This window comes from Chiloscyllium plagiosum, unplaced genomic scaffold, assembly GCF_037043375.1.
Source record: "Chiloscyllium plagiosum isolate Xiang-an unplaced genomic scaffold, Cpla_swu_hap1 HiC_scaffold_4, whole genome shotgun sequence".
NCBI classification, from domain to species: Eukaryota; Metazoa; Chordata; class Chondrichthyes; order Orectolobiformes; family Hemiscylliidae; genus Chiloscyllium; species Chiloscyllium plagiosum.
In genome coordinates this window covers 14,418,878-14,490,966 of record NW_028270142.1, presented here as the reverse complement: position 1 = coordinate 14,490,966, position 72,089 = coordinate 14,418,878, and the positions used below count along the sequence as shown (strand labels likewise).

Sequence of the window (72,089 nt, the reverse complement as noted above, 5' to 3'; positions counted from 1 at the left end):
GTGCAGGTGTGAGGCACAGTGAAAGACACAAGGTGCACAAATCTTTATTCAGTTTCTACCACCAGGAAGAAAAGAAACACCCAAGTGGCCAGTGACACTCCTGGTATTATTTTTTAAATTTTTTTTATTTTTAACCTCTTGTTTATTTTTTTTCTTTTTGTTTTCTTCCCCCACCACTCCACACTACCGCCTAACTGCGGTAGTGCTTATTTATCCCCAGCATCCATGTTGTGTGTGTGCAGGTGTGAGACACAGTGAGAGACACAAGGTGTACGAATCTTTATTCAATTTCCACCACCAGGAAGAAGTGGCCAGTGACAAGCAGTGCCCTTCACATCAAAGGACAATGCTGTGTCATTAAACAGTGAAGGGGGGGGGGGGGGTGGCAGGGATTAAATCAAAATAGAGTTGGAGGGGGAAATAATGCACTCCACTCCCTGAGGCGCCCACCTCTCCCTGAACAACTCCAGGGTGTTGGTGGACACCACGTGCTCCTTTTCCAGAGACACCTGGGCTCTAACGTAACCGCGGAGAACTCCTGTTCATATCTGTCAGCCAGGGCTCCCTGATTGGCCATGTTAACAGCCCCAATCAGGGCACTCATACTCCCATGAGATCGAACTGACCAACTTCATCCCAATCACTACAATCCCTAAGAATGAACATAATGGGTTTTCCCTAACTTCTCTTCCGCAATTGAGAACTTGCGGAGATTCACACTGCAAGGCCACATCTCATTAACTACCTGCCCCAAACCTATGTCACCCTCATGTCCAATTCTTTCCTCACCATACCACACACAGCTCCCAGATTGACCTTCCTCTCATCTGATACCTGCTATATTTGTGTCCATGCCATCTTTAAAAGATTGTGTACCCCAGACATGGCAATAAAGTGGCATGTCCACCACAAAGCAATGCTACCCAGGGCACATAACCAAACGTGACCAATACTCCCTTGCAGATAAAGCCTCATTCTGTCACCTCACTTGCTGTTTAACCACCGGGCCAAAGAGGTTACCTGTCCTCAGAGAGAGCCTGAAGAAACACCCTCTCTAAGTTAGCATCACCTTGTCCCCCAGTGACCAGTGGACAACTGCATCTTGCCATTGCTCATTAGTGTGGCAGGTTTAGAGGCGGCAAAACTCTTAAAATCATTCCAGGAAAGCTTTTTAAGTGAAGATGTCGAAGGCCTTACAAGGAGGGTCACTGGATCCACAACATTAACTCTGCTTTCTACGACCACACATGTCACCAGACATGCTGAGTTTCTCTAGCAACTTGTGCTTTTTTATTCAAACCTTCAGTACCTGCAGATCTTTGTTTTATACTACAAGAGAGGAGGGTTGTCCGGGGCTTAAGTTTAGTTAATGAAGACGAGCATTTGTTTAAATATCAGTGGGGGAGCATTTTACAGGCAGCAATCATAACTCTGTTAGATTCAAGCTTCTTACTGAAATGGACAATGATGGGACTGAAACCAAAGTTTAATAGACTGAAGGCCAATTTTAATAAGATCAGACATGATTTGGCGAGAGTGGATTGGGAGCAGAATGGACTATCAGAGCAGTGAGATACATTCAAGAAGAAAATAGTGAGAGTGCAGGGCCAACATGTTCCAATAAAGACAAACAATAGGATCAACAAATCCCCAACAAATGAAGCCTGTATATCAAGGGATAGGCATGGACATGTTGGACTGAAGGGTTTGTTTCCAGGTTGGACAATTCTATTTCTCAATGATTTTAAGTGAATGTACGACATCCGGATCACTCAAAGACCTTCTGGCAATTCGAGTTTTTATTTCTTTTATTCATTCGTGATATGTGAGTCTCGCTGGGTCAACATTTATTAACCATCACTAAGGGCATTCGAGAAGGTGTGGTGAACATCCTTATTGAAACGCTACACTCCTCAGTGTAGTTACACCAACAGTGCTGTTAGAAATAGAGTTGCAGGGTATTGACAGTGAAAAAAACAGAAATACAGTTCCAAGTCAGGATGGTGTGTGGTTTGCTTGGGAATTTGTAGGTGGTGGTGTTCACTCTTGCAGGTTGTTGTTGAGTAGGATTGGATAAAGAGAAAATGGGGGGCTCCTGGCTGATGTTGAGCACTCAAAACAGCAGAAGCCCTAAAGGAGTGCAAAATATACAAGGGAAAACTTAAAAAGAAAATTAGGAGAGTACATAGGGGGCATGGCAGAATAATTTGTGGTAATTTGTGGATTGAACCAGAGGATGTTAGTAGGATTCTCAATGAATATTTTACGTCAGTGTTCACACATTCAAGGGATGAAATGAGTACAGAGGAACCTCGATTATCCGAAGGACACGGGCGGGGAGATTTCGTTTGGTTAATCGAATTCTGGATAATCGAATGCCGGATAACATTGTTTAGCCAACCATCGGGACCTTGCAATGCTGTTGGATAATCCAATATTCGGACAATTGAATGCCGGAAAATCAAGGTCCCTCTGTATAGAGAAGGACTATGATATATGTGAAGAAATTGGCATAGACAGAGAGGAAGTTCAGAGTGGTCTAACAGGCTCGAAAGTAGATAAATCTCTGCAACCTGATGAAATACATCCCAGGCTCTTGACTGAGGCAAGGGAGGAAAGAGTATGGGCACTGGCGATCATGTTTAATTACTCTCAGACCAGATAAGAGGTGCCAGAGAACTGGAGAACAGACATTTGTAGCATTGGTGTTGAAAAAGGGAGCAAGAGATAAATTAGGAAGCTGCAGGCCAGATGGTCTAATATCATTGGTGAGGAAACTATTGAAAGTAATTCTGAGGGATCAAACTCAGTTCCTTTTGAAGAGGCAGCCATTAATATAGAATACTCAGCATGGTATTATTAAGGGGAAGTCATAATCGAAAAGTGTGGTGCTGGAAAAGCACAGCAGGTCAGGTACCTCTTGCATTCAATTTCAGTTTACTGGGTACTAATTGTTTCAATGTTCTGAAGCAATTTGAGCCTGGAATTTCCTGCTTTTAAATGTATTGTGTGTTTTTGCTGAGTTTAACGGGCATTCCCAATGAAGGGCTTATGCCCAAAATGTCCTCCTGCTCCTCGAATGCACCCTGACCTGCTGTGCTTTTCCAGCGCCACACTTTTTGACTCTGACTCTCCTATTACCTGTGGTCCTCACTTTCTCCTCAGGGGGATTCCTATCTGAGCAACTTGATTGAATTTTTCAAAGTGCTAACCAGGTGGGTAGATAAGGACAGTGCGTTCGAAGTGGTCTACCTGGGATTATGTTAGGCTTTCAATATGGTCCGCATTGCAGACTGATGGCAAAGGTAAGAGCCCATGGGATCCAAGGAAATTTGGTGATTTGATTTCAGAAAGTCTTTTCTTAATGTTATTTTAAAGCTTGTGTCCAGTGGATTCCACAGGGATCTGCGTCAAGGCTCTTGCTGATTGTGGTATAGAGAAACAATTTAAACTTGAATCTGGGGGATTTAACTGTAATTTCATGGATAATACAAAAATTGACTCAGTATTAAACAATGAAGAGGATGGCCTTCGCTTAAACATGGATATAGACAGGCTGATCAGTGGCAAATACAATTCAATGTGGGTAGGTGTGAGGTGATGCAATTTAACCAAATTCTATTATATGATAGTCATTCATCTCTAAAGGTTGTTTTGCAAAACAATATTTAATTTGCCCTTTGTATTGCATAATACTAGATCTAAAATATCATATTCTCTGGTCAGAGTTTCGACAAACTGATCTAGAAAATCAGCCCAAATATATTCCACCAACACAACTACCAAGTGTCATTGTTTATTCAGTTGAGACGGTCTATGTGCAGGTATAAGTCGCTCATGATCACTGTATTATCCACATTTCATGCTTCTCTATTCTCCTGATTCCCATCATACCCACGCTTCCACTCATGTTGAGTGGCTTAGAAATAACTCAAACCAATGTCTGCCACCTCTTGTAGTTTCTTAGCTCTGACACACCAATTCCACACATTGTTCTTTTGATGAGAGATCCTCTCTTACGAATGTAGTGATCCCATCCCTCCTTATCAGTAAAGCAGCAGCTCTTTTCCCTTCTTGTCTGTGCTTCCTACATCCTTTGATCGTCAGTTCTCAGTTCTCGTCACCTTGCTACCAGGTTTCCGTGATGCAATTAGACCATTACATTTTTTACTTCAATTTGTGCCTTCAAATGATCCAACTTGCTTTGAATGTTCCATTTTTCAGGAAGCGTGTCATTAACATTGTCTTTTTGGCATTATCCCATATTCTAAGCTGAGTTCACCCCTTACACTGTAAGTGTTTAACAATAAGAAACAAGAATGCATATAACTGAGACTTTTCATGAGCTGTTCAGGCTTCAGCCCTGATGTTGTAAGGATATGTGCAAATGAACTGCTTGGTTATGATGCAGTCAAGTTACTGAAGACATGAATTCTGGGTAATCCAAGATAGAGGAAGGGAAACATTTCTGGCTGTAACAGCTGCTCCTTCACTGAAGTATTTTAGGTGTTGGAGGTGATTTCCTCGAATTCCAAGAGCAGCAATTACTGTTTCATATGCTGTTGCATTGCTTTGGAACTTTGGAAAAAAAAGTCAAAATAACAGCAGTTTTAAAAGGGAGAAGAACAGACAAGGGAAGCACATGGTGAGGTCAGTGCAGGAGAGAGAGAGAAAGAAACTGACACAGCAGTGAACCTGCACAGTTACTGCCTTTGCTGTTTGAATTCATGTATCGCTGGACATCAGAGTGCATCTGGGAAAATTGACAAACATTGAAATTCACAACCAATCTTGGAGGAACTGTTGGGTGAAGTTCACAGCACAGAAGCAGGTAAGTGGGACCTACAGAAAGTCTGCAGTAGTGAGTAGAGTGGGTTCTTTCTTGATTATACATTTTTTGAGATACGTCTCTTGATTAAACTTAAAATATAAGCCATAACTATTAGTGTAACCTGGGGCAGTGTTTTGTAGAGGAATAAGACAGTGTTATTTTCTGGGTCAGTAGATTGTGAAGGAGCAAAAATGGCCTTTTGTGGAGTGATATGCGCTTCTTTTCAGATGTGGGAGTTTAAAGAGAGTTACTGCAGGTTATATCTGCAATAAATTCTGTAGGCTGTGAACCTGATCAGATCAAATGGCTTGGTTGGAGAGACAATTCGAAGCAATGAGGAATGTGCAACAGCAACAGTATGTGATGGATGGCAGTTATAGGAAGGGGGCAAAGTCTCAGATACAGTCACAGAGATGGGTTTGAAAGGTAAGAGAGGTAGGCAGCTAGTGAAGGAGCCTTCTGTGGCTATACTAATTTCAAACAAGTATGCTGTTTTGGAAAATATAGGGGGTGATGGATTCTCAGGGGAACGTAGCACGAATAGTCAAGTTTCTGGTATTGAGACTGGCTCTAATGCAACGAGGGGTACGTCGGGTTCCAAGGAATCAATTGTGTTTAGGGATTCTCTAGTCCGAGGTACAGACAGATGTTTCTGTGGCCAGCAGCGAGAAAGCAGAATGGTGTGTTGCTTCCCTGGTGCCAGGATCAAGGATGTCTCAGAGAGGGTGCAGAATGTTCTCACGGGGGAGAGGGGCCAGCAGGAGGTCATTGTTCATATTAGAACCAACGACATAGGAAGGGAAAAGGTTGAGATTCTGAAGGGAGATTACAGAGAGTTGGGCAGGAATTTAAAAAGGAGGTCTTCGACAGTAGTACTATCGGGAATACTCCCGGTGCTACGAGCTAGTGAGGGCAGGAATAGGAGGACAGAGCAGATAAGTGCATGGCTGAGGAGCTGGTGTACGGGAGAAGGATTCCCATTTTTGGATCATTGGAATCTCTTTTGGGGTAGAAGTGACCTTTACAAGAAGGACAGATTGCACCTAAATTGGAAGGGGATTAATATCCTGGCAGGGAGATTTGCTAGAGCTGCTCAGGAGAATTTAAACTAGTAAGGTGGGGGGGGTGGGACCCAGGGAGATAGTGAGGAAAGAGATCAATCTGAGACTGGTGCAGTTGAGAACAGAAGCGAGTCAAACAGTCAGGGCAGACAGGGACAAGGTAGGACTAATAAATTAAACTGCATTTATTTCAATGCAAGGGGCGTAACAGGGAAGGCAGATTAATTCAGGGCATGATTAGGAACATGGGACTGGGATATCATAGCAATTACAGAAACATGGCTCAAGGATGGGCAGGACTGGCAGCTTAATGTTCCAAGATACAAATGCTACAGGAAGGATAGAAAGGGAGGCAAGAGAGGAGGGGGAGTGGCATTTTTGATAAGGGATAGCATTACAGCTGTGCTGAGGGAGGATATTCCTGGAAATACATCCAGGGAAGTTATTTGGGTGGAACTGAGAAATAAGAAAGGGATGATAACCTTATTGGCATTGTATTATAGACCCCCTAATAGTCAGAGGGAAATTGAGAAGCAAACTTGTAAGGAGATCTCAGCCAGCTGTAAAATTAATAGGGTGGTTATGGTAGGGAATTTTAGCTTTCCAAACATAGACTGGGACTGCCATAGTGTTAAAGGTTTAGATGGAGAGGGATTTGTTAAGTGTGTACAAGAACATTTTCTGATTCAGTATGTGGATGTCACTACAAGAGAAGGTGCAAAACTTGACCTACTCTTGGTAAATAAGACAGGGCAGGTGACTGAGGTGTCAGTGGGAGAGCATTTTGGGGCCAGTGACCATAGTTCTATTAGATTTAAAATAGTGATGGAAAAGTTGAAGTTCTAAATTGGAGAAAGGCCAACATTGATGGTATTAGGCAAGAACTTTCAAAAGCTGATTGGGGGCAGGTGTTCGCAGGTAAAGGGACGGCTGGAAAATGGGAAGCCTTCAGAAGTGAGATAACGAGAATCCAGAGAAAGTATATTCCTGTTCGGGTGAAAGGAAAGGCTGGTAGGTATAGAGAATGCTGGATGACTGAAGAAATTGAGGGTTTGGTTAAGAAATAGAAGGAAGCATATGCAAGGTATAGACAGGATAGATCAAGTGAATCCTTAAAAGAGTATAAAGGCAGTAGGAGTATATTTAAGAGAGAAATCCGGAGGGCAAAATGGGACATGAGATAGCTTTGGCAAATAGGGTTAAGGAGAATCCAAAGGGTTTTTACAAATACATTAAGGACAAAAGGGTAACTAGGGACAGAATAAGGCCAAGAGTATTTTGCCTCAGTTTTACTGTGGAAAAGGAATGGAAGATGTAGAATGTAGCGAAATAGATGGTGACATCTTGCAAAATGTCCATATTACAGAGGAGGAAGTGCTGGAGGTCTTGAAATGCATAAAGGTGAATGAATCCCCAGGACCTGATCAGGTGTACCCTAGAACTCTGTGGGAAGCTAGAGAAGTGATTGCTGGGCCTCTTGCTGAGATATTTGTATCATCGATAGTCACAGGTGAGGTGCCAGACGACTGGAGGTTGGCTCACGTGGTGCCACTCTTTAAGGAGGATAGTGAGGACAAGCCAGGGAATTATAGACCGGTGAGCCTGACCTCGGTGGTGGGCAAATTGTTAGAGGGAATCCTGAGAGACAGGATATACATGTATTTGGAAAGGCAAGGATTGATTAGGGATAGTCAACATGGCTTTGTGCATGGGAAATCACGTCTTACAAAGTTGATTGTCTTTTTGAAGAAGTAACAAAGAGGATTGATGAAGGCAGAGCAGTAGATGTGATCTTCAGTAAGGTGTTCGACAAGGTTCCCCATGGGAGACTGATGAGCAAGGTTAGATCTCACTGAATAAAGGGAGAACTAGCCATTTGGATACAGAACTGGCTCAAAGGTAGAAGACAGAGGGTGGTGGTGGATGCTCGATTTTCAGAGTGGAGGCCTGTGACCAGTGGAGTGCCACAAGAATCTACTTTTAGTCATTTACATAAATGATTTGGATGTGAGCATAAGAGGTACAGTTAGTAAGTTTGCAGATGACAACAACATTGGACATGTAGTGGACAGCGAAGAAGGTTACCTCAGATTACAACAGGATCTGGACCAGATGGGCCAATGGGCTGAGAAGTGGCAGATGGAGTTTAATTCAGATAAATGTGAAGTTCTGCATTTTGGGATAGCAAATCTTAGCAGGACTTATACAATTAATGGTAAGGTTCTTGAGAGTGTTGATGAACAAAGAGACCTTGGAGTGCAAGGATAGTGAAGAAGGCGTTTGGTATGCTTTCCTTTATTGGTCAGAGTATTGAGTACAGGAGCTGGGAGGTCATGTTGCGGCTGTACAGGACATTGGTTAGGCCACTGTTGGAATATTGCATGCAATTCTGGTCTCCTTCCTATCGGAAAGACGTTGTGAAAATTGAAAGGGTTCAGAAAAGATTTACAAGAATGTTGCCAGGGTCGGAGGCTGGGGTTGTTTTCCCTGGAGCGGCAGAGGCTGAGGGGTGACCTTATAGAAGTTTACAAAATTATGAGGAGCATGGATAGGATAAATTGACAAAGTCTTTTTCCTGGGTGGGGGAGTCTAGAACTAGAGGGCATAGGTTTAGGGTGAGAGGGGAAAGATATAAAAGAGACCTAAGGGGCAACTTTTTCACGCAGAGGGTGGTACATGTATGGAATGAGCTGCCAGAGGAAATGGTGGATGCTTGTACAATTGCAACATTTAAGAGGCATTTGGGTGGATATATGAAAAGGAAGGGTTTGGAGGGATAAGGGCTGGGTGCTGGCAGGTGGGACTAGATTGGGTTGGGATATCTGGTCGGCATGGACGAGTTGGACCGAAGGGTCTGTTTCCATGCTGTACATTTCTATGGCTCTATTTGTGCACTTCAGAGCTTAAAGGACAGTGTCTGCACAACCTGATATACGGCCCATTTACAGCGGGGTTTATGAACACACATTTGCCATTTTTGCCTAACAGGATTGTGCGAACGACTGTAATTCCAGCAGGCTGGGGTGTTAATTAGTATTCAGAGCATGCTAAAAGAGATTTCCAATCACCATGGTCAGGAAGGCTAACTCTCTCGGAACGTTCGAAGAACTGAACACCAAAACGTTTAATTTAAACGTCAGGAAGCTGAAATTTTGTCTCCCACTCACATAAGATCCCCCAATCTCCCAATCTAAACATTTTTGGACAAGCCCAGGAGATTCCATCCAAAGTTACAAAGACAGATTATCAGTCATTATTTCTTTGCTAACCATGCATTTTCTCTGTCCAAATCTTGGCTGCCACATTTCCTATTGTGAAGAAATGATTACCCTTCTGAATCTTTTAAATGCCTGCACATTCCTTTGAGATAATGGAAACATAAACGTTCCATCAACCTTCCACTGTTTTGCCTTAGTTCATCCTTAACTGCAGAATGAAACCTTTTATCTTTGTGAATTGTTTTCAGTTTTAAATACTCGTCATCACATGGGCTCTAATTGTAATTTAAGAGCAACTAGTCTCACCTTATGGACCACTTTGACCTGTTGATCCTTTTCTAATGGGAACGGGATTGACAATTCTCAAAAACATTTGACTGAATACATTCACACCCAACAGAGAACACACTAAGTCTATTAATCTAGTTGGGTTTCAACTATAACTCTGAATTTGAGTTTTGCTGCGCATGGTGTATTAATGCTGATTAGTGCAATGATCTTCTGAGTAAATTGACTTCATCTGTTTGTTCCAACAGACCATGTTGAGAATGACATTATCCAGATACCTCTTGCATTCAACTTCAGTTTACTGGGTACTAATTGTTTCAATGTTCTGAAGCAATTTGAGCCTGGAATTTCCTGCTTTTAAATTTATTGTGTGATTTTGCTGAGGTTTACAGGCATGTGACAGAAGTGTGAATGTGCCTGCATTGACAAGATGACTCAGTATCTGTAGTTTACAGGGGGTCAGACAATAAGTTAATGAAGGACATAGGTGGGACATCTTTTTGCCATGGAGAAGATCAGAGGTTAGTGGCAGCTAACGTTGAGAGAGATAAGACAGAAAAGGTTGAACAAAGTCTATTATTTCAATATAGGTGAGACATTGTACTTGCAGTAAGAGACAATCTAACCCCCAGATGGTGACATTTAATGATGTTACCATCACTGGATCCTCTAATATCAACTTAATTGGGTTACCATTGCTCAGAAACTCAACACCACATAAACACAGTGGCTACAAGAGCAGATCAAATGTTAGGAATACTGCAGTAATAACTCATCTCGTGACTTCCTAGAATATTTCCACTATCTACAAGACACAAGTCATGAGTGTGATGGAATACTCCCCACTTGTCTGGATGGGTGCAGCTCCAACAATACTCAAGAAACTTGACACCATCCAGGACAAAGCAGCTTGACCAGCACCACATCCACAAACATCCCCTCCCTCCATCACCAATGCTTAGTGGCAGCAGTGTGTACTATCCACAAGATGCACTACAGGAATTTGCCAAAGATCCTCAGATAGCACCTTCTAAACCCATGACCACTTCCATCTAGAAGAACAAGGGTAGCAGCTACATGGGAACACCACCACCTGCAAGTTCTCCTTTAACCCACTCACTATCTTGACTTGGAGATACATTGCTTTTCCTTCGCTATCACATGATCAAAATCCTGGAACTCCCTCCCGCAGGGCACTTTGAGTCAGCCTACAGCACACGGACTGCAGCAGTTCAAGAAGGCAACTCATCATCACCTCTTCAAGGGCAACCAGGGAGAGGCAGTAAATGCTGGCCAGCCAGTGATGGTCATGTCCCACCACTGAATAAAATAAAATGGTTGAAGACACTGGATACTGCAAAGACCATTGGCCCTGACAACATTTCAGCAGTAGTACTGGAAACTTGAGCTCGAGTTAGCTGTGTCACTAGACAAGCTGTTCTGGTATAGCTACTACACCAGCATCTACCTGACAATGTGGACAATGTGGACAATTGCACTCGTATATCATGTTGACAAAAAGCTGGACAAAACTAGCCCAATCAATTACCGCCCCATCAGTCTCCTCTTGGCCATCAGCTGGAAGGACTTGTTGTCAGTGCTATCACTCACTCAACAATAACCTGCAGGATTGAACACCTCCACTTGCAAATTCCCAAGCATACCACACACACCATCCTGACTTGGAACTGTATTTCTGTTTTTTTTTCACTGTCGATATCCTGCAACTCTATTCGTAACAGCACTGTGGGTGTAACTGCAGTGTTTCAACAAGGGTGTTCACCACACTTTCTCAAGTGCCCTTAGTGATGGTTAATAAATGTTGACCCAGCGAGACTCACATACCATGAATGAATAAGAGAAATAAAAACTCTAATTGCCAGAAGGTTCCCTGAGGTAAACGGTCTTTGCTAGAAATCCTTTGAGTCATAGAGTCATAGATAGAGTCATAGAATGTACAGCATGGAAACAGACCCTTCGGTCCAACCTGTCCATGCCGACCAGATATCCCAACCCAGTCTAGTCCCACCTGCCAGCACCCGGCCCATATCCCTCCAAACCCTTCCTATTTATATACCCATCCAAATGCCTTTTGAATGTTGCAATTGTACCAGCCTCCACCACTTCCTCTGGCAAATCATTCCATGCACACATCACTCTCTGTGTGAAAGCGTTGCCCACCAGGTCCCTTTTAAATCTTGCCTGTATCATCTTAAATATTCACTTAGAATCATCGAGTCACAGAGTTGTGCAACCTGGAAACAAATCCTTAGTTCCAATTCATCCATGCCAATCACACACCCTAAATTAATCTTGTTCAATTTGTGGGTATTTGGCCTATATCCCTCTCAACCCTTCCAATTCATATACCCATCCTGATGCCTTTTAAGCATGTCATAATTTTACCAGCATCCACCACTTCCTCTGGCAGTTTGTTCCATGCATGCACCACCCTATGCGTGAAAACGTTGCCCCTCAGGTCCCCTTTAAATCTTGACTGTCTCATCTTAAACATATGCCCTCCAGTTCTGGACTCCCCTACCCTTGGAAAAAGACCTTGTCTATTCACCCTATCCATGCCCCTCAAAATTTTATAAACCTCTACAAAGTCACCCTTCAGCCTCTGACGTGCCAGGGAAAACAGGCCCAGCCAATACAGCCTCTTCCTATAGCTCAAACCCTCCAACCCTGGCAACGTCCTTGTTAGTCCTTTCTGAACCCTTTCAAATTTAATAACGTCTTTCCTATGGCAGGAAGACCAGAATTGAAAGCAGTATTCCAAAAGTGGCCTAACCAATCTCCTGTACAGCCACAATATGACCACTCAATTCCTATACTCAACGCACTGACCAAGAAAGGCAAGTGTACTAAATGCCTTCTTCAGTACCCTCCCAAATGTGACTCCATCTTCAAGGAGCTATAAACCTATACTTCACTGTCCCTTTGTTCAGCAACACTCCCTAGGACCTTACCATTAAGTCAATAAGTCCTGCCTTGTTCAGCACGTCAAAATCATCTGAATAGCGAAACTAGAATTTGATACTAACAAAATATCTCCCAAGCCTTCCTAGCAGGCTATTCAAATTACTTAGGCCATGACCTGCTCCATCTATAGATTGTCCAACGAGTTGTAGTACAAGTTGAAATGAAAACAGTGTGTAAATCAAAAATGTATCGCTTGACCCCAATCACTTTTGGAAATGAGACCCAGACATGTTTCCAGTGGGCGTACAGCTCACAGAATAGAGAAAATCAGAAATGGTTGACTTCCAATGAATTGTTGGCAGCACCTTCTTTTCAATTTCTGTTGTAGTACCATTCCATTGATTGTAGTTCTAGTTGCCATCCTTTTATCTGAAGGATGTCAAAAAGTGTGGTGCTGGAAAGGCACAGCCAGTCAGGCAGCATCTGATTCATTCCCCATAAAGAGCTTATGCTTGAAATGTCAACTCTCCTGCTCCTCGGATGCTGCCTGACCAGCACCACACTTTTTGATTCTGATTTCCAGCGTCTGTAGTCCTCACTTTCTCCTATCTGAAGGTTGTAGAGTCTTTGGAGAGGGTACAAAAGAGACTTGCCCAGATGTTGCCTGGATTGGAGTATATTAGCTATAAGGTGAGGTTGGACAAACTTGATCGGTTTTTGCTAGAGCATCAGAAGCTGAGGGGTGACCTGATAGCAGCAAATAAAATGAAGAGGCATGGACAGGATGCATAGTCAGCAGCTTTATCCCAAGGTGGAAAGGACAAATTCTGGGGCGGGGGCGGGGGATTGGGGGGGGGGGAGGGGGGGCGGTGGGTGAAGGTGAGAGGGGGCAAGTGTAAAGGAGATCTGCAAGGGAGATTTTATACACAGAGGGTGCTCAGTGTCTGGGGAGGTGGTATTAGCAGATGTGACAGCAACATTTAAGAGGCATTTTGACTGACACATGAATGGGCAGGGAGTGGAGGGAGACAGACTTTGAACAAGCAAATAGGATTAGTTTAGAATGGCATAATGGTCAGTGCAGATATGATGGGCAGAAGGGCCTGTTCCTGTGCTATGTTCATTCATGCATCGGTGAGACTGCATCTGGAATACGTGTACAGTACCGATACTTACAGAAGGATGTTAATGTGTTGGAAGCAGTTCAGAGAAGATTTACTAGACTAATACCTGGCATCAGCCGATTGCCTTGTGAGGAAAGACTGGGCCTCTATCCTCTGGAGCTTTGAATACTCAGATATGACTTAATTCAAGCATATAAGATGCTGAGGGGATTTGATCAGATCAATGTGGAAAGAATGTTTCCTCTTATGGAGAACTTAGAGCAAGGTGCATGGTTTAAAAATAAGGGGCTACCTATTTAAGACAGAGGTGAGGAAACTTTGTTTTCTCTCAGAAGGTTGAGAGTCTTTGGAATTCCTTCCTCAAAAGCCAGTGGGTGCAGAATCATTAAGTATTTTTAAGGCAGAGGTAGATAGATTCCTGATAACTGAGGGGATGAAGGATTATCAGGGATTTGCAGGAATGTAGACTCAAGGTTAAAATCAGATCAACCATGATCACATTGATTAGCGGAGCTGGCTTGAATGGCCAAATGGCCTACTCTTGTTACTTGTTTGTACTCATAGGAACATGCAGAGTAGAAGTGAGGTCAGAAGTAGAGGAGGAGGAAAGCAGAAGAGAGAAAATAAAACAGAAAAGAGAAAGAAGCATGAAAGGCACAGTAAACAGGAGGGAGATGTAGCAAAACCAGGCAGCGGAGAGCTATAAACTTTGTCTCCTGTAAACTGAAGATAGCAGATCGAATGCCCAACAGTCTGTTGAATTTTTCTTTCTGTTGAAGGCATTAAAAAGGAGAACCTAATGGTATTTGTTCTGCTACCAACAGTTTACTGATTGCCATTAAACTTTAAAATGTATCTCAAGGTTGCCCCAGTTTGTAGTTAGGAAAGTCAGGCAAGATTTACTCGTGACTTCCATCAACTCTGATCAGTTAGTTATACGTTAAAAATAAATGAAACTTTTTAGGCTACGGAATGCACAGAAATCTAAGAATTGTTTTTCATAAACTTTTCTTTATTACCACCTATCGAGAACAATTGACATACAAGATTTTAACATACAAACAGTCAGCGTTTCCATCAATATCAGTATGTGGATTTCAAGATGGCTGATTTATATATGATGTTGCAGTTTAAATACAAACCGTTCAAAAGTATTTTAAATACAAATACAATAAATCAGTTTCAATACAATGCAAAATGAAACAGGATTAACAAATATATATTTTACTGTTTTAAGAATGTATATCAATTTTCCAAATAGTTCACTTTGTTTTGGACCGGACTCAGCATTGTTAGTTCATTTATGATTATTACTTTTGGAATAACAGATACAGGGATAATTTTAACTTTGATGAGAATGTGAAAGGAGGTATCTGACCAGCTGTCAGGCCCATACCTTGCGAATTTTTTGTCTATTATAAAAAAGTTGCAATGACTCTGATGCACCCGTAATATTCAACACTGACATTATTTTCCTATTTTGATAGTAAAGTTATCTTGTCTAGAATAGATAAAATGTGGGAAAGGAATTGTAGACAAATGTATTAAGGGCTCACATATCATACAATGTAATTGAAAAGCTAATTTAAGTTTTGTGTAGCTCAAAATGCTGACTATTTTGTATCTGTTTATACTTTTGCATTCAAAAAACTGAATTTTACTTCGATATATTTTCCAACGAGATATCCATTTAAATGTGAAAACAAAGCAGCTTGAAATGAAGACCCAGGAACCAGAAATGATCCTGGGGATAAGGAACACAGATTAAAGGAGACCCAAGGGTACTTATGCAATCTGGATGAGTAAAACTACTTCTCACAATCCACACAAATACAGAATGAAAATGTTTGAAAAGCCTACAGTATTGGTCCATTGCTGGCCGAGCTCCTGTGGTCATCAGGTCTGTCTCTGCTATCCAGTCTTGGGTTAATATTACATCATGAGAACCCAATCTGCATTTTAACAAAATAAACTTTTAGCTTTAGGCAGTTACCCTTGGATCTAGCAGGATGTGGGCAGGAGCCTTAAGTCTGCTGATCCATTCTAACTGCCTCAGATAGTGGTCTGACTGAAAGCTTAAAGCCCCCATTGCTGTAAATCCCACTATGGTATTTGCTATGTATAATGAATGAAACTGTAAACAATAATTGTTCAGTCTGCAACTGCCAACTAAAATACCTCCAACCGCACCAACCAAAAGCAAAATCTGAGGTGTGAAGTAGCCACATCAAAGAGATGAAGGTTCTTTCAAGTAAACACATGCATTTCCTTCCACTGTCCTTAAATGGTTTTAATGTTTCACAAAATAATTTTTTTTATCATGCGTAACCTTAAAATATAAAACTGACAAAATAATTACTCTTCAATGGTGTTTGCGCAGGCACTTACACCACTCCCCCTTCTAGATTAGACTCCCTACAGTGTGGAAACAGGCTCTTCAGCCCAACCAGTCCACAGCGACCCTCCGAAGAGTAACCCACCCAGACCCATTTCCCTCTGACTAATGCACATAACACTATGGACAATTTAGCATGGCTAATTCACCCGACCTGCACATCTTTGGATTGTGGGAGGAAACCAGAGCAAACCCACGCAGACACGGGGAGAATGTGCAAACTCCACACAGACAGTCGCCCGAGGCTGGATTTGGACCTGGGACCCTGATGCTGTGAGCCACCATGCCACCCTAGTTATTCTACTTAATGATGTAAGGTACTAATTTGTACTCGCAAATGCTTAAAAAGTTAATTTCAATAGATTCCAATATGTCTCAATCTGTAACTATGAAATGGCCCTACTTGAATGAATACCTGAAGCTCTGGCTATTTTCTTAATTCTTCAGACAGGGAAATGCTTGATATCATGTCCATCAAAATCAAATGTTTGTTGTTGCATTTTGTTATTGAATGTTTCTGTTATAAATTCTCAGTGCAATGGTCACAACTGTATAATGTCTGTTTCATACTGATGTTCCTCATTCAGTGTTATCTTCACTGTATTGGCTTAGTCTCTACACCCACTTTCACTGTATACATCAAAAGCAAATTATCGCTGCCAAATGAGCACTTGATTTATGACAATGAAAGAAAATGTAGAAAAATGTCATTTCTATTACCATGCGATTTTTGATTTTTCTCTTCATCAGTTTTATCTGCTAGGATCTCCTTGTCCCCTGAAAACATTAGTTTTCAATGGAGAACCATTCCATACGTTAATTGATATCTCCTTCTGGTGCCAATTAATCACAAATGTAGTTCACTGGTTTTATTAATACATCTGAAAATAGGCTAATTAAAAATAAATAGTATTTTAATCAATGTCTGGTCTAAAACTTTTATTGAGCTGATTTTACATAACTGAAGAAGTTTTTTTTCACAAAAACCCAACAATGACACAACCATTTGTTGGGTTATGCTGGCCCATAGGTGTTTCTTTATTAATGAGGGGGACAAAAAGCTTTTAAAATATGGAAGCCAGGGGGCAACTTTTTCACGCAGAGGGTGGTGTGTGCATGAAATGAGCTGCCGGAGGATGTGGTGGAGGCTGGTACAATTTAAAAGACATCTGGATGGGTACACAAATAGGAAGCCTTCGAAGGAGATGGGCCATGTGCTGACAAATGGAACTAGATTAAGCTAGGATATCTGGCCAGCATTAACAAGTTGGACCAAAGGATCTGTTTCCATGCTGGACAGCTCAAAGACTCTATATGCCATTCTTAATAATGCATCTAAAGTAAGTTTGCTCCTTCTGCCTTTTTGAACATCCAGTAATGGTCACAGTTAATGGAAAGTGACAATGGTAATAAATTCAATCTGAAGGTGGTCTTGGTCAGTTTTGCAGTAAAGGCTGGATACTGGCAGAATGTTTTGAAACCAACACAAAAGTCTGCAGAAACTCAATTTCCACTGAGCATAATTTGTTTAAAGTTCCACAGTGGGTTGGATTTGCTGATTTGGAGTGAATTGCACTGAGGGAACACATGGAAACAAGCCAAAGCTCCCAGTGAATGCATCAAGCATCAAACATTTTTCTTATTTACTCATGGGATGTGGGTGCCACTGTCTGGGCATTTATTGCCCATCCATTGAGATGCCCTTGAGTTGGTGGTTGTGAACTGCATACATGTATAATTGTGTAATTAACCTGCTCAAGCAGTCATTGCCTATGATCAATTTAGCTGAATGAATCAATCATGACTGGGATTTTAAGACAAAAGTGCCTTGAGAAAAGTTAAAGATGCTAGACGAATACTTGCATTGTTTCAAAGTCGACAGGCAGGAGGCTGGGGAACACAGCAAGCCAGGCTGCATCAGGAGGTGGAGAAATCAGGTGGAACCCTTCTTCAGGACTGGGGGTGGGTGTGGGGAAAGCTGCAGATAAAGGGGGAGGTGGGGGCAGGGTGGGGATAGGTGAAGGCAAGTAGAAGGTACGACCTGATTGGTCAATGGGAGGAATGAATCCTGTTGATGGCTGAGAGGAGTGGAAGGGAGAGGGAGGGGCTGGGAAGGGACTCGGGGAATGGGGAGGGAGGTTATTTGAAATTGGAGAACTCAACACTTCATTATTTCAAAACCTGGTGTCGGGAAAAGGCATGAAGTCAAAATTGGGGAAGCATTATCAATGGAGTAAGCAATTAAGAGCCAGCTAAAATAATGACTTGGGAGCTCAAAGCAGAAAAGTAATAATCTTAGCAGTTGGATACAATGTCAGATGTCAATGAGAATAATCCTTCGTTGCAGAAATGTAATAGATTGTTTATTGGCACAAGAGGCCAGCTCATGTGCTACCTGAACCTACTGATGTGTTGATGTGTTTGAGCTGCCAGTTTATAAATTCCCATTGTTACAGGAAAATAGGTAAATGATCAAAATATTGATCAGAGTGATCTGAAGCACCTTCATCATTTTTTTTCCCATATTTTAATACCTTAGATAAGTACTTTTAAGTAATGCCTGACACAGAACTGTGTGCCCTCTGAAATAGCAGGTTTTTTAAAATAAACTTCTTAGCACCATGAGAAGTTTTACTAGCTAGACTGCCTCAGTTATTCAGGGCAGAGATGATGAAATTATTAATTGTTGTAAATACTGCTTTCTACAAGCACATTCTTTAGCTTATCTAACTGACCCTCAAGTTTTAACAGTAACCAAGGTGCGAACCTATACATACCCATTAGAATAATCAACAAACAGGTTTTCCAACTCAGGAACATTAAACCATACCCATGCACAAAACTTGTAGCAAACTGCTTTCTCATCTCACCTGTAAATAAAGCAACATTTTGCAGTATCATGCTGTTCTTTTTTTCTCCATAAATACAGTGCCTTGTGTTGATATAATAAATTTTGCATTTCTATAAGAGCTAACTTGGTGGAAGTTAAAAGCAGTACAATGATAATAATAAGTGTTTTGTAAAATGATACCATTAAGACAAAACTTTCAGTGATATTTATGGGTATATTAATTAAAATATGTTCTGCCAAGTTCCTTCAGCTGACTAGTAACTCTGAGGAGGAATCCTAATGTGGTGCTGTGGGCGTATTCTGTAAATCCTAACCGATCATTTGAACCAGTACAGGTAGTTTGAGGTTACTCGTGGGAAACACTGATTGTTGCTACAGGCTCCTCCATAACTGGGCGGACAGGCTGAGCATGGCACTCCGACTTTGTACGGCGCTTCCCCAATCCAATTTCCCCTAAAGAAGACATCAAAGCAAGTTATGAGGAGGTGAAGATACACTGGCAATGAAGTTAAACAGATTTTCCCTGAGAATCTCAAGCAGAACTAGAGGACATAGGTTTAGGGTGAGAGGGCAAAGATGTAAAAGCGACCTAAGGGGCAAATGTTTCAGGCAGAGGGTGGCACGTGTATGGAATGAGCTGCCAGAGGAAGTGGTGGAGGCTGGTACAGTTGCAACTGGATGGGGAGATGAATAGGAAGGGTTTGGAGGGATATGATTAGATTAGATGACTTACAGTGTGGAAACAGGCCCTTCGGCCCAACAAGTCCACACCGACCCTCCAAAGACCAACCCACCTAGACCCATTCCCTTACATTTACCCCATCACCTAACACTACGGGCAATTTAGCATGGCCAATTCACCTAACCTGCACATCTTTGGTCTGCAGGAGGAAACCAGAGGAAACCCATGCAGGCACGGGGAGAATGTGCAAACTCTACACAGACAATTGCCCGAGGTGGGAATTGAACCCGGGTCTCTGGCGCTGTGAGGAAGCAGCGCTAACCACTGTGCCGCCCAATGGGCCAGGCGATATGGGCCAGCTGCTGGCAGGTGGGACTAGATTGGGTTGGGGTATCTGGTCAGCATGGACGAATTGGACCAAAGGGTCTATTTCATGCTGTATATCTCCAAGACTCTATGACTCAATGATTGTTTACTTCTGGGTGAGGTTTTGTCAATTAGAAATACACTTCAGGAAACCACGAGCACCTCTTGGGAATCCCAGCTACAGCTTTTGGAGGCAGAGGGATCTTTAATTGGACATGGGGGTGCCAAATGGACACTGTCATCTTCCCACCTCAGCACCAATTACATTTGGGATAGGAAGCCACACTCCACTGTCGGTTAAGGCCCTCCCATGGGCAGCTATGTCTGCCTAAGGAGCTCACTACCTGACTAAGGCCCTGGCTTTGGGAAGGTGGGGTCTGGGACTGCTGAAAGTCATGGCCCTTTCCCTTGCTGCTGACTCCATCCACCCACTGTACCCCAGTACACCTATGACCCTCATCCCATCAATGCCCATCTGCCCTCACTCACTTGCAGCCTGGATCCCTCACTGATCCTGGGTCACTGGTGGGTGCACTGCTGGCTACCACAAATATTGGGTTTTCCTATACACTCTTAACACACAGCACAATTATAATATAGTGTCAAGCCACCTTCTATAGTTGATCATCTGTCCCCCAGGGCTGTCTCCATTAATGTCAAAAATCACACAACACCAGGTTAGAGTCCAACAGGTTTATTTGGAAGGACAAGCTTTTGGAGCACTGCTCCTTTGTCAGGTAACTCATTAATGTTGTAAGTAGTGAGCATGAAGACAAAGTGAGGCCAGGATTCAGATTGTTAACACTTTGTCCTCTCTTCCAACCCAAAACTGCCTGTCCTTGAGCTTAAAGTTCCCATTCCCTACAAAGGCTTTATGATTTGATATTTAGAAACCTTTCCTTGACAAGCCAAATGAAAGGAGATGCAGCTGCCTACAATGTCTCTGAAACTGGCGATAGAAGGCTAAATGATGAATGCTAACGTTTTGTATCATACCCTTCACAGTAACTGTACCACACCAGCAACATTTGACCCAGCAAACAAACAAATTTTGATCAGGGCAACAAGTGTTAATACAAAATGGTAATGGTCTTTTACTACATGGGGGTAATCTGACAGAGTCAACTTCCCTGTAGTTAAAAGCCTTGCCAGTTTTTATTCCAATAGAACACCCTCCAATGGAGTGGAAGTTGGATAGCTTTATAGCTGGTATAATCCAAATCATAGAACCTATACAGTGTGGAAACAGACCATTCGGCCCATCGGGTCCACACCGACCCTCCAAACAGCATCCCACAGACCCAGGCCCCACCCTATCCCTGGAACCCGGCACTTCTCATGGATAGTCCACCTACCCTACACATCCCTGGACACTTTGGTCAATTTAGCACGGCCAATCCACCTAACCTGCACATCTTTGGACTGTGGGAGGTAACTGGTGCATCCAGAGGAAACCCACACAGTCACGGGGAGAACATGCAAACTCTACACAGATGGTCGCCCTGAGGGTGGAATTGAACTTGGTCCCTGGCGCTGTGAGGCAGCAGTGCTAACCACTGAGCCACTGTGCCAACAAATGATAAAGACCTAAGTATCTACAGGTTTGCATTACAGGTCAAGTGAGTAAATATTGCAATTATTAAAAACAAATCTGTGCACCTACTTTGGAGAATAGTTGCAAACGAGGTATATCGCACGTCGCCAGGTTGACCCCCAGACATGCATATTGTGGCAGGTATGGATTGCACAGCCTATTCGATTGGACGTTGCCCAAACCATCTAAGGAATGACAAGCATTTTGTTCAGTTCTTACACAATATGGTTGAATGGAACTTTGTATTAAACGTAAGTCAGTAGAAATATATTAAGCATTTGTACCTGTGTATAGTGTGTGCACACTGGTCCATAACATTTCAGGGGACACCTGGGATTGCAGTCACGAGGGTAAGGAAAACTATAGCTCTTCACTTCATCGTACCAAGGTTTTACCAGTTGGAGAATATTTCGATAGCTATACCAAGTAAGAAGTGTGTTAGATACATGCTACAAAGTTAACAAAGCTGCAAACTAAATAAATATTTCCACTGATACAGCATCTTATTTCACCTGTTTGTGCATTTCATCCAGCATAAACTCCTGTGAAGCCCTATACAACAGAGACGAATGAGCAGTTACATTTGTTTTGATAGCTTTGGTTAACAGATCGAAAAATCCAAAGTAACATCCTGCTCTTTTTCACGTGTTCTCCAGACATCACCATTCACCCAAACCACTGAGACAGAAAGGGCCCTTGTGTAACATTTCAACTTTAAATCTTGTATCTCTGATAATATAGTGTTCACTCAATGCTGCCGTGGGGTTTCAGCTTTCTGACTATCTGTAGTCCAGTACCCAAAGGATTTTCAGATTTCCCCATATAGGATTTACTGTAATCTTTATTCATCACATTTTGTCCAGTTAGGATACCCTAAATATAAATTTTCGGTGGCCAGTTGGAACATCAATTATCAATTAGGTAATTGATTATTACAAGTCAAGCTGAGGTCTTGGCTTTTACAGTGTTTGCATATTGAATATACTTGACCTCCAATGACCCAGCAAAGGACTGCTTCCAAGGCTACCAGATTAGAGAGGCATGAGCTGCAATTTCAGTAATGACTTTCTTTAGGCCAATACAACCATAAGAGACAGATTACACGTGAATACTGACAAGTGTTTCTTTTGGACATGTTTGTCTGGTGCACATACAACAGTACACACAAATCTAAACCCAAATCCCATTTGTTTTGCTCCCTTTATATAAATCAGAGATGAAGGTGGCCTGGTTTATTTTAGTTTTCTTTCTTTCTCCATTCATGGGATGAGGGCATCGCTGGCTGGGCCAGTATTTAATACCCATCTGGAGTCACATGTCAGCCAGACCAGGTCAGGGTGGCAGTTTCCTTCCCTAAAGGATATAAGTGAACCTGATGGGTTTTCCCGACAATTGGCAATGGATTCATGGTCATCGTTAGAACCTTAATTCCAGGTTTTTTTTTAATTGAATTCAAATTCCACCATCTGCTATGGTGGGATTCATACCTGGGTCCCCAGAACATTATCTGGGTCTCAGGATTAACAGTCCAGCAACAATACCACTAGGTCGTCACCTAAGGGAGCATAACACTAGCATGCTGTGGTTCATGGTGGCACGGTGGCACAGTGGCTAGCACTGCTGCTTCACAGCGCCAGAGACCTGGGTTCAAATCCCGCCTCAGGCGACTGCCTGTGTGGAGTTTGCACATTCTCCCTGTGTCTGTGTGGGTTTCCTCTGGGTGCTCCGGTTTCCTCCCACAGTCCAAAAATGTGCAGGTCAGGTGAATTGGCCATGCTAAAATGCCTGTAGTGTTAGGTGAAGGGGTAAATGTAGGGGAATGGATATGGGTGGGTTGTGCTTTGACGGGTCGGTGTGGACTTGTTGGGCCAAAGGGCCTGTTTCCACACTAAGTAATCTAATCTACATGCCTCCACCTTCTTGGAGGCAAGCATTAGCTGGGGCTGTTTTCCCTGGAGCATTGGAGGCTGAGGAGTGACCTTGCAGAGGTTTATAAAATTGTGAGGGTCATGGATAGAGTAAATAGATAAGGTCTTTTCCCTTGGGTGGGCATAGGTTTAGGGTGAGAGGGGAAAGATATAAAAGAGACCTAAGGTGCAACGTTTTCATGCACAGGGTGGTGTATGTATGGAATGAGTTGCTAGAGGAAGTGGTGGAAGTACAATTCCAACATTTAAAAGGCATCTGGATGGGTATATGAATAGGAAGGGTTTGGAGGGATATGGGCCAGGTGCTGGCAGGTGGGACTAGATTGGGATGGGATATCTGGTCAGCATGGACAAGTTGAATCGAAGGGTCAGTTTCCTTACTGTACATCTCCATGACTGTGACTCTATAAATACATGAGCTATAATTTTTAACCTTGTTCCTATTCTGTTGGCACATGAAATGTTGGCACTATTTCATGCTGGCATTCAGTTTCATGATCATCAACTACCTCCTAACCAATGCCAGCTGTCTCTCTCTCTCTCTCTCTCTCTCTGTGATATGACAGCAGACTTATTGTCCGCTGGTACTCCAGCAACTATCACTTAATGTGAGGTCCAAGTCACTGAGTGTTAGAAAGCTGCTTAGTCATAATAAGCTGCAAGTTCCCCTTTGAGCCACTCACCATACTGCCTTGGAAATATATCGCTGGTCCTTCACTGTCATTGGGCCAAAATTCTGGAATTCCCTCCCTCAGGCTATTGTGGATTTCCCTAGGGAAAATGGACTGCAGCGGTTCAAGAAGGCAGCTCACCACCACCTTCTCAAGGGCAACTAGGGACGGGCCCAGCCAGTGACACCCACATCCCACAAATGAATAAAATAAAATGCACAGTCAAGTCTGAGCCAGTTACCACATGTTTATATATTAGATTATATTAGATTCCCTACAATATGGCCATTCAGCCCAACAAGTCCACACCAACTCTCCAAAGAGTAACCCACCAGACCCATTCCCGTACACTTATCCCTGACTAATGCACCCTGACTCTAGACAATTTATGCACTCCAACTCATGAGTGGCTGACATTGGGTAAAGATCAGGGGTAGACCTTTCCTTGAACACAGGGTCACGTAGGGGTCAATAATTCATTCTGTGTGGGATACAGCCACTCATCTTGGCTTTACCCTAAACTGGATAATGAATCATTCGAGGCTGGGAGACTGTAAGGACTACAGATGCTGGAGGCCAGAGTCAATAGGTGTGAAGCTGGAAGAGCACAGCAGGACAGACAGCATCCGAGGAGAAGGAATGTCAATGTCTCAGACCGAAACTCTTCACCAGGACTGAGGAGGGGGAGGAGAGCCCAGAGGTAAATGGAGGGAAGGGGAAGGTGCTGGGGGAAGGGTAGGTGAAATGGTGATAGATGGATACAGTAGGGGGTTATTGCATCCCTGCATCCATCTATCACCATCCCAAATACCTTTGCATTTTTGCCCAGAAAAGTTGACTTTCCTGCTTCTTGGATGCTGTCTGGCCTGCTGTGCTCTTCCAGCTTCACATCTAATGAATCACCAGAGGACTACCTCATACTTTCCACCCCAAAACCCTTCTGTCACCTTAGCCTTGTACTTCTGCACTGATGCTTTCAAGCAACCCTGGGTTGCTGGCTGGCCACTGAGTCCAGCCTCAGGAGGGAAAGAGGGAGTAACACTAGACCTGGGATGTGGAAGCACCATCACTTGATCCGACACAGGGGCTTAGGGTCTTGAAGCTGGAAGAGCAGTAGAAGTCCCTCAGCTTGGAAGCAGGAGTAGGACAAGAAGGTAAGTAAAGGATAGTCCATGATGGAGGTACCCTTTCTCCAAGTCCTTCACCACTTAAATAAAGTACTTAGTAACACCATGGAGAAGGAGCCCCTGTTCAGGGTGGGCTGTGACAGGCAGGACAGGACATGAAGAAATGGGAGGAATTCACCAGTAAGGATAAATCCAGCTTGTGGCCAGGAGGCTGCCTGAATGAAGCTGAACTCTCCACAAAAACAAAACCCCTTACAAATTGAGTCCTGGAGCTTTATGGTCCAGGATGTTCCAACTCCACTCTCTGGTCCAAGAGGCCTAACCATGAGGCCTCTACCTCTGAGATTGAGATCAACCAATGCCCTACAAAAAGAGGACATTGTCCTGATCTACACAGCTCAGGGTAGCGCCGACAGTTAAACAAAGCTGCATACAAAAAGAAATACAGTTTACATTTCAACGGGAATAATTTTAAAACTAAATATTCACCGTCCAGAGCGAACTGATAGATTTTGCCCCAGAAATCTCAGTAAATACGATGGTCCATGGTCCCAGATACACGTCGCAGCCCACGATTCAGCAGACTTTGCCAGATTGTCATCCCAAACCTGTGTGAACACAGAAGGAAATAATTCACTTCAGTTTACAAGCCTGTCAATGAGTGCTACGTTTTCTTCCACCACGATGACGTACAACTCACTTCTACTGAAATGATGCTTCTGTTTAATATTTAATTTTTCATTCTAATTTTCCATGAAGGATTGTGCTCATTATGTGTAAGAATAGCTTTCCTTATTCCAATGAACATCATTTACATTGTGATAAATTTCCACTGGCTACTGTGCTTCATGTAGGACGGTGATTGTGTAACAACGTATTCAGGTCAGTTTTCGGACTTGGTGATCAGCATGTGTAGGTTCCAGTTTAAACAGGCAGCAACACACCTCGCTCTCCATCGTCATCGCAGTTATTTCAGCTTGCAGCCCAGGACATGGAAAGGATGGGAGACACAACTGTTTCCACAGACAGTCAGATGATAAAGCCAAGACATACAAGACTATGGGCCAAGTGATGGAAATGAGACTGGAATAATTAGTTCTTGTTTTTGACCCACACAGACTGAATGGGCCAAAGGGCCTTTTCTCTGCACTGTTGACATTCATGGCCTCAAGGCAAAACCTGAGAAGGAAATGGGAACAGGTCGCAGTCAGGACAAATCCCGCAAGCTAGCCTTGGACCTGTGTGCCACATCACAAGAAGTTCAGTGATCTGAGACAGATGGTTAAGATCAGTGAATATCTCTCTGCTAGCAAGCTCTCATTCATCACAAACTAGCACCCGTTATCGGCATTTGCTGGCTATCTAGTCTCGGGCCTAACATTCAGGTATCCCATATCAGCTTTGCATATGTACTAATGGTAACAGCCTTACATTTAGCTTTCATTGCCTTTATATACATTCAGCCATTCAGCTTTGGCAGACACTCACTGGCGTTCTGTCCTTTCTCTCACAGGACAAGGTGGCATATCGCATGAAGAAGCCAAGCTAGAAGCAAAAAGGGGACAGGTGTACCTGCACCAACCAAGCCTGCACATCATGGTATCAGATGTGGAAGCTGGCTATGTTGCTGAGAACCATGACAATGCCAGTATATTCCTGCTTTGTTCTCCATCTCGTTTTTGATATGAAGTGAAAACTACAGATGGCGTGATTGGAGATGTTTGCTTTCCACCCCAAAACCCTTAGCCTTGTATTTTGGCATTTATGCTTTCAAGTAGCCCAGAGTTGCCAGCTGGCCACTAAGTGCAGCTTCATAAAGGAAAGAGGGAGTAACCCTAGATCTGGGATGTGGAAGCACCATCATTTGATCTGACATGGCTGTGAGATATTTGCTACATTGATGAACACGCCAAACAGGAGGGTAAAAACAACGACTGCAGATGCTGAAAACCAGATTCTGGATTAGAGTGGTGCTGGAAGAGCACCGCAGTTCTGGCAGCATCCGAGGAGCAGGAAAATCGACGTTTCGGGCAAGAGCCCTTCATCAGGAATACAGGCAGAGTGCCTGAAGGGTGGAAAGATAAATAAGAGGAGGGTGGGGGTGGGGAGAAAGTAGCATAGAGTACAATAGGTGAATGGGGGTGGGGATGGAGGTGATAGGTCAGGGAGGAGGGTGGGTTAAGGTAGCAAAGAGTACAATAGGTGAGTGGGGGTGGGGACGAAGGTGATAGGTCAGGGAGGAGGGGGAGGGAAGGTAGCAAAGAGTACAATGGGTGGATGGAGGTGGGATGAAGGTGATAGGTTAGAGAGGAGGGGGGAGTGGATAGGTGGAAGAGAAGATAGGCAGGTAGGACAAGTCATGGGGACAGTGCTGAGCTGGAAGTTTGGAACTGGGGTGAGGTGGGGGAAGAGGAAATGAGGAAACTGGTGAAGTCCACATTGATGCCCTGGGGTTGAAGTGTTCCGAGGCGGAAGATGAGGCGTTCTACCTGCAGGCATCGGGTGGTGAGGGAGCGGCGGTGAAGGAGGCCCAGCACCTCCATGTCCTTGGCAGAGTGGGAGGGGGAGTTGAAATGTTGGGCCACAGGGCGGTGTGGTCGATTTGTGCAGGTGTCCTAGAGATGTTCCCTAAAGTGCTCTGTGAGGAGGCATCCAGTCTCCCCATTGTAGAGGAGACCGCATTGGGAGCAACGGATACAATATGCCAAACAGTCTGTTACCACTATTAAGGAACATGAAGGCCTGACTGGCTGTGCTTTTCCATCACCACACTTTTCAACTCTGACTCTCCAGCATTGCAGTCCTCACTTTCGCCAAATATCGTATATACAACTATCAGCACCACACCGGCAACGGCCTTGCTGCAGCCTGCCAACTAGACCATCCAAACTGCTACCACCAAGATAAAGGTGGAGCAGTACAAAGTCAGTGCCCCTAGGGCCCAGAGCTACTCAAGCTTGTCCTGCAATGTCATCTGGACTCTTCCCCAGTGAAAACCACCAGCTTTTCCACCTGCCACCAGCAGCTAAAAAGGTTGCACTGTTTAAGAGCAAGGACCAAAGGAAGACAGAGTCTAAGAAAATGCAAAGAGTGAGCCAGTCAGTTTTGTGTTTCCTTCTGTAGATGTTGTTGGATGGAGTTCTTATTGAACAGTTTATTGCTGGTGATTTTTATTTCAGAATCTTGTCCAAATGGATGGTGTGATAACATGTCGAAAATGAGTTCAAAGTTCAGACATTGTGATGGACCCGGGATGACAGAATGATATCTCAAGGGACCCAGAGACTTGGTGTCGACAACCAAACAGAATATCCCTGGCCTCCTCCCTGCCTCCTCTTTTGTCTGAACACATCTCTCCCTCTCTATTGTCAGGACCCCATTTTCCAATCACATCAATCAACCTTCTCCAATTTATATAAACGTCTTGGCTGAAGGGACTGAAGGTACGGTAGAAAGGTTAAAGTGCGAAGATAACAGAAGGAGACTACAAAAGGAATATGAATAAGGTTAAGGGAATGGACAATTATCTGGCAAAACGAGTATATTATGGGAAAGTACGGAGTTGTCCATTATGGCAGGAAGAATGAAGGAAAGTGTATTATCCATATGAGGAGAGAATTCTGAGATGCATAGCGATCTGAGTGTCCTAGTGTAGGAATTGCAGAAGATTAATGGGCCTTTGCAGCAAGTAATTAGGAAAGCTGATGGGATGTTACTATTTCTGGCTTGGGGAGTTGAATATAACAGTAGAGAGATTATACTTCATTTGTATGTGGAATTGGTGAGACCACATCTGACATATTGTAGACAGTATTCTTATTTAAGGAAGGAAGTACATTGGAAGCAGTTCAGCCAGGGTTTATTACACTAATACCTGAAATTGGCAGGTTATCTAATGAGGAAGGGGTGCACAGGGTAGGCTTGCCTCTGCCAACGTGTAGAAGATTAAGAAGAAATACATACGATCCTGAGGGCCTTGATCGGGTGGATGTGGAGAGAATGTTTCTTCTTGTGAGAAAATCCAGAACTAGGGGGTCACTGAATAAAAATAATAGATCACACATTTAAGACAGGAACAAGGATATTTTCTGCTACAGAGTCACGAGTATTTGAAGCTCTCTTCCTCAAAAGGTAGCTGTAGCAGAGGCTTTGAACATTTGAAAAGCAGAGGTAGAAACAGCCACGATGAGGAAGGCAGTGGAAATTATTGACAGTAGGCAATATCTAGAATAGCTGTGGTCTTATAGAATTATAGACTGGCGGGGTCTAGTAGCCTATTCTTGTTCCCAAATTGTACATTTTCATGCATGTTTGTATGTGTGTAACTCAAGCTATAACCCAGGAGAGACTCCAACCATAACTCTTCCAAGTGAAATAGACACAGTCTCCTGACAGGCTAAACCCAACTTTGATTCCTCTGTTAGATCCAATACCACACCCTTGAAAATCCAAAACATTAGCAAAATTCCTGCAAAACAATATTAACACAGTACTGCCAACAACTTTATACCAGCAAAAGGAAATTAAAAGCACCTCACAAGAAGTTGGTCTTTTAAATAATGCTGAAGGGTGGATTGGGTCTGAACAGCAGGCAGTGTTTAAAGAGGACATTAATTGTACCTGCATAATTCAAAGTGGGAAACCACCACCGAATCTTTGCTACTTGTCTTGTGTGTCATTCCTATCATGCTAATTGGATACAGACTGAACAGCCAAAGCAGCTCTAAACTGGGCATCTGTGAGGTGCTGCAGGCTAACATCAGTAGCAGAATTACGTTCAGCCACAATCTGTATTCAATTACAAACATCATGGGCCGGCTGAAGCCCACTAAATTTATCATTCATCCTTTAAGTTAAAGATACACGCGCTCTACCACCAACATGCTGTCGCACCAGCGAGTAACATGTACAAAACGCACTGCAACAACTAACCCAGGCCCCTGTTCTCGCACCAACGCTATCCTAAACCTGTGACTTCTTCCAACTGGAAGGATAACAGCAGGGACATAGTTTGCTAAATGTGCACAATTTATCATTTTGGAATTTGGACATTTTAATAATAATAGAGGCAAGTAAGTTTGATTAGTCCTGTGAAGGTTTTGCAAAGTCATTTGTGACTGAACTACATTACTTCTAGGAATTCATGCAACTTCAGTCAAATGTCTGGCAGAGCTCCTGTAGCATTAATGGGTAAAATGTTTATACTGTTCAGCTTATATTAGAGAGTAAAAACATTAAGGCAATTAGGTTAGTTTTGACTTCAGAACAGAAGGTCTAAATTCTGAGTTCAGAAGAACCCACAGTTAAGTCTCGATTTTGATTAAGGGTTACTGGTCTCATCAGCAGAAGTGCTTTTTAGTTTGTGAAATGTCTAACCCAGGGGAGTTTATATAGAGGTCTTCAAGTTGTAAGAACTGGAAAAGTGCTGGACAGCAGAATTCTGAAAGGTTTACAGCTGGCATTGGAAAATTATTTCCACAGTTCAGAAAGAGAAACTGGATTAAGATGCAAGACTTACTTTGAACTTTAAAAACATTTTTAAAAAGCCAAGATAGGGATTGGGTCTCTGTAGTCGATTGGGAAACAGATAGAAACTTTGTGTTCATATCATACCCATACCCATACCCCACTCCCACACCCCACTCCCACACCCCACCCCCATTCCCTACTCCCACACCCCATACCCCAATCCCACACTCCCAAACCCCACATCCACACCCCACTCTCACACTCCCATACCCACACCTCATACCCACACCCAATACCCACACCCCACTCCCACACTCCCATATCCCACACCCACACCCACACCCAACTCCCATACCCAACACCCCATACCCACACCCCACACCCACACTCAATACCCACACCCCACACCCACACTCAATACCCACATCCCACTCCCACACTCCCATACCCAACACCCACACCCCACTCCCACACCCCACTCCCACACCCCCATACGCAACACCCACATCCCATACCCAAACTCCCACACCCACACCCCACACCCACACACCCACACCTCATACCCCACTCACACAAACACACTCCACACCCCACACCCCATTCCCACACCCCACACCCCACTTCCACACCCACACCCCACCTCATACCCACACCCCATTCCCACACCCACACTCCACTCACACACCCCACTCCTACACCCACACCCCATACCCACACCCCACACCCCATACCCACACCCACACCCCATACCCACACCCTACTCCCACACACCCATATCCCACTCACACACCCCACACCCACACCCCACACTCCACAACCACATCCACACCCCACACCCCACTCCCACACCCCACACCCACACCCCATACCCACACCCCATACCCACACCCCATACCCCACTCACACAAACACACTCCACACCCCACTTCCACACCCACACCCCACTCCCACACCCTATACCCACACACCACTCCCACACCCCACACCCCATACCCACACACCACTCCCACACCCCACACCCCATACCCCACTCACACAAACACACTCCACACCCCATACCCCACACCCCACTTCCACACCCACACTCCACACCCACACCCCACTCCCATACCCCATACCCACACACCACTCCCACACCCCATACCCCACTCACACAAACACACTCCACACCCCATACCCCACACCCCACTTCCACAACCACACTCCACACCCCATACCCCACTCCCACACCTCATACCCACACCCCATTCCCATACCCATACTCCACTCACACCCCACTCCCACACCCACACTCCACACTCACACCCCACTCCCACACCCACACTCCACACCCCACACTCCACACCCACATCCCACTCACACACCCTACACCCCAAACCCCACACCCACATCCCACACCCCACACCCCACTCACACACCCCACACCCACATCCCACACCCACACCCCACTCCAACACCCTATACCCCACACCCCATACCCACACTCCACAGCCATACCCGACTCTCACACCCCACTCCCATACCCCACACTCCACACCCATACCCCACACCCACAATCACACCCCACACCCTCACTCCACACCCACACTCCACACCCACACCCCACACTCACATCCCACTCACACACCCTACACCCCAAACCTCACACCCACATCCCACACCCACACCCCAGATCCACACCCCACATACCATGCCCACACCCCACACCCCACTCACACACTCCACACCCACACCCCAGATCCACACCCCACATACCATGCCCACACCCCACACCCCACTCACACCCACATCCCACACCCACACCCCACACCCCACACCCACACTCCACAGCCATACCCGACTCTCACACCCCACTCCCATACCCCACACTCCACACCCATACCCCACACCCACAATCACACCCCACACCCTCACTCCACACCCATACTCCACGCCCATACCCAATACCCACACCCCACATCTACACACCACACCCACACCCCACACCCAAAATCCACACCCCATTCCCTTACTCTACATCCACACCCTGCTCCCAAATCCTACATCCATGGCCTACACCTCCACCCCATTTTCTGTTGTGAAATGGGCTGCATTCAGCGCAGCCTACCCATTTTCACCTACTTAGGGTCCCCATTGTCAACATTCCTTCCTCATCCCTTTGTCTGCCTGACTTTCTCCCTCTCTCTGGGCTCCATCTCCATCTATCCGCTCGCTCCTTTCCCCATCCCCAGCACCTGTCATCAGCATCAATAGCACCTTTTTCCAAGATATTATCAGTTGTGAAGAGGGGCTACCGGTCACAAGAAGTTAATTCTGCTTTCTCTCTACAGGTGCTGCTGAACTTGCTGAGTTTCTCCAGCAATTTATGTCTTCGTTTCAGATTTTTTTTAGCATCCACCGTTCTTTGTTTTCTTTTAGGTTTTTCTTTTCTTCCTGGTCCAGGCCTGAATCTTTTGAGTCTGAGCAAAGGGAACGAGCAAACACCAAGCACATTCAATGGTAATGGAAAAGTCTGACATCCTGCTTAGCTTCAAATGGACAGTGCCAGAAGTGAGTAGCTAAAGAAAGATGATGGGTGGAATCCAAAAGAGGGTGTGTTCCATCTGTCTGCCAATGTTGATTTGGCCACGGGGTATTCCTATGAGTCAGAAGAAAACCCTGGAAAGTTCACAACCACACCAGTAATTGTACACTTGGCCTCAAAGGCTGTCTGTCAGGCCACGGATTAGAAACACATCAAATTCCTCAAGATCTATTCCTTGTCAGTCAGTCAGGAGAGGCAAGCATTTTCCCCTATAAAAGTCTTCAATTTGGAAAAACTAATAGCTTCCCTTCCCACTGAAAATACACCCCATTTGTTGTCACAACCAAGACAAATGTTTCTTCGGTTACCAACTGGAATATGTGTACCTGACCTTTAATTGCCATACCTCTTACTGGGGTTGTGCATTATAAAGGTGCATTCACTATGTGGATTATGCAGCAATTACATTTTGAATTTTCAACACATCGATACTTAATGCTTGTTTAACATTTACCTACACATGACTTGAGGTTCTGGCCTAACTGGGAAAGATGCCCTACATCCTGACGTCCCTTTTCTTGTAGTCACCTTCCTTGGTCTACTGCATGTGTTATATACTGATATACAAAGACATATTCATAAAGGAAAGAAAGCTGAAGATATACAACTCCCTTTGAAAGCTCGACATCAGGATTCAGCCAAATGTCAGGACCTACAGTAATTTGTTCTCTGCAGTAGAAAAGCTCATGAGCAACCTGAATTCACAATAATTTTTGTACCTGGGAGAGTTTGTGAAACATAATTTTGCTCCTGAAAACACTTAGTAATTGAACAGCAAAAAAGTAAAGATCTCCAGATGCTGGAAATCAGAAACAAAACCAGAAGTAACTGGGAAAACTCAGCACTTCTGGCAGCATCTGTGGAGAGAAAACAGAGTTAACATTTCAGAACTCCTGTTGTGAAGAAGGGTCACTGGACCCGAAACGTTACCTCTGCTTTCTCTCCACAAATGCTGCCAGACCTGCTGAGTTTTACCAGAAATTTCTGACTCAGTATTTGAAAATGCGCTTCCACCATCTGCCTGAACTTTGGTGCAAATTGCAGAGGCTGAAGCGGGTGATGGTCCAGTACTATAGCTTCCATTCCAATTTAAGACCATAAGACCATAAGACATAGGAGCGGAGGTAAGGCCATTCGGCCCATCGTGTCCACTCCACCATTCAATCATGGCTGATGGGCATTTCAACTCCACTTACCCGCATTCTCCCCGTAGCCCTTAATTCCTTGTGACATCAAGAATTTATCAATCTCTGCCTTGAAGACATTTAGCGTCCCGGCCTCCACTGCACTCTGCGGCAATGAATTCCACAGGCACTCTATGGCTGAAGAAATGTCTCTGCATTTCTGTTCTGAATTTACCCCCTCTAATTCTAAGGCTGTGTCCACGGGTCCTAGTCTCCTCGCCTAACGGAAACAATTTCCTAGCGTCCACCCTTTCCAAGCCATGTATTATCTTGTAAGTTTCTATTAGATCTCCCCTTAATCTTTTAAACTCCAATGAATACAATCCCAGGATCCTCAGCCGTTCCTTGTATGTTAGACCTGCCATTCCAGGGATCATCCGTGTGAATCTCCGCTGGACATGCTCCAGTGCCAGTATGTCCTTCCTGCGGTGTGGGGACCAAAACTGGACACAGTACTCCAAATGGGGCCTAACCAGAGCTTTATAAAGTCTCAGTAGCACAACGGTGCTTTTATATTCCAACCCTCTTGAGATAAATGACAACATTGCATTTGCTTTCTTAATCACGGACTCAATCTGCATGTTTACCTTTAGAGAATCCTCGACCAGCACTCCCAGATCCCTTTGTACTTTGGTTTTACGAATCTTCTCACCGTTTAGAAAGTAGTCCATGCTTGTATTCTTTTTTCCAAAGTACAAGACCTCGCATTTGCTCACATTGAATTCCATCAGCCATTTCCTGGACCACTCTCCCAAACTGTCTAGATCCTTCTGCAGCCTCCCCACCTCCTTAATACTACCTGCTTGTCCACCTAAATTTGTACAACTTATCCAACATTAGCAGCATTACAATTACCAGAGCGTAACAGAAACTGATTAAAGTGCTGTGAGTCCTATAGTGTGAAGGTGTGCATTCCGGACTTCGAGTCCAGTGACTTGAACTCAAATGTCAATGAAGCCTCATTTCTGACTATCCATATGGTAGTTTGTAAAACAGAATCGAACTGTTTCTGCGGTATGGTAGTCATCACATTTCCCTAACGTGCAAAAGGTTCCCTCTTCAACAGTGGGCAAAAACATTAATGAAACTTACTCATCAAAGTAGGAAGAAAATTTGAAAACAGGTAAGGGTGTTTTTCTGCACAGATTCTTCTCATTGTTTTTTCAGCCTCAGCAAAAGCTGAAACCTTTCTCCCACTCCTGGGATAATTTGATCCCTTTCAATCATAGAATGCCTACAGTGCCAAAAGAAGTCATTTTTGCATTAACCCTCTGAAGACTATCTCTCCCAGACTCAGGACCTCCACCTTATCCCTGGAATCCCTCATTCCCCAGGGCCAATCTATCTCGCCTGCACGTCCCTAGGTATGATGGGCCAATTTAGCATGGCCAATTCGCCTAACCTGTACATCTTTGTACTGTGGGAGGAAACTGGAGCATCCAACAGAAACTCCCACAGACACGGGGAGAACGTGCAAACTCCACACAGATTTGCCCAAGGCTCGAATTGAACGCAAGTCCCTAGTGCTGTGAGGCAGCAGCGTTAACTGCTGTACCACCCACATTTGCTTCTGTTTCTATTGAAATTTGTGTTTTAGAATCTCTCTTTCTCCCTGTCACTGATAGCTTCAAGTGGTTATTTTACTACATTTCTACTTCCCAGCAAAAGACTTGTTCATTCAACAAGATATCTCTCTCTCTCTCTTCCTGTCCTTGAACAGGTTCAGTGTCTCTTCATCTCTCCAGTGTTCAGACCCTCATCCCTTTCTGAAGCAGTGAACGGAGCCAATCTTGGTATCTGTCAGTGTCCAACTGGATTTCTTCTCTCTAAAATATGTGCACCATTCTTTATCTTTAATTGGTGTAAAAAGGGACAAAAAAGGAATGTTTTCTGCCTCTTACACACAGAGTCTCTCTTGTCTCAACATGATCTCTCCACCAACAGTCTCTCACGTCGCATGAAAATCCATCTCCTTCTAATGCATAGAACCCCTACAGTGTGGAAAGAGGCGATTTGGCCCACTGAAGATACAGTGACCCTTTGAAGAGCATGCCACTCAGCCCTCTACCCTATCCCCATAAGCCTCCGTTCAGCACGGATAACACACACTAACCTGCACATCACAGACAATGTCGCATGGTTAACCGACCCTAACCTGCACATCACAGACAATGTCGCATGGTTAACCGACCCTAACCTGCACATCACAGACAATGTCGCATGGTTAACCGACCCTAACCTGCACATCACAGACAATGTCGCATGGTTAACCGACCCTAACCTGCACATCACAGACAATGTCACATGGTTAACCCACCCGAACCTGCACATCACAGAAAATGTCACATGGTTAACCCACCCGAACCTGCACATCACAATGTCACATTGCTAACCCACACTATCCTACACATGACAGGCAGTGTCGCATGGCTAACCAACCCTAACCTGCACTTCACAGACAATGTCACATGGCTAACCCACCCTAACCAGCACATCACAGACAATGTCCCATGGCTAACGCACCCAAACCTGCACTTGAAACGTGGTGCCACTGTTTAAGAAGGGCGGTAAAGACAAGCCAGGGAACTATAGACCGGTGAGCCTGACGTCGGTGGTGAGCAAGTTGTTGGAGGGAATCCTGAGGGGCAGGATGTACATGTATTTGGAAAGGCAAGAATTGATTTGGGATAGTCAACATGGCTTTGTGCATGGGAGATCATGTCTCACAAACTTGATTGAGTTTTTTGAAGAAGTAACAAAGAAGATTGATGAGGGCAGAGCAGTAGATGTGATCTACATGGACTGCAGTAAGGCGTTCGACAAGTTTCGCCATGGGAGACTGATTAGCAAGGTTAGATCTCACGAAATACAGGGAGAACGAGCCATTTGGATACAGAACTGGCTGAAAGGTAGAAGACAGAGGGTAGTGGTGGAGGGTTGTTTTTCAGACTGGAGGCCTGAGACCAGTGGAGTGCCACAAGGATCGGTGCTGGGCCCACTACTTTTTGTTATTTACATAAATGATTTGGATGCGAGCATAAGAGGTACAGTTAGTAAGTTTGCAGATGACAGCAAAATTGGAGGTGTAGTGGACAGCGAAGAGGGTTACCTCAGATTACAACAGGATCTGGACCAGATGGGAAAATGGGCTGAGAAGTGGCAGATGGAGTTTAATTCAGATAAATGCGAGGTGCTGCATGTTGGGATAGCAAATCTTAGCAGGATTTATACACTTAATGGTAAGGTCCTAGGGAGTGTTGCTGAACAAAAAGACCTTCGAGTGCAGGTTCATAGCTCCTTGAAAGTGGAGTCACAGGTAGATAGGATAGTAAAGAAGGCATTTGGTATGCTTTCCTTTATTGGTCAGAGTATTGAGTACAGGAGTTCAGAAGTCATTTTGCAGCTGTACAGGACATTGGTTAGGCCACTGTTAGAATATTGCATGCAATTCTGATCTCCTTCCTATCGGAAAGATATCGGGGCAACGTTTTCACTCAGAGGGTGGTACGTGTATGGAATGAGCTGCCAGAGGATGTAAGTGAGGCTGGTACAATTGCAACATTTAAATGGCATTTGGATGGGTATATGAATAGGAAGGGTTTGGAGGTATATTGGCCAGGTGCTGGCAGGTGGGACTAGATTGGGTTGGAATATCTGGTCGGCATGGACAGGTTGGACCGAAGGGTCTGTTTCCATGCTGTATATCTATATGACTCTATGACAGACAATGTCACATGGCTAACTCACCCGAACCTGCACATCATAGACAATGTCACATGGCTAACCCACCCTAACCTGCACATCACAGACGATGTTACAAGACTAACCCACCCTAACCTGCACACCACAGAGAATGTTTCATGGCTAACCCACCTGAACCTGCACATCATAGACAATGTCACATGGCTAACCCACGCTAACCTGCACACCACAGACAATGCCACATGGCTAACCCACCCTAACCTGCACACCACAGACAATGTCGCATGACTAACCTACCCTAACCTGCACACCACAGACAATGTCGCATGGCTAACCCACCCTAATCTGCACATCACAGACAATGTTGCATGACTAACCCACTCTAACCTGCACATCACAGACAATGTCGCATGGCTAACCCACTCTAACCTGCACATCACAGACAATGTCGCATGGCTAACCCACCCTAACCTGCACATCACAGACAATGTCGCATGGCTAACCCACCCTAACCTGCACATCACAGACAATGTTGCATGACTAACCTACCCTAACCTGCACATCACAGACAATGTCGCATGGCTAACCCACTCTAACCTGCACACCACAGACAATGTCGCATGGCTAACCCACTCTAACCTGCACATCACAGACAATGTCGCATGGCTAACCCACCCTAACCTGCACATCACAGACAATGTCGCATGGCTAACCCACCCTAACCTGCACATCACAGACAATGTCGCATGGCTAACCCACCCTAACCTGCATACCACAGACAATGTCACATGGCTAACCCACCCTAACCTGCACATCACAATGTCACATGGCTAACCCACCCTAACCTGCACACCATAGACAATGTCACATGGCTAACCCACCCTAACCTGCACATCACAGACAATGTCACATGGCTAACCCACCCTAACCTGCACATCACAATGTCGCATGGCTAACCCACCCTAACCTGCACACCATAGACAATGTCACATGGCTAACCCACCCTAACCTGCACATCACAGACAATGTCACATGGCTCGCCCACCCTAACCTGCACATGACAGACAATGTAGCATGGCTAACCCACCCAAACCTACATACAACAGACAATGCCGCATGGCTAACACACCCTAACCTGCACTTGATAGCTAATGTTACATGACTAACCCACCCTAACCTGCACATCACAGACAATGTCTCAAGGCTAACCCACCCTGACCTGCACATGACAGACAATGTCGCATGGCTAACTCACCCTAGCCTGCACATCTTTTGACTGTGGGAGGAAAGAGGTGCACTTGGAGGAAACCCATGCAAACAGACGGAGAATGTGCAAACTCCACACGAACAGTCTCCTGAGGCTGGAATCAAACCTGGGTCCCTGGCGCTGTGAGGCAGCAGTGCTAATCATTGAGCCATCGTGTCACCAATAAGAGCCACAGTGCTGACCATTCTTGGTCATCAAAATATCCCTTTTCCTTATCTCAGCCTGCTTTTGTCTTCCCACACCACCTCACACCACCCTCCCCACTTCAAAAAGCCATCCTTCTTTCTATCAAAACAATATATTTAGCTTTCACTCTCCATATTCCTTCACAGACGCTCTTTGCTTTAACATCTATTTCTCCTTAAATATAATCTGAAGTGCCATTCAGCTCTTACTAAATGTTCAACAACAAAAAAAAACACATGTTCCTTTAAGCTTGAAACTCATATTTTAACTATTAAGTAATTTAAGCCAAAAAGAATTATTGGAGCTCTTTCACCAAATTATTTTATAAAGCATCATTAAAATTTACATTCTGAATCAGGCAGGAAATGTTTGTAGTGGAACTGGTTCCTCAATATACCAATTTACTTTTTAAAGGCTTCAATTATAATTGAGGGAATAATCCTGAAAATTGACTAAAGTGGAATATTACAAGGTTTGTTTTTAAACAAAGCTTTCCTGGATTTCTTTTTCACACACTCTTGTATTTTTTGATTGCATCAGATTTGGGTATCGGCCACACAGCTGTGCTGCAGACAACAGTTGTGGGGTTGACACATGTGAATAGGTCAAATTGGGTCACGTTGGGTTCAGAGGGGTAAATAAGTTGAGACTAGGAAGCGACCGAACACCCAGAATAATTTCAGTCGGGAAAGTGTTGAGACACAGGTCAGATATCGCCTGGAGCTGAACAGTACAGGATGACAAAAGTGGAAATACAGCATACTGGGAGCTCTCTGTGTGGGCTATAATATACAAGAACATAAGAGGTAGGAGCAGGAGTAGGTCATCAGGCCCCTCAGGCCAGCTCCACCATTCAATATCATCATGGCTGATCTTTTTGTGGCCTCAGCTCTACTTATCCGTGCTCTCACTATAACCCTTAATTCCTTTACTGTTCAAAAAAATTATGTATCTTATCTTAAAAATATTCAATGAGGAAACCTCAACTACTTCAATGGGCAGGGAATTCTACAGATTCACAACCCTCTGGGTGAAGAAGTTTGTCCTCAATTCAGTTGTAAATCTGCTCGCCCTAATTCGGAGGCTGTGCCCCCCCCCACCCCCAGCTGAATTTCACCTACTAGTGAAAACATCCTCCCTGTTTCTATCTTATCTATTCCCTTCATAATTTTATTTGTTTCTATAAGATCCCCCCCTCATTCTTCTAAATTTCAATGAATATAATCCCAATCTACTCAATCTCTCCTCATTGGCCAACCCTTTCAACTCCAGAATCAACCCAGTGAACCCCCTCTGCACCCCCTCCAGGGTCAGTACATCCTTTCTCAAGTAAGGAGACTAAAAGGTGTGGCCTCACCAGCACCCACTACAGCCTGCAACATAACCTCCCTGCTTTTCATCTCAATCCTTTTAGCAACGAAGAACAAAATTTCATTTGCCTTCTTAATTACCTGTTGTACCTGCAGACCAACCTTCAGTGATTCATGCACAAGGACACCCAGTTTCCTCTGCACAGCATCAGGCTGCATTTTTTTACCATTCAAATAATAGTCCTTTGTACTGTTATTCCTACCAAAATGGATGACTTCACATTTACTGATATCCTACTCCATCTGTCAGACCTTTGCCCACTCACAAACTATGTCCCTCTGCAAAGTTTCATAGTCCTCTGCACACTTTGCTCTACCACTCACCCTACTGTCATATTCAGACTTTGATACATTACACATAGTCGCCAAGTCCAAATCATATGTGTAGATTGTAAATAATTTTAGTCCCAACACTGATCCTTGAGGCACACCACTAGTCGCAGATGCCAACCAGAAAAGCACTCATTTATCCTCACCCTTTGCTTCCTGTTGGTTAACTACTCCTCTATCCATGCTAAAACATTGCCCATAAAGCCATGCATCTTCATCCTATGCAACAGCGTTTTGTTGAATGCCTTTTGGAAATCTCGATACACCATATCTACTAGGTCCCCGTTGTCCATGTTGCTCGTAATGGCTTCACAGAATGCCAGTAAATCAGCTAAATATGACCTTCCTTTCATGAACCCATACTACGGATGGCCAATGGGACAATTTCTATCTAGATGTCTTGCAATTTCTTCCTTGATGATAGATTCAAGCATTTTCCCAACTCGAGAAGTTAGGCTAACCGGCCTATAAATTCCCCACCTTTTGTTTGGCTCCTTTTTTAAACAGTGGTGTCACGTTTTCTGTTTTCCAATTTGCTGGAACTGTCCCAGAGTTCAGGTAAATAGCTGTAAAATGAAGCTGAAGTTTGTGAATAGGTTGTTGCCAAGGGAGCAAGCCTCCGAACCCATTGGGAGACCTGCAATTTTTCACATCTAAGAAAAGTATAAGAGCGATGTCTCTGAGAGGGAAAAGGAACAGATATTTCATGGACAATTTTCTAACTTCACATTTCTAATGAAAGGTTTGCTCTCCATTAATGAAAATTGAAAACTTAGAGCCACAGAAATATATAACAGTGAAGGAAGCCATTTGATCCATTGTATCATCTCTCCTTTCACCTGACTAAGCATGCTCTTCCCCAATCCATTTTTGACTTTTTATTACCCTCCTTCATTGACTGTAACTGTGTTGATCCTCTTTTTTGGCTTTCTTATTGTTTTGAAGTCCTTCTCTCAATTTCTCATAGACTTATTTTTCTCTTCTTCTCGTACTTTTTAAATTTCATTCACGAGGTGAGGGACACTGGCAAGGCCAGCATTTATTGCTCATCCCTAAATGCCCAGAGGTTAGTTTTGAGTCAACCACATTGGTCTGGAGTCCCATGTAGGCCAGACTAGTTAAGGATGGTAGATCCCTTCCCTAAAAAACATTAGCAAACCAGATGGGATTTTCCCCTGACAATTGACAATGGCTTTATCAATAGACTCTTAAATCATCAATTATTATTGAATTTAAATTCTACCATCCTGCCCTGGCAGAATTCAAAGCTGAGTCCCCAAGACATTACCTGGGTCTCTGGATAACGGTCCAGTGATAATACCGCTAGGCTATCACCTCCCCTTATTCTATGACTTGATGTATTAACAACTTTCAAAAGCTCTATTTATTGGAATATTGTCAGATTTCATGTTTCATTTCTCTTACTACCTGAGTTCTGAAGAAGAGTCATATTGAACTTGAAATGTTAACTGCTTTTTTCCAGCTCTGTAGTTCTCTCCGTAGTCTCTCTCTTACCCTCAACTCTCTCAGCTCCATCATATCAGGTGAAAACCTCCCTCACTGCTCCATTTACTACCTCTGCCATTTCTGACAATGCATGCTGTTTCTGTTCAGATGCAGTCATGTCCCTTCATATACGGCCCTCACTTTTCCACAATTGGTTCTATGCCCCAGGACAATGAGCACCAGACTCCTATAACAGCCTAGCAGCTTTGCACATGACCAAAAGCAAAATGCTGAGGATGCTGGAAATCTGAAGTTAACACAGAGACCACTGCGGAAACTCAGCAGGTCTGGCAGCATCTGTGGAGAGAGAAACAGTAAACATTTCAAGTCTGATATGATTCTTCCTCAGAACATGAGTATGAGAGAAATGAGGCGTGACAATATCCGAATGATAGAATTCCGCACTGTGCCATTTTCTTATTTTTGCAGTCTGTATGCCTCACGCTCCTTTAATTAGTCCATCACTAGAGTGTACTGCTCAGAAATGCCATTTTCTGAATCCACCCCTTATTTGTCCAAAATTATGGCTTGAATCTTCCAGGCAGCAATAATCGCTGATGGATTGCCATCCACTTTGATTTGTTTCAGCCATGTCAGAGCTCTGAATTCCTGGCAGGGACTTCTGAATGTGGCCTCTTTGGAGCTGTACAGCATAGTTTGTAACAGAGCTATTTTTTATACTGCTGGACTGCTAGGGATATCACGCTGCTGCCACCTTTCATGATACAGCTGCTGTTTTCTGATAAGTTCCTTCAGGAATCTGCTGCAGAGCTTTGGGAGATTTAGCCAGCTTTTCAAAGTGCCAATGAATGAAGCAAGCTGGAGTGATAGGATGACACGGTAGGGTAGGGTGGAAAGGTGCTCGGTGGGCGTTATGGGTTGGAATGTATGTGGGTAGCGTGGCAGGAATGGTCGATGACAGGGTATTAGGGTGGCGAGGTTGGGTCAGGTGGGAAACTGTAGGGGAGTCACGTCACGAGATAGGGAGTCAGGGGTCAGGGTGAGTGAGACTGTCAGACTGCAGTCATAAAGGGTCTATGGGGTGGTCAGAAGATTGGAGGGAATTGGACAATCAGGAAGAGGGGTATCAGTAGGTCAGAATGTGAGCCAGAGGGTCAAGGGGTGAGGCAGAGGGTCAAGGAGGGAGTTCAGGTCATAATGGGGTAGGTCGGATTTTGGATCATTGGCTTGTACAGCTACCCAAGAATTAGATATGTCTTTCTGTCTAACATTTCCTGGGTCACTAGCTAGGGAATTACAACAGAACTGTCCCAAAGCTTCTGACTTTAACACGGAGATGGTAACTTTTCCAGAGGATCATAGGGATTAGGGCAATTGCCCATCAGAAGTTCAAACTTCCTGGGTAATTCCCACAAAGTCTGCACATCAGGAAATCCAAGTCCTTCCAGCTCACATCTTTAGTCATACATTCACTCTCTGGCAACCCGGAGTCAGGACAATCTCAGCCTTTTAGTTAGATTGGGTAACTAGGGGGACCTCTGCACCAGTGACTTCTGTTTTTTTTTCCACCACCCCTGCAGATGCTTCCATCCTTCTATGTTCCAATTTTATTTCTCTCTTGCTCTGTCTTATGGGTTGCCTTATGCATCTTAAATAGAGTGCAATACAAAAACCCCTTTCTGATTGCAGTTGACAATTGTTATTTAAGACATAAGCCCTCTGCGAAAGGGAAGCAACTTTCCTGCACTCAGTGCAAATGTACAGCCCTTGAATACAAAAAGCACTGTGCTGAATTTAGATCAACTGCATGGTGCAATATGATTGGTGGTAGGGTGATCGAAATTAGTCTCCCTTCCTGGTTGGCATAGTATTATTGAGCTGAGGGCACCGATCATGGCTCACAGAGGCAGCTGGCTTCCCACAGCTAGGTCATCCAGCTTGGAGATTAGACTCATAGAATCCCTACAGTGTGGAAGAAGGCCATTTGGCCTATCAGCTCCACACAGACCCACCAAACGGTATCCCACCCAGACCTGCCCACCTACCCTATCCCTGTAATCCTGTATTTCCCATGGCTAAGTCATCTACACATTCCTAGATGTGGGGCAATTCAGCATGGCCAATCCACCGAACCTGCACAGTCTTTGGATGGTGGGAGGAAACTGGAGCACCCGAGGCTGGAATCAAATCTGGGTTCCTGGTGCTGTGAGGCACCACTGAGCTATCATACCACCTCAATTAGGAGAAGGAACAGGTATTGACACACAATGGCTAATAATTGGAGAATGGAATGAGGAGCAACACGGTTCTACTTTGGGTTCCATAATAAAGAAAAGTTTTTTAAAAAACTTTTAACTTGCCTTTTGTGATATTCTCTTTGAAGATTTCTGTTTCAGCAGCTAAGCACCTGAACCTTAAGGACCGCTGGATGAGATTTTCTGATGCCAATAGTAAGGAACATTGAAATGTTTGCCACTGTTTCACATCAGGGCTTTTCAGAGGTCTTGACCCAAGCTCATGCACGCTAATTGCCTGGAAATATTACATTTCTGATGTGGAGATCTATATTGTCCAGGTCCCTATAAAAATGTCTCCAATGCTGACCTCTGGGACAGAGACTTGGATCTATCGTACGATACTTAACCATTTACTTACCCCAATATTTCCTACTGTTAATGTTTGGAGTTGTTCAATGATTAACAGAAGTGCTCACCTCATCAACCCCCAAACCCAGCAACTCCTTCTGACCACCCCCAATGCCCCCTTCTCTGGTCACTGACCAGAAGATATGGGTGGCACGATGGCACAGTGGTGCTGCCTCACAGCCCCAGGAACCCGGGTTCAATTCCACCCTCGAGCGACTGCATGGAGTTTGCACATTCTCCCTGTGTCTGCTTGAGTTTCCTCCGGGTACTTTGGTTTCTTCCCACAACCCAAAGATGTGCAGGTTAAATGGATTTGCCGTGCTAAATTGTTCATAGCGTCTATGGCTATGTGGGTTAGCCACACATGATGTGGGGTTACAGGGCTACGGTAGTGTGGTGGGTCTGGGTGGGATGCTCTTTGGAGGTTTAGTGTGGACTTGATGGGCTGAATGGCCTGCTTCCACACTGTAGGGATTCTATAATGATCTGGACTATCAAGTCTGAAAACCCAAAGGTAGATTTTAAGCAATGTCTTAAAGGAGGTAGAGAGGCTGAGCAGTTTAGGGAGGATATTCCAGAACTTGGGGCTTGGACAACTGCAGGTACAGTCACCATGAGGAAGCAATTACCATTGGAGATCTGCAAGAGGGTAAGATTAGAGAAACATAGCTATCTCAGAGATTTGTGACATTGGAGGGGAACAAAGAGCTTGAGAGGGGTAAGACTGCACAGGAACTTGGAAACAAAGATGAGAATTTTGAAATAAATACATTTTCCAAATTGGTAGCCAATGTAAATCAGCAAGCACATTGGTAATAGCTGAAAAGGAGGAAGTGACGACTGCAGATGCTGGAGATCAGAGTCAAGAATGTAGTGCTGGAAAAGCATAGCTGGTCAGGCAGCATCCAAAGTGCAGGAGAATCAATGTTTCAGGCATAAACCCTTCATCAAGAAGTGATAGGTGAAAAGATCTTGCTCTCAACTGGAATTCTGGCAGAGTTTCTTTGGCCTCAAGTTTACATAGGGTAGACGATTTGGTTTTGTGAAGGGCAAGTCATGTCTCACAAACCTTACTGAATTCTTTGAGAAGGTGACTAAGGAGGTGGACGAGGGGAAAGTGGTAGATGTGGTGTATATGGATTTTAGTAAGGCGTTTGATAAGGTTCCCCATGGTAGGCTACTTCAAAAAATACGGAGGTATGGCATTGAGGGTGAGTTGGAGGTTTGGATTAGGAATTGGCTGGCTGGAAGAAGACAGAGGGTAGTAGTTGATGGTAAAGGTTCATCTTGGAGTGCCGTTACTAGCGGTGTTCCGCAAGGATCTGTTTTGGGACCATTGCTGTTTGTCATTTTTATAAATGACCTGGAGGAGGGGCTAGAAGGTTGGGTGAGCAAGTTTGCGGATGATACGAAAGTCGGTGGAGTTGCTGACAGTGAGGAAGGATGTGGCAGGTTACAGCGGGATATAGATAAGCTGCAGAACTGGGCAGAAAGGTGGCAAATGGAGTTCAATGTAGCTAAGTGTGAGGTGATTCACTTTGGTAAGAGTAACAAAAAGATGGGGTACTGGGCTAATGGTCGGATACTTGGTAGTGTGGATGAGCAGAGGGATCTTGGTGTCCATGTACACAGATCTTTGAAAGTTGCCATCCAGGTAAATAGTGCGGTGAAGAAGGCATATGGCGTACTGGCTTTTATTGGTAGAGGAATTGAGTTCGGAGTCCTGAGATCATGTTGCAGTTGTATAAGATTCTGGTGCGGCCGCATCTGGAGTATTGTGTGCAGTTTTGGTTGCCATACTATAGGAAGGATGTGGAGGCACTGGAACGGGTGCAGAGGAGGTTTACCAGGATGTTGCCTGGTATGGTAGGAAGATCGTATGAGGAAAGGCTGAGGCACTTGGGGTTGTTTTCATTGGAGAAAAGAAGGTTTAGGGGTGACTTGATAGAGGTGTACAAGATGATTAGAGGTTTAGATAGGGTTGACCGTGAGAACCTTTTTTCACGTATGGAGTCAGCTATTACGAGGGGGCATAGCTTTAAATTAAGGGGTGGTAGGTATAGGACAGATGTTAGGGGTAGGTTCTTTACTCAGCGAGTCGTGAGTTCACGGAATGCCCTGCCAGTAGCAGTGGTGGACTCTCCCTCTTTATGGGCATTTAAGCGGGCATTGGATAGGCATATAGAGGATAGTGGGCTAGTGTAGGTTAGGTGGGCTTGGATCGGCGCAACATCGAGGGCCAAAGGGCCTGTACTGCGCTGTATTCTTCTATGTTCTATGTTCTATGATGGGTGCATTGGAATCGTGAGAGCTGAAGGGAACAAGAGCATCAGTAAGGGTTTCAGGAACAGATGAGCTGAGACAGTGGCAAAGCCAACTGCTTCACAATGGGAATAGACTGTCCATAAAGAAAAAATGTGGGATTGAAAGCTTACCTCTCTTAACTAATTCACTAATTTTGTGAACAAGTTAGCGTTTGGTCTCAGACTGCAGCCAGTGAGAGGGATGGAGTAAGTGACTAGGGAACAATATTTTGGAGTATACACTGACCACAATGACTTCAATGTTCCCTAAAATTTAATTGTAGGAAATTTCTGCCCACCCAATACCAAATGTGAGATAAGCAGACTAAGGATTTAGCAACAGTGGAGGAGTTGAGACAGTGGGTGGTGAGTTAAAGCTGGACATCGCCAGGGCACAAGAGAAAATTAATATTGTGCTTTTTGATGGTCGTAGAGATGTACAGCATGGAAACAGGCCATTCGGTCCAATCGTCCATGCTGACTAGATATCCAAAATTAATCTTGTCCCATTTGCCAGCACTTGGCCAATTTCTCTCTAAACCCTTCCAATTCATATACCCATCCAGATGCCTTTTAAATGTTGTAATTGTACCAAACTCCACCTCTTCCTCTAGCAGCTCATTCCATACATGCAACACCCTCCGTGTGAAAAAAGTTGCCTCTTATTCTCTTTTAAATCTTCCCCTCTTACTCTAAACTTATGCCCTCTAGTTCTGGACTCCTCCACCCCAAGGAAAAGACCTTGTCTACTTACCCTATCCATGCCCCTCATAATTTTATAAACCTCTATAAGGTCACCCCTCAGCTCTGATGCTCCAGGGAAAACAGCCCCAGCCTGTTCAGCCTCTCCCTATAGCTCAACCTTCCAACCCTGGCAACATCTTTGTAAATCTTTTCTGAACCTTTTCAAGTTTCACAACATATTTCCGATAGGAAGGAGACCAGAATTGCACACAATATTCCAAAAGTGGTCTAACCAATGTCCTGTACAGCTGCAACATGACCTCCCAACTCCTGTACTCAATGCTCTGACCAATAAAGGAAAGCATACTAAATGCCTTCTTCACTATCCTATCTACCACAGACTCCACTTCCAAGGAGCTGTGAACCTGCACTCCACGGTCTCTGTTCAGCAACACTCTCGAGGACCTTACCATTAAGTGTATAAGTCCTGTGCTGCAGACGGTAGTCTGTAAATGGTAAATAGAAAGTTGCCAAGGTTAGATCCTTGGGAACATGAGAAATAACACTGTGGGAGCAGAAAAAAAGAAGCAATTGTAACTAATACTCTGGCTATGATCTGATAGTTCTAAGAACTATCCAAGCGAGTGTAATCCCAGCCAGCTGGTTAACACTAGACAGGCAGTGGCGAGGCTAGTGTCATCAAGCATGTCAAAGGTTGCAGACAGGTCAAGGAGGATGAGAAGGAATTGTTTACAATGGTCCTATTTCCTTGGAGTGTAATTTGTGACATGCATGAAAGCAGTTTGTGACATAGGCAGAAACATAATTGGAGGGCTTCAAGCATCAGGTTTTGGGAAGATAGGAACAGATTTGGGAGGTGACTATATGTTCAATTCAAGGATGTTGAAACAAGGATTGCTTTTTTTGACAAAGATTTGACATGAGTTGAGATTTTTAAGAATATCAGTTCATGTGAGAACTGTGGGTGAGGTGTTGAATAGGGGATGGCTCTGATTTACGCATGGAATTACCACAATATTGAAATCAGTACATAAATGCCACCCACTGCAAATACGTGCAGTCCCATTGATTGCTAAGCTTGTGTTTGTATTTTTAACATTTTGGCAAAGGATTCACATATACCAATTTCAATTGGCCATATCATCCAAATTTCAGTTTCTGCATTAGTGCACAAACCTATGTTAACATCACACAACACTCAGAATACAACCGATTTATACTGTAGTTATGACAATAAGTAATCTCCTTTAAACAACAACCTTTATGTTGATGGGCAAACCATTTTGTAACTTATGGTTCATAAAGACGGTTCAGTAATTATCAACCTGTGTGATGGAGGGGTCAATGTTTATTGATATTACAGAATCAGCTGGTCAAATCTCTGTGATGCAACTTATTCCCTTCTGTGTAATGAATGTTTTGTCCTTTCAGTTTCTCTCCTGGTTTTTGTGACCTTTTCTACTCGGTTGCCTATAAAGTCTGTTTTTGCTACCCTGTGTAAACATTCAAATCTCTGCTCAAAATGGTTACAAATGATGCTGATGAAAGGCTGACATCCTTTTTTTTACCATCCGTTTGTTGGTGGTCTAATTTTCTAAAGCTGCAAACCAGCTGCTGTTCAATATTGGCAATGTCACAGGGCTTTTAGAAACCTCCAGCTATCCAATCAAAACCAAACAAATGCATTTCAGTTAATGCTCGTTCGATGGAACATTTCCAATTGGCCCGCTTTCAACTGACATAGGGAGTTAAAGGTTGTTATTCGCAGACTCTACTGATAAATACCATTGATGATATTCGTGTGTGACATTTTAACATGTACATGATTTTAATCTGTTTATTGTAAGTGAGCTAATATTTCATTTAACATAATAGGCCAAGAAATAGCAATAAATATGTATTCACCAGTAGCACCAACATTTTTCTAACTTTATAGCTACTATCTATGGAACAAATGGGTCTGTTCTAATTTGTCATCTTTGACAATCCAGTGCTATATGTAGTTTAATAAAAACAAAAATCAAAGTAGAATATGCATCCTCTTTAAGTATAAATCTGTTCTGGATATAATTAAGTTGTGTTATTTTCTGAAACTCCAAACATGAAACCAGTATTATAAATATCGAGTTCTGGAAATCAGATTTGATCTGTTGACAACAGAAAATGAGATGCAAATTGTTTTGCTCCCCTTAATATACTTAGAAGTCCGTAAAATATTTTAAAATTAAACACCTACCTGGAATGAGAAATTAACCTGATTCCATGGCAACCCCATTTATCCTGTCTTTTCTAAAGAAATATAAATTAAATCGACAGTACTAGAATGGAAAAGTAATGCATTGGACTAACTCCAAGGAGCTTGGCTGACCCAAAGATGCTCGAATCACAATGCTTGTTCCAGAATCTTAAAGAGAAAGCGGGAAAAGCAAGAAGAGACCGTTAAACAGAAACAAAGAGAGAGCCAAAGAGAGAGGGAGAGAGAGAGATCAACCCTGAACTCCCTCCCTATTTTCAACATTTATGCTTTTATTATGATTTTAAAAAAGGGTTGAGGTGCCTCACACCATTTAATGAGCTGTTAACCCACTCAACTGAAGTTACCATAACCTTTTAGGTTTGGTAACTGTCACAATCTGCCCATACAAACTCCATGGAATTCATGTGCACAGGAGCACTATCCACCTGGTAGTGCTGTGACTAGGAATCTCTTACTTTTACGCTATTCCTACACTTTGTCACACTGCAACTATACAGTGTGCATTCCCAGCATGGGTTGGTGCAGTGCCCATCTCAATATTGCCGGGGAACTACCTGCATAAAAGATGACACAGACCATTGCAAACACTGCCATGCCCTCTTCTCCAAAAAAAACTTGAATTTCTTAAATGAAAATGGAAATGCTGAAGTATATTTAGAATCATGCGATTCTGACAGACACTGAGATAACTGTCTCAAGATGTGTTTGGAATGTTTCAAAACGCAGCACTCTCTAATCTGACAGAAGACTGGAAGGACTTTTGGCAATATTCGCATTCATTTATGGAATTTGGGTTTCATTGGTTAGGCCAGAACTTATTGCCCATCTCTAATTGCTCTTAAAGCTCATGATAGGCAGCTCCAAAACCTGCTACAGCCCACGTGATGCAGGTAAATTCACAGTACTGTGAGGAAGTAAATTCCAGGAGTTTGACCACACGCAGTGAAGGAATGGCAAGATAATTCTAAGTCAAGATACTAAGCGGTACTTGCAGGTAGTAGGGGTGTTCTCACGTATCTGCTACCTTTGTCCTTCTCGATGTAAAGGTGCTGCTGAAGGAATCTGTGTGTGAGTTACTGCTGGGTATCCTTGACTGATCCGGTGTTGTGTCTTCTCTCAACAGTGTGTGATGAGATACTATATAGGGCAATGAACCATTGTGATGAGTGCAGCAAAGGAGCAGCATAGGCTTGCAAGGGCTAACAGGCAAGAATCAGTGAGGGGAAAAGGACAGAGAGGGTTCAGAAAAGGGGTGACAAATAAGGGACAGCAAGCACCAGGTGCTGAGTGCCAACAAACACACAGATGCAAAACCAGTTCTGGCACCAGCTGGTGGCCACATATCGATGACATCAACAGTGGGAGAAACCATGCCATGACTGACAGGCACTGTAACGGCTGAATCCACTTGTATGACTGTTCCTGCAGTTGGTCATCAGCAGTGGGAGCTAACTGCATTGTTGGAATTTGTTAGTTACCTCAAGTCACTTAGTTCCAGTTGAAATGATGAATTTGACAGGTTCTCAAAGTTTGCTTTCTGACTTTTGATGATCCATTCCAACACATTGACAGACACACACACACACACACACACACACACACACACACATACACACACATACACACACATACACACACATACACACACACATACACACACACCCCCATACACACTCACACCCCAAACACACATACACACACACACACAGGCATCTGTGGACACACAGAGACATGTACACACACACACACACACACACACACAGTGGCATCTGTGGACACACAGAGACATGTACATCACACAAAGGCACCTGTGGACACACAGAGATATGTACACACACACACACACAAAGGCACCTGTGGATACACAGAGACACACATGTACATACACACACACACACACACAGGCATCTGTGGACACACAGAGACATGTATACACACACACACACACACAAAGGCACCTGTGGATACACAGAGACACACATGCACACACACACACAGAGGCATCTGTGGACACACAGAGACATGTATACACACACACACACACACACACACACACACACACACAAAGGCACCTGTGGACACACAGATATGTACAGACACACACACACACACACACACACACACAAAGGCACCTGTGGATACACAGAGACACACATGTACATACACACACACACACACATACACACACACACAGAGGCATCTGTGGACACACAGAGACATGTATATACACACACACACACACATGCACACACAAAGGCACCTGTGGATACACAGAGACACACATGCACATGTACATACACACACACACACATACACACACACACAGAGGCATCTGTGGACACACAGAGACATGTATACACACACACACACACACACACACACACACAAAGGCACCTGTGGATACACAGAGACACACATGCACAGACACACACACACACACACACACAGAGGCATCTGTGAACACACAGAGACATGTATACACACACACACACAAAGGCACCTGTGGATACACAGAGACACACATGCACATGTACATACACACACACACACACACACACATACACACACAGAGGCATCTGTGGACACACAGAGACATGTATATATACACACACACACACACACACACACAGAGGCATCTGTGGACAACACACAGAGACATGTATTCACACACACACAAAGGCACATGTGGACACACAAAGACACACAGAGACATACATACACACACATACACAGGCTTCTGTGGACACACAAAGACACACAGGCACATGTACATACATACACATACAAAGACACACAGGCACATGTGTACACACGCACACACAGGCATCTGTGGACACAGACACGTACACACACACACAGGCATCTGTGGACACACAGAGACATGCCTATACACACACTCATACACAGGCTTCTATGGACACACAAAGACACACAGGCACATGTACATACACACAGGCATTTGTGGACACACAGAGACATGTACATACACACACACATTCACAGACTTCTGTGGACACACAAAGACACACAGGCACATATACTTACACACACACACACACACAAAGACACCTGTAGACACACAGGCACATGTACATACACACACACACACACACACACACACACACAAAGACACCTGTAGACACACAGAGACACACAGGCACATGTACATACACACACATACACACAAAGACACCTGTAGACACACAGAGACACACAGGCACATGTGTACACATGCACAAAGAGAACCTGTGAACATAGAAAGACACAGAGAGACATGTATACACACACATACAAAGAGGATCTGTAGACAGAGAGACACACAGCCACACACAGACAGAGACAGAAAAGCACATACACTGACACTAAGTAAAATAAAATACTGCAGATGCTGGAACTCTGAAACAGACTTGAATGCTGGAGAAACTCAGCAGGGCTGACAGCTCCTGGACAGAACAGTCTCTGTGTTTGTCACACAGGCAAACCTAATCAGTTCCTCCTGCATTGTAGAAGTATTGCACTTTCATTCAAATACCATTTTATTTGCATTCATGGAATTGCCTGTTATTGAATTCATTAAAAGGACATTCAGTCTTAGACCAACCTCTTTCAGCAATTCATTTCCAGTGCGCCAGTAAATCGTTCATATCCCCTTTTAGGTTTGATTTTTTTTTCCCCCTGGGAACCCGAAACTAAAAGAAGTGGATTTTGTGTAAAAAAAAAGAAAACCCCACTGCATTTGCCGTGCTTTGAAGACGTTTCCCCGGCAGGGGGTGTGAAGCTACTGAGAACAACGAAGCAAACTCAGGGTGTTATAGACGTGTGTCAGTTGTGAAGCCTTCATGAGTTACTGATTGATGACAGAACAACGCCAGTGGTGCGGGATGGTGTTCAATTATGAGACAATGAACTCACCATGTACTCCATATTCGCTGAAGGGGGGTTGACTTGACTTCGAACCTTGTTGTGGTAGTCGAGAATAACCGATTTGTCAGTTGGGGAGATGTACCGTCTCCGCCTGACTTTCGGGATACTCCCCGGTGGCAGGTATTTTCTCCCGGGCCACGCTTTCCCGCTGAAGTTTGAGGAAACCAGCGCGCTGGAGACATTCACTGAAGACACAAATGCACTTGTTCCACATAGGGCACAGAGTAACCTGATCAGGCACAGCGTGGAACTCGACTTCATGATGGCCAGCCGAAGGTTGACAACAGTGCCCTGCAAATCAGATGTTAGACTGAATAAAGAAATCAAAAAAAGTGTGCAAGGTAGTTTAACGGGAAGACGCAGTTTCAGTCACTTGGAATGTAATGCAGTGGAGATGGGGTCACATCCTTCATTCATGACATTATTCCTCGAAAGCAAATTAGTGGAAACATTCAGACAATCATTCAGCAACTAATTTTTAAAAATAAATCGCATATGCCTTTACTGGCCAATGCAAATTTCTATAAAGACGATTTTCCCTCGGATTTCTTACTTTGATGTTATTTAGTGTAAGGATAAATTTAGCTCACCTCTTGCGTGCAGCCAGACACTGGCAAAATGTCCTTCCAAATTTCAAAGTCCGTCTGGAAGGAGTCTTGTGAGGTATTTTGCGATCGGGGTGAGGTAAGGCCGTCAGTGATGTGGGATGGGGCGTGATAGGGACCTTGTGTGAGAGGGGGCTTTCTGCTGGACCGTCCCTGGGCTTTTATAATCGGCGGAACGTCTCAGGAAGGCAAACTCCCGCTCTCTGATGATGGTGTCTCTTTAACTCTTCGTGGTCCCTGAATCACCCAATGCGTTCATTGTCGCCCCTCTCACTCGCCAGAATCCTCATCACTGAGCTTTAGTTTTGCAAACCGCATGTGTGTGTGTGTAATTTGGAAACCCGGTCGGAGAGCAGTAAAAAGTGTGAACCGTGTGTCACTCTGTGCACCGTCATTTTTTTTTCCCTGTTCCTGCAGAGATTGCAGGCGATGTTTTAAATGCAGGCAATTTGAAAACGGCGCAAGCTGTTATTCGCAATTTTGAACGAGGGAGGGATTGGGTAGAAGTGCACGAAACAAGGTTACCTAAACCACGTTCGAATGGAAATTTCTAGAAATAAGCCAAAGCTCGAGAGTGGTCCTCTGAGGATGGCTGTGAAATCCGATTTCAAAAGTTTAAAGCACTCATCAGTTATAGAAAACAGCTCCATCTGGTTCAGCACCTGCGTTGGGAGGTTTACAAACGTTAGAGGCTGATAGACTGAATATTTTTAATGGTGTGCTGTGCAAGGCTCCTGTGCTAAGTCCGAAGCGCGCTACAACTCGGGACAGAGTTAGAACGACAGTTTAAACCATGGGGGAATATTGCATTCGGCATTCACACATGCAAACACCTCCTTATGCCTCATCTGCTGTGGCCCGTTTAATACCGTTTCAGCAACAATACAAGGGATTTTGGGAATGGGGAAGGGAATGGAAATTTTTTTTTTGAAGTGTATGTGTTTACATTTGATTGAAGATTCGGCGGGGGGATGAGCAGCCCCTTTGCCCCCAAATGGAACCCAATATTTGACAATGTTTCCCAGCCCAGAGAGGGTGTGTTGTCAGTGCAATACAGCAAAGCAGGGAACTCCGGGTTTCAGGATCTGGAAATGCCAGTTTCCCGGCACAGTTTACCATTGGTGCCATCGATCTGCTTCAAGCAGCTCATGTTTCACTCTGTGAGTCAGATCGAATTTCAGCCAAGCCACGCAGGGGAGAAACCGTGCTCTTTTGAGTTTTTTTTTAATACGCACAGTAATGTTTCATGTTTTCATATTCACACACTCCAGGCAAACGCTGTTAGTTTAGGAAATCAGACTCTGCAACATGGAAGGAGGCCATTCGACCCCCCTCACATCCTCGACAGTATTCCCAATGGCGCTCCACTCTGCTCCTTCCCAGACACCGAATGGATCCTGTTTAATTGAATTCGTACATAATCCAAATCTCAGCCGGATTGCACAAGGGGCCATCCGTAATGGGGTCGAAGTAAAATATTGAACTGTGCTCGCTGACATTTTTGGCAGCTTGTCGAGTTCATACCAAATCACACGGTTTCTTCGCCCCTCAATAAAACGACGTAAGCAGTAATTTTCGAGATGAGGTCGGGAATCAGAAAGTAATCTAATCGGTCCGAGGTGTTGGTGGAATACTGAGCTAGTGGAAGAGAGTCTCGTCTTCTCCTTTCGTGTTTAATGTCCCAGTTCAATATTTTCAGAACGCATTCTGAGGAAGCGTCACTGGACCCGAAATTTTCCTCCACTTTCTCTCCACAGATTCTGCCAGAACTGCTGAGTTTCTCCAGCAGTTTCAGGTTTTTTTTATCAATCATTTTAGGACCTGGTCACCTTCTTCCATTTCATTTACCCCCCCCCGCCATGGGTTCTTTTCAGCACAGCCAACCCAGTATCCCTCACCTCTGGTCCCCTCTGTTAGCTTTTCCTTCTCTCTGCTTTACCAGTATCCATCCTTTTGTTTGCCTAACTGTCCTTCTCCCCTTCTGGGCCCTGTCTCCACTTGTCACTCAACTCCTTCAGCCCCATAGATTGACCGATTTTCCTTGCTGCCACTCGCTCTGAAGAAGTCACTGGACCTGAAATGTTACCTCTGTTACTCGCTCCACAGATGCTGCCTGAGTTTCTCCAGCTCTTTCTGATTTTGTGACTGAGCTGAGATTGGGTCAGCTTGAGCTCGGCACTGCCATTGCTGTCTAACTGAGGACGGAGAGATTCAGAAGCTTCCAATGCCAGTTCTAGGGCAGCAATAGAGATAGCAATGATTAGAAACCAACAGCTCTGCACTCATCCCTACCTGAAGAAAGGACTTTGGTGTGCTTGCCTTCATTGGTCAGTGCATTGAGTATAGCAGTTGGGAGGTCATTTAGCAGCTGTACATGACATTGGTGAGGCCATTTTTAGAATATAGCTTTCAATTCTGGTCTCCCAGAAGGAAAGATTTGTTAAACTTGAAAGGGTTCAGAAAAAAATTACAAAGGTGTTGCCAGGGTTAGAGGGTTCAGGGTATAGGGAGAGACTGACTAGACTAGGGGTATTTTCTCTGGAGCATTAGAGGCTGAGGAGTGACCCTATCAACACATATAAAATCATGACGGGAATGGATATGGTGAATAGCCCATGGGGATTCCAAACTAGAGGGCATAGGTTTAAGGTGAGAGGGGAAAGATTTAAAAAGGACATGAGGGGCATTTTTTTTACGCAGAGGGTATTTCGCCTATAGAATGAACTTCCTGAGTAAGTGATGGATATGGGTACAATTACAACATTTAAAAGACGTTTGAATAAATACATGAATAGGAAAGGTTTGGAAGGATATGGGCCAGGAGCAGGCAGGTGGGGCTAGTTTTGTTTGGGATTATGTTCGGCATGGACTGGTTGGACCGAAGGGTCTGTTTGCGTGCTGTATGACTCTTGACTCAAAGATAGGACCAAACCACCTTCCAGTAGAAGGAAATGAGCATGCCACAGAACCTCCAAGATGGAATTGTGACTATCTTCAAAAAAGAAAAAAAACCTGTGATAACTGCACAGGAGTCTCCCCGCTGTCTGCCTGCTTTCAGAGGCAGTCATTTCTAACATCCTCATTGGTACCTTTACGAAGACAAAAGCCATCTACCAGCTGTTCCTACCACACAGTACTAAGATCCCCAGAGAGCCATTAGGTAATGGGGAATTATTCTTCAAGCCTTGGGAACCTCCCCTCACCACAGGCAGACATTGACAATGAAAATCAACATTACTTCCAATGTGCCAGTATCTGCCATCTGAGGATAATGGGATATTTGATAACAAAGACCTCAAATCCAGCACCAAGCTCATGATCTACAGGATAACAGCATTTCTTACCCTCATGCTTTGGAGATATAGGTAATCAACAGCAACATGTCAAATCCTTGGACAAATAGAAATGCCTTCAGAAACTCAGGAAAATTCAGGAGCAGGTTAGATGCTCCAATATTAGTCTCTTCTTTCAGGTCAATATCCACAACACTGTGATACTGGTTGTTGGGCAGAAGACATTATTTGCAAGCCAGACACAAGAATCCCAAAACAAGCTCTCTACACTGAACTTCATAGCAAGGGCAGAGGTACCGGTAGGGCAGAGGAAATGTTTCAAGGATGTCTGCAAACCCTTCCTGAAGAAATAAAACAGTCTCACTGCTTCGTCGGAATGTCTTCCCCAAGGCTGTCCAAAATGGGGATGAAGCCTCTGGGAAGGCGCAAACTGTTTGAGCTTCTCCAACAGGCACAGGTGGAAGCAAAGTACAAACAGTCAAGGATCAGAGAATCTCTCAGTCAGTCTCTGCACAGCCAGCCACCCCAGTAAACACAACCTGCCCCAGCCATGGCAGCATATGTACATCCAAGATCACATTCCCTTCTCCTCCTTATACAGTCACTTCAGGGTGAGGATGAATTTCTTCGACTCCAGGGTTGTGGGACATAAAAATTAGAATGAGAGGCAGGAAGATTTCATGAAAGATTTGTTGATGTGTACAGCAGAAAGGGAACTTAACACCAATACAATTAAATCACCCATGACTCCAAGGTGTGTTTAAGTACTATTCCTAACTCTCTTATGAGAACTGCTACGATGTGACACCTAAGCAGTTAAAGTGGGGCAGGCTCCTGTTCTCTCAGCCCTATTGACTGGGGTGATCTTGACAGCTGTCCTCTGACTCTCTGAGACCTGGCGCAGGGGCTGCTCTTGTGGTCAGTGCCCTGAGAAGGAGCTCCATAAACTGAAGAACCTTCTGTTCCTGTTCAAGGCTCGTTTGTACCTCCCGAATGACCCAATATGGACAAGGAGCGAGCAGAGATTCCAGACACCTTGTCCCCGTCTCATTGCATTGTACCTGCGTTGAGCTCAAGGCAAGGGAATGCACACATTACCAGCTCCTCCAATGAGCTGAATCTGGATCGATGTGAGAATCAGTAGTCTGTCCCTGGAGGAAGCCAAGCCTGCACCCATCCTGCCAGCACTCATGGCCTGGATGGACTCCTCCACTGTCCACACTAATGTTCCATTATCTCCTGCTGCAGCTTTAGTGGTTGACTTGTTGGGGCTGACTTCAGAAACATATCATCAGCCTGGTCCTCAGCATGAGTCTGTCTCCCACAATCCTCCCAAGTGTCAGTGGCCATGGCTGTCACAGCCTCCAGCAGCTACTCTGCTGGGCCCATGATGTACTTCCCCACAGCGTTCCCTCTAATTTCCTTACTAGCTGCACAGGCCTCCAAGACCCATGGAAGACAGTGACTTTCCGAACCAGACATCAATGCCGCAATCAGTGTGCTGACACTGACCATGGAACATTTTCTACGCACAGTTTAGAGGGAGCATTGCTTACCAGGGTGTGATTGTAGATCTAATCACAATCCCATACCGGACTATCTGCCCCGATGGAAGGTGTGAGCAATAGCATGATGGCACAATCATTGGGGAGCCCTCTTCTTTCTCACAAGTAGATGTATGTCCTCTGCTCTCTTGTCCATTCCAGGCCTGATGTACAGAACAGAAAAGAAATATTTATGGGTCAGGACTTTTATTTCTTCATCCTGACCATGCTTACCATGAGGTTCCATATATCCAGCATTGGTCACATGGAGACTATGTGTGCTAGAGACACTCATATACACTCACACTTTGTCTCACCCTCTTGGCTTGGCACACTTATACCACAATCAGTAATGGCGCAAACATTGAGGTGTCCAGCAAACTCCAAAGCCTATCCCTCCTCCTCCTTCTCAACAGAATGCTGTTGGGGTCCCGAGGCTTATCACATAGATGAATCTTGCATGCAGCCGCAGTGAGAAATTTTACTGGTGTTGTCAATCACAGACCAATATCTTCCACTGGGATACAGCCACATGTCCAACATGGTATTGTCTGACCTCACTTGACTAGCTGGCCACCTCCTGTCCTGTTGGTTTGCCCTAGTCACGAGTTGCCATGATGGATAGTCTGAGGGCACCATTTTGCCGTCTTTATTCAAGGAGTGTGAATATGAAAATGTCAAACATTTTGCACATGGAAAGAACATGATTTCTCAACAACAGCTCGTGTGTCATTTTGCTGCACATTATCTGACATGCAGCGTGAAATATGAGCTGCTTGAAGTTATCTTGTTTTTGGCAAAAATGAAGATTTGTAAACTGTGCTAGAAACTGTCATTTCCACATCCTGGAATATTCTGAGCTCTGGCTCTTTGCTAGTATCCCGGGTGCTGTAATGTACTGACTGCATCCTCACTTCCCTCCCGTGTGTGTGAAATATTGTACAGGGCTGTGTCCCTCTAGTATATGGTCTGGTCAACTCCCACTGGAGCTTCAAATGCATGGAAACTGGAGACTTATGCTTAGAAATTGGCATTCTTTTGCAATTCTTGTGTTGCTATGTATCTGCTCCTAAAGGAGGAATAGGTACTGAGTTCTCACCTTAGCAGATAGAATAAGACCATTAACCTGCTTGGCAGCTCTGGTTCCAGGTTCTGGTGGATATGCCCATAGCCGCTGAACTTCTGTGATGTCCATCAAGGCTTGCTGTTCAGGCAGGCTGGCATCTCCCTCCCGTCCCTGGGGAAGACAACATTGCCCATCACCCTTGTAGCCTGCAGGAGATCCTGGAGGAGGGTGGCATCACTGAACAGCAGGGTCATTCACGGCTATCTTTGATCATGGATGGTGCATTCTGAAGGAGCATTAAATGAAGGGAGTGATAATAGGATTGCATAAGATCAAGGGATATTTCAGAATGTGGATAAAGGTCACGGGAAACAGCTGTGTATTCGGTCATCCTGAATCGCCTTATCGCAGCTTGCTGCTCCGGTGATTTATGGGTTGCCTGGGCAGCTGATTGCTCCTCAACTTCCAAATGGAATGGCGCATGAGAGTCAGCAATGTCCTCATTATTCACAGAGATTAGTGACAGCATCCCTGGAAACTCCCAGGCTTCACTGTCACTGCTCAGCCATTGGAGAAACTGCAAGCTCAGGCTGTCGAATCTCTCCTGGGGATAACCTCTACTGGCGCAAGTGACGGCTGGCATTCCCTATTCCCCACACCAGGAAGTGCCCTCCTGGGGTTTGTGAATCACTGAGACACCCGCCCTCCATCGCCAGGTGCAGGATCTTTTCCCCCATGATCTATCCCTCGCTGGGTGGGGGAGGGCAGGGTCACAGGGCGGGGTGAATGGGACTGAGATATCACTCACTGGGGAAGGAGGTCGCAGGGTGGGGTGAATGGGGCTAAGATATCTCTCACTGGCGGAAGGGGTCGCAGGCTGGGGTGAATGGGGCTGAGATATCTCTCACTGGGGGAGGGAGTTGCAGGCTGGGGTCAATGGAGCTAGGATATTCCTCACTGAGGGAGGGGTCAGAGCGTGGGGTGAATGGGGCTGGGACATTTCTCACTGAGGGAAGGATCAGGGCGCAAGGTGAATGGGGCAGAGATAGCCTTCACTGAGGGAGGGGTCAGACCGCGGGTGAATGGGACTGAGATATCCCTCACTGAGGGAGGGGTCAGACCACAGATGAATGGGACTGAGATATCCCTCACTGAGGGAGGGGTCAGAGTGCGAGGTGATTGGGGCAGAGATATCTCTCACTGTGGGAGGGGTCAGAGTGCGGGGTGAATGGGGCTGGGATATCTCTCACTAAGGGAGGGGTCAGAGGGCAGGGTGAATGGGACTGAGATATCCCTTACAGAGGGAGAGGTCAGAGCGCGAGGTGAATGGGGCTGAGATATCTCTCACTGAGGGAGGGGTCAGAGCGCGGGGTGAATGGGGCTGAGATATCTCTCACTGAGGGAGGGGTCAGAGCACTAGGTGAATGGGACAGAGATATCCCTTACTGAGGGAGGGGTCAGAGCACTAGGTGAATGGGACTGAGATATCCCTTACTGAGGGAGGGGTCAGAGCACAGGGTGAATGGGGCAGAGATATCCCTCACTGAGGGTGGGGTCAGAGGGCAGGGTGAATGGGACTGAGATGTCCCTCACTGAGGGAGGGGTCAGAGCACAGGGTGAATGGGGCTGAGATATCCCTCACTGAGAGAGGGGTCAGAGGACAGTGTGAATGGGGCTGAGGTATCTCTCACTGAGGGAGGGGTCAGAGCGCAGGATGAATGGGCCTGAGGTATCTGTCACTGAGGGAGGGGTCAGAGCGCGAGGTGAAAGGGGCTGAGATATCTCTTACTGAGGGAGGGGTCAGAGCGCAGGATGAATGGGGCTGAGGTATCTCTCACTGAGGTAGGGGTCAGAGCGCAGTGTGAATGGGGCTGAGTTATCCCTCACTGAGGGAGAGGTCAGAGGGCAGGATGAATGGGGCTGAGATATCTCTCACTGAGGGAGGGGTCAGAGCGTGCAGTGAATGGGGCTGAGATATCTCTCACTGAGGGAGGGGTCAGAGCGCGAGGTGAATGGGGCTGAGATATCTCTCACTGAGGGAGGGGTCAGAGCACAGGGTGAATGGGGCAGAGATATCCCTCACTGAGGGGAGGGGTCAGAGTGCGAGGTGAATGAGACTGAGATATCTCTCACTGAGGGGAGGGGTCAGAGCGCTAGGTGAATGGGACTGAGATATCCCTCACTGAGGGTGGGGTCAGAGGGCAGTGTGAATGGGGCTGGGATATCTCTCACTGAGGGAGGCATCAGAGGACAGTGTGAATGGGGCTGAGGTATCTCTCACTGAGGGAGGGGTCAGAGGACAGGGTGAATGGGGCTGAGATATCCCTCACTGAGGGAGGGGTCAGAGGGCAGGGTGAATGGGGCTGAGATAACCTTTACAGAGGAAGGGGTCAGAGCGCGAGGTGAATGGGGCTGAGATATCTCTCACTGAGGGAGGGGTCAGAGCGCGAGGTGAATGGGACTGAGATATCCCTCACTGAGGTAGGGGTCAGAGGGCAGGGTGAATGGGACTGGATTATCCCTCACTGAGGGAGGGGTCAGAGCGCAGGGTGAATGGGGCTGAGATATCCCTCACTGAGGGAGGGGTCAGAGAGCGAGGTGAATGGGGCTGAGATATCCCTCACTGAGGGGGGGTCAGAGGGCAGGGTGAATGGGGCTGAGATATCTCTCACTGAGGGAGGGGTCAGAGCGCAGGGTGAATGGGACTGAGATATCCCTTACTGATGGAGGGGTCAGAGCGTGAGGTGAATGAGGCTGGGATATCCCTCACTGAGGGAGTGGTCAGAGCATGGGGTGAATGGGGCTGAGGTATCCCTCACTGAGGGAGGGGTCAGACCGCAGGGTGAATGGGGCTGTGATATCCCTCACTGAGGGAGGGGTCAGAGCGTGGGGTGAATGGGGCTGAGATATCCCTCACTGAGGGAGGGGTCACAGCGCAGGGTGAATGGGGCTGAGATATCTCTCACTGTGGGAGGGGTCAGAGCGTGGGGTGAATGGGGCTAAGATAACTCTCACTGAGGCAGGGGTCAGAGGGCAGTGTGAATGGGGTTGAGTTATCCCTCAGTGAGGGAGGGGTCAGAGCGTGGAGTGAATGGGGCTGAGGTGTCCCTCACTGAGGGAGGGGTCAGAGCGTGGGGTGAATGGGGCTGAGATATCTCTCACTGAGGGAGGGGTCAGAGGACAGGGTGAATGGGGCCGAGATATCCCTCACTGAGGGAGGGTTCAGAGCGTGGGGTGAATGGGGCTGAGATATCCCTCACTGAGGGAGGGGTCAGAGGGCAGTGTGAATGGGGCTGAGGTATCTCTCACTGAGGGAGGGGTCAGAGGGCAGGGTGAATGGGGCTGAGATATCCCTCACTGAGGGAGGGGTAAGAGTGCGAGGTGAATGGGACTGAGATATCCCTCACTGAGGGAGGGGTCAGAGGGCAGGGTGAATGGGACTGAGATATCCCTCACTGTGGGAGGGGTCAGAGCGCGAGGTGATAGGGGCAGAGATATCCCTCACTGAGGTAGGGGTCAGAGCGCGAGGTGAATGCTGCTGAGATATCTCTCACTGAGGGAGGGGTCAGAGCGTGGGGTGAATGGGGCTGAGATATCTCTCACTGAGGGAGGGGTCAGAGCGCAGGATGAATGGGGCTGAGGTATCTCTCACTGAGGGAGGGGTCAGAGCGCGAGGTGAATGGGACAGAGATATCCCTTACTGAGGGAGGGGTCAGAGCACTAGGTGAATGGGACTGAGATATCCCTTACTGAGAGGGGTCAGAGCACAGGGTGAATGGGGCAGAGATATCCCTCACTGAGGGTGGGGTCAGAGCACTAGGTGAATGGGACTGAGATATCCCTTACTGAGAGGGGTCAGAGCACAGGGTGAATGGGGCAGAGATATCCCTCACTGAGGGTGGGGTCAGAGGGCAGGGTGAATGGGACTGAGATGTCCCTCACTGAGGGTGCGGTCAGAGCACAGGGTGAATGGGGCTGAGATATCCCTCACTGAGGGAGGGGTCAGAGGACAGTGTGAATGGGGCTGAGGTATCTCTCACTGAGGGAGGGGTCAGAGCGCAGGATGAATGGGCCTGAGGTATCTGTCACTGAGGGAGGGGTCAGAGCAGGAGGTGAAAGGGGCTGAGATATCTCTTACTGAGGGAGAGGTCAGAGCGCAGGATGAATGTGTCTGAGATATCTCTCACTGAGGGAGGGGTCAGAGCGCGAGGTGAATGGGGTTGAGATATCTCTCACTTAGAGAGGGGTCAGAGCACAGTGTGAATGGGGCTGAGATATCTCTCACTGAAGGAGGGGTCAGAGCGTGCAGTGAATGGGGCTGAGATATCTCTCACTGAGAGAGGGGTCAGAGCGCGAGGTGAATGGGGCTGAGATATCTCTCACTAAGGGAGGGGTCAGAGCGCAGGGTGAATGGGGCTGAGATATCTCTCACTGAGGGAGGGGTCAGAGCGTGGGGTGAATGGGGCTGAGATATCCCTCACTGTGAGAGGGGTCAGAGTACAAGGTGAATGAGACTGAGATATCTCTCACTGAGGGGAGGGGTCAGAGCGCTAGGTGAATGGGACAGAGATATCCCTTACTGAGGAGAGGTCAGAGCACAGGGTGAATGGGGCAGAGATATCCCTCACTGAGGGGAGGGGTCAGAGTGCGAGGTGAATGAGACTGAGATATCTCTCACTGAGGGGAGGGGTCAGAGCGCTAGGTGAATGGGACTGAGATATCCCTCACTGAGGGAGGGGTCAGAGGACAGTGTGAAAGGGGCTGAGGTATCTCTCACTGAGGGAGGGGTCAGAGGACAGAGTGAATGGGGCTGAGATATCCCTCACTGAGGGAGGGGTCAGAGGGCAGGGTGAATGGGGCTGAGATATCCCTTACAGAGGAATGGGTCAGAGCGCGAGGTGAATGGGACTGAGATATCTCTCACTGAGGGAGGGGTCAGAGCGCGAGGTGAATGGGACTGAGATATCCCTCACTGAGGGAGGGGTCAGAGGGCAGGATGAATGGGACTGGATTGTCCCTCACTGAGGGAGGGGTCAGAGCGCAGGGTGAATGGGGCTGAGATATCCCTCACTGAGGGAGGGGCCAGAGAGCGGGGTGAATGGGGCTGAGATATCCCTCACTGAGGGGGGGTCAGAGGGCAGGGTGAATGGGGCTGAGATATCTCTCACTGAGGGAGGGGTCAGAGCGCTAGGTGAATGGGACTGAGATATCCCTTACTGAGGGAGGGGTCAGAGCGCGAGGTGAATGAGGCTGGGATATCCCTCACTGAGGGAGTGGTCAGAGTGTGATGTGAATGGGGCTGAGGTATCCCTCACTGAGGGAGGGGTCAGAGCGCAGGGTGAATGGGGCTGTGATATCCCTCACTGAGGGAGGGGTCAGAGCGTGGGGTGAATGGGGCTGAGATATCCCTCACTGAGGGAGGGGTCACAGCGCAGGGTGAATGGGGCTGGGATATCTCTCACTGTGGGAGGGGTCAGAGCGTGGAGTGAATGGGGCTGAGATAACTCTCACTGAGGCAGGGGTCAGAGGGCAGTGTGAATGGGGTTGAGTTATCCCTCAGTGAGGGAGGGGTCAGAGCGCGAAGTGAATGGGACTGAGATATCCCTCACTGTGGAAGGAGTCAGAGCGTGGAGTGAATGGGGCTGAGGTATCCCTCACTGAGGGAGGGGTCAGAGCGTGGAGTGAATGGGGCTAAGATATCCCTCACTGAGGGAAGGGTCAGAGCGTGGGGTGAATGGGGCTGTGATATCTCTCACTGAGAGAGGGGTCAGAGCGTGGGGTGAATGGGGCTGAGATATCTCTCACTGAGGGAGGGGTCAGAGGACAGGGTGAATGGGGCTGAGATTTCCCTCACTGAGGGAGGGGTCAGAGAGCAGTGTGAATGGGGCTGGGATATCTCTCACTGAGGGAGAGGTCAGAGGACAGTGTGAATGAGGCTGAGGTATCTCTCACTGAGGGAGGGGTCAGAGGACAGGGTGAATGGGGCTGTGATATCTCTCACTGAGAGAGGGGTCAGAGCGTGGGGTGAATGGGGCTGAGATATCACTCACTGAGGGAGGGGTCAGAGGACAGGGTGAATGGGGCTGAGATTTCCCTCACTGAGGGAGGGGTCAGAGGGCAGTGTGAATGGGGCTGGGATATCTCTCACTGAGGGAGAGGTCAGAGGACAGTGTGAATGAGGCTGAGGTATCTCTCACTGAGGGAGGGGTCAGAGGACAGGGTGAATGGGGCTGTGATATCCCTCACTGAGGGAGGGGTCAGAGCGTGGGGTGAATGGGGCTGAGATATCCCTCACTGAGGGAGGGGTCACAGCGCAGGGTGAATGGGGCTGGGATATCTCTCACTGTGGGAGGGGTCAGAGCGTGGAGTGAATGGGGTTGAGATAACTCTCACTGAGGCAGGGGTCAGAGGGCAGTGTGAATGGGGTTGAGTTATCCCTCAGTGAGGGAGGGGTCAGAGCGCGAAGTGAATGGGACTGAGATATCCCTCACTGAGGAAGGAGTCAGAGCGTGGAGTGAATGGGGCTGAGGTATCCCTCACTGAGGGAGGGGTCAGAGCGTGGAGTGAATGGGGCTAAGATATCCCTCACTGAGGGAGGGGTCAGAGCGTGGGGTGAATGGGGCTGTGATATCTCTCACTGAGAGAGGGGTCAGAGCGTGGGGTGAATGGGGCTGAGATATCTCTCACTGAGGGAGGGGTCAGAGGGCAGTGTGAATGGGGCTGGGATATCTCTCACTGAGGGAGAGGTCAGAGGACAGTGTGAATGAGGCTGAGGTATCTCTCACTGAGGGAGGGGTCAGAGGACAGGGTGAATGGGGCTGAGATATCTCTCACTGAGGGAGGGGTCAGAGGGCAGGGTGAATGGGACTGGATTATCCCTTACAGAGGAAGGGGTCAGAGCGCGAGGTGAATGGGGCTGAGATATCCCTCATTGAGGGAGGGGTCAGAGCGCGAGGTGAATGGGCCTGAGATATCCCTCACTGAGGGAGGGGTCAGAGGGCAGGGTGAATGGGACTGAGATATCCCTCACTGAGGGAGGGGTCAGAGCGCAGGGTGATTGGGACTGAGATATCCCTCAATGAGGGAGGGGTCAGAGCGCGAGGTGATTGGGGCAGAGATATCCCTCACTGAGGGAGGGGTCAGAGCGCGAGGTGATTGGGGCAGAGATATCCCTCACTGAGGGAGGGGTCAGAGCGCGAGGTGATTGGGGCAGAGATATCCCTCACTGAGGGAGGGGTCAGAGGGCAGGGTGAATGGGACTGAGATATCCCTCACTGAGGAGGGGTCAGAGCACGGGGTGAATGGGGCTGAGATAACCCTCACTGAGGGAGGGGTCAGAGTGCGAGGTGAATGGGACTGAGATATTCCTCACTGAGGGAGTGGTCAGAGGGCAGTGTGAATGGGGCTGAGGTATCTCTCACTGAGGGGGGGGGTCAGAGTGCGAGGTGAATGGGGCTGAGATATCCCTCACTGAGGGAGGGGTCAGAGTGCGAGGTGAATGGGACTGAGATATCCCTCACTGAGGGAGGGGTCAGATCGCAGGGTGAATGGGGCTGAGATATCCCTCAATGAGGGAGGGGTCAGAGCGCAGGGTAAATGGGGCTGGGATATCTCTCACTGAGGGAGGGGTCAGAGCGCGAGGTGATTGGGGCAGAGATATCCCTCACTGAGGGAGGGGTCAGAGGGCAGGGTGAATGGGACTGAGATATCCCTCACTGAGGGAGGGGTCAGAGCACGGGGTGAATGGGGTGGGATATCTCTCACTGAGGGAGGGCTCAGAGGGCAGTGTGAATGGGACGGAGATATTCCTCACTGAGGGAGGAGTCGGAGCACAGGGTGAATGGGAGTGGGCTATCCCTCACAGAGGGAAGACTCAGAGCGCGGGGTGAATGTGGCTGAGATATCTCTCACTGAGGGAGGGGTCAGAGGGCAGGGTGAATGGGGCTTAAGGAGAATAGCCTCTCCCTGAATTCGCACAAACTGACCGAGACTGACATGTCTCAGGTTCCTCTTCTCTGGGTATATACCACTGCCTCCCATTGCCTGGCTATATACCGCACAACGTGACTTCCCTCTACCATCTGCCAATTGTCCCTGTGCGCCACCTTTGGTGCCAGCTGCACTGGCTCTCTCAATGGCCGACTGAGAGAGCAAGCACATATTATTCCTTGCCTCCTTCCTATCTCTGCCTTCCCGCCTCCTTGTTTCACCGAACAGAGCTCCAAAGCCCCTCCGTTCTTGTGCACCATTTGGTACCAAATCATTCTGAGTTAACTGGCCTCTTAAATACCTCTGTTAGTGTCTCACTATCCCTATGCCCGACGTCTCTCTCCGTGGTTTTTGCCAATGGTGAAATCTCAAAGTGCAATCGCGGCATTGGGCTCAAACGCGGTCTGCGTTCCCCCCTGCCACTTGACTCTAACACACACTTTGTGGGTCAGTAGAATTCCCGTCAGTGTTTCAAACAGATGACCGTGTTGATAAGTAAGAAAGTCCTTGCATTTGTAAAGAGTCAATGGGATGTTTTTTAAATATGATATCTGTGGTGGTATGGGGGAAGGCGGGTGGCTGTGTTTTGTCCACAATAAGACCACGGTGTGAGATAAATTGTCAGATGTTCTGGCCCAGAAGTTTGATTGTGCTGGGCTGTGAAATGAACGTACACCATGATCAGAACTCTTCCAATGGTGTGGATGTGACTGAGCGGGTGTCAGAGTCCTGGGAAATTCAGAACTGAAATGGATGTGTCAGCCTCCTGACATCTCAATGCCCCCAGGAGATTTTTATGGAAACGGAGTTAGAAGTGGGAATGACAATACCCCCCAGCAGTGACATTTAGCCAGGTCAGGAAGTTGATGAAAGTTCCTGCACCATTCTCAGTTTCTCATCGATGATCGAGCTGCATTGTACTTGGCTCACAGGAGGTGAGCTGAAGCCTGTAGTTGCACCATTTTCTCACAGAACTGGAGGTCCAGGGTTATGGACATCATTCTGGCTCCTTCCATAGACCACGGTCGAAGAAGTTGAATGGAATTGAATTTATTGTCACGTGTACCAAAGCACAGTGAAAAGCTTTCTCTTGAGAGCAATACAGGCAGATCACAGAGTTAAGTAGCATAGATAGTAAATAATAGGTAAACTGCAGCAAAAACAAAAACACAGGTATGGGTGAATGTTAAGAGTTTGTGAGTTCATTCAGTATTCTAACAACAGTAGAACAACAACATAAATTCCTCCTCATCTCAGTTCTAAAAGATTGTCCCTTCACTCTGAGGCTGTCCTCACGTCAACGTCTCTCCTACCAGTGCAAGCATCTTCTCCACCTCCACTCTATCCAGACCTCTCAGCATTCTGTACGTTTCAAAGAGATTCCCCTCATCCTTCTCAGCTCCATTGAGTACAGACCCAGAGTTCTCAACCCGCCCCACATATGACAAAATGTTCATCCCTGGGATCATTCTTGTAAACCTTCCCCTCTAAGGCCAGTATGTTCTTATTTGCATATGGGGCCCACAATTGCTCACAATATTCAAATATGATCTGATCAGAGTCATAAACGTCCTCAGTAGTGCATCTCTGCTCTTGTATTCTAGCCCTTTTGGAATGAATGCTAACACTGCATTTGCCTTCCTAACTACAGACTGAACCTGTATGTTAACCTTAACAGAATCCTGAACTAGGATTTCTAGGTCCCTCTATTCTTCAGATTTTCAAGGTATTTCTCCATTTAGAAAATAGTCTACTTTCTATTCTTCCTACCAAAATGCATAACCTGGAATAATAGGGTTCAACTCTATTCTTAACCACTAACAACATAAACTGAATCTCAATGAAAGCTTTGCTGTTAAGATATAATTGGCAGACTGCCATTGAGTCATTCACATTGAGTCTTAATTCCTTTACAGCTTCAAAAGCATTCCAAAGTAGAATGAAATTTTTTAATAAAATTTTCAAATATCAGATTCTCCTACTCGCATACCATAACTTTCGCAGAAAAAACAACTGAAACCATAGGAATTTAACTCATTGAACTACTCTACTAATTCTTCCAGTATTTCTGTGGTTACAGAAGATCAGTGGGAGAGCTCCAACTAATATTCACTCGCCAGCTTTTACTAGGATAACTTATCTGTCTAAAGTGAAACGTTTTATCCAGGATGTATGGAACTCAAGTGCGCAATACTGCATTTTTCCATTCCTTATGAAGGGTTTTTGCCCAAAACATCGATTTTCCTGCTCCTCGAATGCTGCCTGACCTGCTGTGCTTTTCCAGCACCACTCTAATCTAAATACTGCATTTTCGTTAGGTTACATAGGAGACTTAACATTGTCAGGTACCCCTTTTATGATTGCCTACCTGTTTGTGGGAAATTTATGAACGACTCTGAGTTGTATTGCATGTGTTTGAAATTGCAACAGCAACATTTTCCATCAGTGACCTGTGTACAAGTGAGGAGTCAGAGCCTCGAGATCTGCTGCATCCACCTGAAGACCTCAGTATGGCATGTTATTTAAAGATCTACTGTACCTTTTGTCACACTTAAGTTGTTGCATGCTTAACCTCAACTCATATTTTAATGTAACTTCTATTTTTGCACTCAGTTTCTGGAGGCTTGCTTGCTGGGAGTCATTATCACAAATACGAGCATGAGTTGTGCAAAGTAATAGAACATTTCTGATGTGCATGTCTGGCAGTTGCTAGAATCACGAAGCATAACATTACCTCCTTTGTTCCCTTGTTTAAAAAAAGGAGAGAAAGAGGAAGCCAGCTAGGCAATTTGCACAGTTGGCTTACCAAATGACAATTGGACTCTGCTCAACCTTTCTAGGATAATAGAGAGTGAGTAAGAGAGTGAGACTAATCAGGAATCTCTTTCAAAGGGCTAACACAGAGATGATGGGTTGAATAACTTCTTCAATGCAACATGATTCCATCAGTTGGATGAGCTGCTCTGAAGGCAAAGTGGCATGCAAAGAAAAATTAGCAACGTTCCCATCACCAGTTGTCTCTCCCTGCCCTCAATGCAGTAGAAGAGGGGTACTGTCCGGCAGCCCATCTATCATTGATTCCATTGATTCCATTGGGGTCATTGTCCTGGTCCTGGAAGACCATGCCAGTAGGGAAAC

General features: G+C 45.6%; 1 protein-coding gene across 1 annotated transcript; it reads right to left on the bottom strand.

Moving 5' to 3' along the window:
- Positions 1 to 17,837: 17,837 nt before the first annotated feature.
- Positions 17,838 to 55,404, bottom strand: LOC122549601 (peptidase inhibitor 15-like). The gene is made up of 6 exons (XM_043689428.2): positions 55,045 to 55,404; positions 54,443 to 54,745; positions 25,551 to 25,669; positions 21,620 to 21,752; positions 21,405 to 21,520; positions 17,838 to 19,146 (listed from the first exon to the last, which is right to left on the bottom strand). Exons 2-6 carry the CDS (start codon positions 54,713 to 54,715, stop codon positions 19,011 to 19,013), a joined length of 777 nt encoding a protein of 258 aa, XP_043545363.1. The 5' UTR covers positions 54,716 to 54,745; positions 55,045 to 55,404; the 3' UTR covers positions 17,838 to 19,010.
- Between the last annotated feature and the right edge of the window lie 16,685 nt (positions 55,405 to 72,089).

What these genes read in the sequence shown, in the direction of transcription:
- LOC122549601 (XM_043689428.2), bottom strand. Translation starts at nt 54,715, where the DNA reads ATGAAGTCGAGTTCCACGCTGTGCCTGATCAGGTTACTCTGTGCCCTA. An exon ending in TGTGCACACACTATACACAG is followed by an intron (nt 21,521 to 21,619) that starts GTACAAATGCTT and finishes GTCATTCCTTAG; the next exon opens with ATGGTTTGGGCAACGTCCAA. An exon ending in GTTTGCAACTATTCTCCAAA is followed by an intron (nt 19,147 to 21,404) that starts GTAGGTGCACAG and finishes TGTCTTCTTTAG; the next exon opens with GGGAAATTGGATTGGGGAAG.